Source organism: Polyodon spathula, chromosome 3 (assembly GCF_017654505.1).
Source record: "Polyodon spathula isolate WHYD16114869_AA chromosome 3, ASM1765450v1, whole genome shotgun sequence".
NCBI lineage: Eukaryota > Metazoa > Chordata > Actinopteri > Acipenseriformes > Polyodontidae > Polyodon > Polyodon spathula.
Window position 1 is genome coordinate 24,881,469 of NC_054536.1, and position 72,089 is coordinate 24,953,557.

A 72,089-nucleotide genomic window follows, 5' to 3' on the forward strand; every position below is an offset into this window, starting at 1 on the left:
CTGAATGATCCATTCATGATACTAAATGACATTATAATTTCACAACTGCAAACCTAATGGAATCCCTGCAATTTCTTATGCACCACTTCCCGTTAAAGGGATACTTTATATCCTCTATGAATGATAGAAAACGTAACCAACAATAACAATGTAGCCATTACTGAATGGGTATTTACCTTGTAAAGACCCGAAACCTGAATAAAATATATTAAAGCTGCACTCACTCTGTGACACAGTCATGGCCCGCCCCACGAGGGTACAATATGACAGTGCTCACAAACCTCAGCGTCATTTTTCCTTGCCTCCTCCCTCGCCTGCTGTAATCATGGATGCAGCGACCTTAAAGGTTAATGGTTACATTTCTATTTCAGGGAACCAGGGTTATGATAATAACCGAACGTTCCCTTTCAAGTACAAAATGTAACCATTACTGAATGGGTCAGTATACCCAAGCTGTCTCAAGGGCAAGATTGCTGCACGACTGGAAGGCTTAGCCGAAGTTGCCTTGAGGGAGGATTTTCAAACATCGAACTCACGGTATAGTAACGACATCTTTAGTAGCAAGAGATTTTAAAAAAGGAATTTGTTAATAAAATCAATCCGATAATGCTTTGAAGTTCAGTCGACAAGGTCGTTAATGAACTAATTTCTCATTAAAAAGCTTAATTGTCGCAGGTTACATACAACGCTTCCCATCTCAACGACTAGATAAGGGGACCTCGTTAATCAAAATGCATGTTAACAAGATCAAGAAAAATTAATGGAAGCATAATTCACTGTTATGGAAACTACTAGCATACAGGGAGACGGCAAATGGAAAAAAAAAATGGGAATATCTATTTTTCTGTATTTTTCGGTTGTAAACTTAATTTAAAATTGTGCATTTTGTCATCTAGAATGTATATTTATTTAGAACACTTCACATATAAAATGCTGATTTACAATTATGTGGTGTGTGGGTAAAAATTAGACAGCATGGACTTAAAATAAATAAATAAATAAATAAATAAATAAACAAACTAGTCATTTACTGTCATTTCAATGAGCCAGTCTTCCAAATAATTGAATATTCTGAGCCTCAATGGGGCCAGGATAGCTTCAATGCATTATGAAAGGGCATGGGGAGCTAGAAAGAAGCCAAATGGCAAGACCTGGAATTTGTATGCTGTCCCCTGAAAGGCGAACCACAGGTACTTCCTGTGTGCTGGTTTTATGGGGATGTGGAAATAGATGTTTTTAAGGTTCACCGTGGTGATGCAGTCACCTGGTCTGATTGACTGTAATAACTGTTGCATTGTGAGCATTTTGAACCTCCTTTGGCCGAGATACAGGTTGACCTGTCTGAGGTCGAGAATTGGTCTGAGGCCACCATCCCGTTTGGGCACTATTTTTGCAGCAGGGCTGCTACCTCCTGAGACATCACTGCTGTGTCCTGTAGGTCTGTGACTGAAGTTACAGTCACGCCCCGAAAGGGAGTGGGACCGTGCTTGAACTGCAGTAAGTAGCCGGATGCAGAGTGCTTTGTAAAGCTGCGGGAGAGATGTTTCTCTATGTGGTGCTTGAAGAAAGGTGCACAAAACTCACAGAGACTGCAGTTCCCCAGTGCCTCTGGCCCCAAGCAGGAAGAGCATCTGTCATGCTACTCCTCAACAGGCAGACTGGCTTTGCATGTTCAGCAGGGATAAAACCCAGGCATGATGCACGTAGCACTGGGTCGGTACAGGTGTGGTACCTGGTTGGGAACGGAGAGGGTCGGTGACATCGGTACCTGTATGTACGGATCCACCAGTTCGCTGTTACCGCGGGTAGCACTGTACAGGGATGCCCACCTATGCAAGCCACTTGTAAAACCATTCGGTCAGTACTCAGACAAGACTGATGGAAGTCTGTGAACAAACAGCCCTTGTAATGGGGATCCAAAAGCTGTCACCAAAATGACATCAAGATACTGTGGTAGAGATTGCAAGCAAACACAAACAAAGCAACCCCTTGGTCCTGCACAGCGCGGCTCAGCCCAGCAGCTGCTCTCACTACACGTGTCCCACAGCCCACATTGCAGACAGGCCTGCGCTTAGTCTCTGTGAAAACAGAAAAAAACAATTAGAAAAGAAAAATATTTCATACAAAATGCAGTAATAACAATTACTTCAATTATACAAACCGTCTCATAATTTTGGCCAAAGCCAAAATGAGAATAAATAACTCCAGTCTGGAGCTATTGAAGCCTGGGCAGGGAGCATAAAGTCAGCTCTGGGAAGGGGGAGACAAACCACCGGCTTCACGTGGGGCACAAGGCCGCAGTGTGATGTAACAAACAACAGGCTGTAGTGCACAAATACGCGTAATTAGTAAAACCGCGTCACAGGCTCTGCAGGCAACTTTGATATATTTTATTCAGGTTTCAGGTCTTTAGGAGGTAAATACCCATTCGCTAATGTTTACATTTCATACTTGAAAAGCAACAGTAATAATGCGGAACACCTTCATCTAACACTTTTACAGAAATGTTACAATGTATCCCTCAATAAGTAATGAGACTAGTGAACACATTTTCAGGATCACAGGGTATGTCACAGTGTTTACAGTATTACAAATATTAAGCAGTTACGAGTGTTGTAAACTGAATCATTAGGCTTTGCTGACATCTTTCTGCTCAGTCTTTAAACATACCACTGCTATAAAAAAAATGGAATACCTTACCTGAACTTCAGTTATAATATTTTAAACACATTTTCAAGTCCTTCACAATCTAACAGGGAAACAAAGTGGTATCTTTCTCAAAGAAAACGTTGTCTTCCATTAAGCTTGCAGTTTAATGAAGTTCACCACAGCCCCTGCTGTTTTCTTAATGCTTTTTTAAAAACTTTTGTCTGAAACCTGGTGACAGAAAAAATATACTGCGGCTGTGACAGCTTTATAGAAAAATTCACAAATGCTGCCATGTGTCACCGTTACCACAGGTGGCACCAGTGTGGTGCCAGAACATGCAGTTCCCACTTTATTACAAAAGGAAGCAACAGTGAAAGGATCTGCAGTTTTAATAATTTTTTTCCACACAATTCTAAACCCAATTTAAAAAACAAAAACTAAAAAAAAAAAACGCCATGGGGTTAGAAATCACGCTTCACAGATTTAACACTAAAATCAAAACAATTCAATTCATATGAAAAAGTAGTCTCTGTCATATTTGTGCTCCCAAATGTAGAATAAATGACACGCTGATGTAACAATGAATGTATAACAAATGTAACTACCTAGCTCATTGAAAACTGTGCGATGGAGTTTCAGTCATTTCTGATGATTAACTCTTAGGGTTGGCAGCTGTGCTGTTACTGCACAGACTGCTTGATTTATCATAAGGCTCCTTTATTGCAAAAAGACACTCAACTTTAGCATAAAGTCAATATTCCTATAATCTAGTTTCTCCTTTCTGAAACAAAGCACACTGTGCTTCATATTTACAGCACTGGCCTGTTTATCATGGAAAATAAAGCAAGCCAAGGAGATACAACAGATAATGGTACACGACTGGTTGAACAACAGTTTATATTGAACAGCATTTAGGTTGTGTAGAATAAAGATAAAGTATGTTTTATATTTCTACAGACCAACTACATAGGTATAGATCGTAAACCATAAAGAAGCTTAGAATCGTGTTCACTATTAAAGAGACATTTGAGGAATTTAGTGTTGTTGAACATAATTCACAACAATCTGTTTCCTCTACACACTGTGATTTTGTTCCTACAGCACTTTTTACAGTACAGTTCAACATGTGTCACTTGTGATAATAAAGGACAGCTCAATGCGCTCCTGTTTGCCTGAAGAAAGTACTTCTGTGTGTGTCTCCTCTCTCTGTCAAGTTTCTTCTCCAGGGCAAACTGGGATATGCACAAACCATCTACACATTTCACCATAACATCCAAGATGTGCTTGAGTAGCTTTAGTGTACTTGTATCTTTAAATCGAAGCAAAATGCCAGGATAGTTCATGAATGTCTTTGCTCTTTTGTTCCTTGGAGAAAGTGCGTAGGGGCATATTAATATGTAAAAACGTGGTGCTAAGAATCACGAAGCATAAAAAGCAAAGCATTTTTTTCCTTTCAGTTATAAAAGTATTCAGTAACTGGAGCGTTTATTTATTTTTTTATTTTTTTAAGTGATATCAGGTTGTTTGTAATTCCTGAAATGACCATGCGTAAAAGTATATGCTATTGGATTTTCATTAACATACAGATTTGTTTGAGGTGAGGTTAACATGAAGTTAAAGTCATAAGTTGCTGTTTTTGCCAGCTCTTTATTTGTGTTTTCATAATACCCTTCAAAAGGTGTATTGCACTTCTAGAACCATAGATAAAACCAACATCATAAAGTTGGATGTACAAAGACGGCTATGTTTTCAAACAAAATGAATGCAACTGTAGGCAAAGCCAGCTGGAGTTAAACAATATAACTGGATCACCATTTAACGATGTCTGTCACTTTTTTAGTGTAGACTCAGTCTGGGACAGCCTTAACTACTGTATCTGTAAGAAATTACAAAACAAATAAGTTAAATCCTTTCATTCGGCTTTAAGGTACATCATTTCCTAGCAATACTATGAATAAAAAAACAAACATATGAATGAATAGCAGTGCACAATCACCACTAAGGAGAAAAATGTTTATCGAAGCCTAAAATTTGTTCAGGGCTAGACAATGTTTTGGGATAGAAGCACCAAAAAGAAGATTGAGTCCAGGTCTCTATGTGCAATCAGGTTATCACAACTCAGATGGACTCTCTTGAAGTGAAGGGTGCATGATTACACTACTATCACTGAAATGAGCACTTGGTTTGCAAATGATTTAGCCTTCAGTTTTGTCTCAAGCCATTAACTTTTTTTTTTTTTTTTTTTTTTTTTTTAGTGATGGCAGTCTTGTTTCCCTGGGATCAATGCTTGAGTCAGGGTCTTACTGTAGTCACCAGTGAAAGCATGCTCGTACTGTAGAAGGGTGGGTTTAGAGTAACCTTCTGATAAAGAATGCACCCCACTGGCCAGACATCAGCCTTTTCTCCATAGGCTCGCTGTTCACAATCTCAGGCTACAAAAGAAAGGGAAAATGTAAATCCAGAGGCATTTTATAAACAGATTAATTTTTTTAAGAATGTATTTCAATTGCTGAATGTAAAGCACATTTATAGTGTTTTTATTAAAATTGGTATTGGCACATCTTTATTAGCAGTACCTAGATAAAAATATGAATGTTCATAATGCTGTATCACTGACTGTTTAAAATGCAGCTCATTAGAAAAACACTGCCTAAACCTGTGCTTTACTGCATAAAAAGAAAACAAGATGACAGGGTGTGGCAGGCTGGTGAGTGGATAGAGGCCCAGAGACAGACTGCAGTTCAAACAAATATACTTTTATTATAAAATAAACAAAATAAACATGCACAAGGGTAAAATAAAGGGATTTAAACACAAATAAAGCAATACAAAAACAAAACTTGCAAAAGTAAGGTTTTCAGGCTGGGCAATGCCTTCACAAACACAAAACCCCACAAACACAAAACCTGCTTCCTCAGCTCCCTCTTCCCAAATGAGAAGCAGAGGCCTCCTTTTATGTCAGGTGGCTGGGCACTGATTGATCGTTAATTAACCTAATCAACCCCAGCCACCTGAACATAATAAACCCAGGCAGGTAGGGGAAATTAACCCCATCCCTGCCAATTTAAAAAGGGCAGAGCTTTGCTCTGCCACACAGGGGTGAAGTACAAGTTAATGTACTGTACTAAAAGTACTAGTACTCATGTAATGTGCTGTGCCTTTTATTACCAGCATGTTCTCAAAATCATGTCACTGAATTTAATTGTACAATAATTAGGCATCACCAAAGTGCAATTTTAACACTTAACATTTGTTCAAATTGAATCTCTCTCTCTCTCTCTCTCTCTGTCTCTGTATATATATATATATATATATATATATATATATATATATATATATATATATATATATATATATATATATATATATATATGGTTAAGACCCTTTACCATCAGTGGTAATTAACACATGCCTCAGACCAGGCAGAGAATGAGATGCGTCCTAGTGGTATCATTTCCTAGCATGATTTCTGTGTTTAGGAATATGTATGTAAGCCTATAGCAATAATAAAAAATGTGTTGAATGTTTAATAATCCAATAATTAGGTAATTTAAGTATTTTGTTATTTTTTAACGCATACATTAAATTGCATTGTTAACTCGTCAGAACAAGATAGGCTACTTACTGGTTGGAAAATCAGGTTTGTAGCCTATTCGTTGTTGAAGTGGAGAAACTGGCAGGCTTCAGTGTGCTTGTGCTTGCTGTACATCAAGATATATTGGAAGATAATCCTCCCAGAAAGACCCCACAGATTTGAGCTGCGACTTGATCCTCTGGATTACTCTGATGATGTGAGCAAGTATCAATTTAGCAGGAGCACAGTCACCTTTGGGGAAAAAAAGAACAACAACTAAAGGATTGACCTGCTAGAAAGAAGGCTGTTCCTGTATAATAAAAGTTACAAACTCACTGCATGATTTGGATTTGATGTTAGTTTTGCAGATAAAAAAAAAGAAAATACACACAGTATTTTTCGTTCCGATATTGTTCACTGTCCGTGCGCAGAAAGTTAGTACTGCACTTTACATTTTTTTCATAGGATTCCATCTACCTCAGTCATTTAAAACAAAATTATATTTTATGTCCCCCAACATGTATGTGTGTTTACTATTTATAGCTATGGCCAAAAGTGCTGCATCACCTTAGAATGATTTAATTTTGCTTCATAAAGCCAAATGAAACATGTTGAATAATGTTCCTATCTGGTAACAGCACAGGTCGGACTCCAGAGTACCCACGCATTAGTGGACTCGGGGTGTCGGCAAACCTTAATTCGGGAGAGGCTCCTGGGGGGAATGGCCTGGCGTCCACTTCAGCCAGTGATTAATATTTGTCCTGGCAATACCAGGACATACGCCATCACCAAAGTAATGCTGAAAGTGCAAAATCAAACTGCGAACATAACCATGGCGGTAGCAAAGAGGTTGCCATAGTCAATGATTAAGGGGCAGGATTGGTAATACTTTGAAGACCTCACTGGGGGAGGACAAGTCTGTGGGCCACCCGGTTTCAAGTAGAAGGGGGAAAACTGGATCTTACTGCTTCTCCCCATTTCTGAGTGTAAACTATTTGCAAAATGTCAGGGTTCCTTTGAGGCGATTCAGAAAATTGGAAGAGTAAACTATGAAGTTTGGCAGCTGGGGCGACGCCAGGCAAAGCAAATTTACTATATCAATTTACTGAAAGCGGGGAGAGAGGGAGAGAGAGAGAGAGAGAGAGAGAGAGAGAGAGAGAGAGAGAGAGAGAGAGAGAGAGAGAGAGAGAAATTGCTTGACACAAGCACACTGTAAGACAGTACACTGTGTGATTCACCAAACTCTTGAGACTCCCCCCTTACAGTCTCAAGTAGTTTTGGTTTCACACACGTTTATTTTCATTTTAAAACATGATTACTGTTACTACACTAGGTTAAAGAAATCTCTGTTTGCAGGCCTTCATTTTAGATAATATTGCTCTTTCATGGTCATTACACCTGGAGAATGTAATGGGGCCTTTGATCAGCTGCTAATGACTGATATGCTTTGTAGACAGTAAGATCCTTTGACCCTGAAGTCAGTGCTGAGGAGAAATAAGCTTGGAAATGTACCTGTAACAAGCAAACAAATTGAGAAGATGTCATGTTTTAAAATTAACATGCAAAAGTGAGACTATATAATGAATGGAAGTGAACCACAGGTAAGATTTATAAAAGTATTCTGCTATCTACAACCACGTTAAGGAAATTGACCTGTTTAGTTGAGGTTTAAACTTTATTTTCCATACATTGTACTTGTTATATAAACAAAATACTCCATCAAAGTACATGTGCTGTGTTTATTTTACTGATAGGAATGCCTTGTAAAAGCTGTGGTTTTGAATTGGGAGATCTTTTTTTCAGTAGTATATAGGGTGAAAAGTATCAAATACTGCACTAATACAATTATTCATTACATTTAATTAGGGTTTATTGGTGCCTGTGACAAGGATGGCTTGTGGTGACGCCAGACCAGGAAGAGAGACACCGTACTCACGGGAGCTACTAATGGGCCCACAGGCGGCCACGGTGTGAGGCCCTCCTCCATTAACAATGATGTCAGCGGCAATGCTGCCATTGGCATGGCTGGCTTCTCCAAAGCTGTGTACCCCGTCACAGTGCCTTAATGGGTCTAACTGAAAATGATGCCTCTTAAACCAGTTTGAATTAAACAATAAGACACAGCAAGGTGTGGATGTTGTTAAATAGTGCACAATGTCAGGATTTTATAATCTGTGTTTAGATGTACATAATCAATGTATGATTTATAAAAATGTCATTTCCATAAATAAACAATCCAGTTTATGTACGGCTATGGCCAAAACATTTGCATCACCTAGACATAATAAAAATGAATTAAACTATATAAACATAATTTAGATCTTTTATTTAACTACATGCAAAAGTCGACCGGAAGCCAAAATAGTAGTATAGTATTTCATGTTAAATTTCAAAATGTCACGTTTTTCAATTGTTGTCAGTTTTTCGTTAAGTATATGGAAAACTACAAAGCAGTGTTTAATTCATTGTTAACGTAACATTATCCAGCAGGTTTCATTTGACTTTATGAAGCAAAATGTGTTAATTCTATAGGGTGATGCAAAACTTGTGCCCCCGTAAGCTAAAAAGCTATCCCACTCTGTCTCATGATCTTGTACTCCCTGGGTAACTACCTAAAAATGGCTTTTCTTTATTCTTTAATGAATGTGATCTTCTCGGACCATATACTTGATCATAAGATGCACATGTATCAAGGTGAGATTTAAAAAAAAAAAATGTACTGGACATTATAAGATAAATAAAAACGGTCGCTACTTTAATTAAAGTGACATTGATGCTAGTGCTAATTGTACATTGTGAATTGTACATTGGGAATGGTACATTGGGAATTGTACATTGGGAATGGTACATTGTGAATTGTACATTGGGAATGGTACATTGGGAATGGTGTACATTTGGAATGGTACATTGGGAATTGTACATTGGGAATGGTACATTGGGAATTGTACATTGTGAATGGTACATTATGAATTGTACATTGGGAATGGTACATTGGGAATTGTACATTGGGAAATGTACATTGGGAATTGTACATTGGGAAATGTACATTGGGAATTGTACATTGGGAATGGTACATTGGGAATTGTACATTGGGAATGGTACATTGGGAATTGTACATTGGGAATGGTACATTGGGAATGGTATTCGCCCTACATTTCTGAAGTTACTTGTGCTTATGACACCCTTTAATTTGTGGTATTTGCGCCTAAATGAATGTCCTTACTTTCAATTCCAATTCCATTTCTGATTCTTTTTTAAAATTGTTGAAGGCGCTACCCTCAGTTAAAAATCATATAACTGATAACCAGTTAAGGATTTAGTATGTTTAGTATTACATATATATATATATTATTTGTGTCAGCATACTTAGATTTAGTTACAAACCTTTTTACCAGTTTTAATTTGTAAGCCACTGTGAAATATTGTGCTTCTACAACATGACTCTTGATTCAACAGTGTCATCTAGTGTTTTAATGCAGTTTCCACCAATGCACACACTCTATTTCAGCAGTGTTCCAAATTAAGTTGTTGTAATTACTCTTATTTTTGGCAGTATAGTCAGAGCCACCTAAATCGTGACACTGATAAGCATGATTTCTGCTTAATTGGTAAATAGCTCTAGGAGACAGTTTTTCTCATTACTATATAGGTCTTTTAATTGGGACGTCACTTCGTTTAATTGGGATACGGTATTTTAGGTCACAGATTATTGCACTGTGCTATGGGCAGAATGTGCTTTGGATTTTGGTTTATAATGGCATACTAAATGGAATCTGATTTAATGAGTCATAGGAAATATTTGTGAAATAAAAATCCAGTCAATTTACCTTGTTGTTCCAAGGGACATGGATGTTATGCTAAGCACAGGGAGGTAATTAAGACTGTAGTTGAAAAGAACACTGCATATTCAGTATGTTTTGTCACTAGCACACGGAGACATGAGCAGTACCTTCTGATATTTGTGCTGTTTTAGAACCAGGAGTAACATACGATAAAGGATGTGTTTGTGTGTGGCTCATATAAAAATCAGCTGGGCACCCCATTTAGACCACTCTCTCTATCAACAGTGCCAGAGCCTTCCTAAATGGGGGGGGGGGGGGGGGGGGGGGAGGGTTGTGGTGAGGGTGAGGGTGTAGCCCATCTCATGAAGTAAAAGTATATGCAGAGTATTACCACAACTAAACATTGTGTGCTATACAAGTGCCTTTCCTGGGAATGAAGAAGGGACATTTATTAACACCACAGACTTGTTAGTTACTATACATCTTCAAATAACTGATTCTACTCTCTGTGTTAAAAAATAGGTAAAGGTTTTATTATTGAGCCAGTTATATCTAAGACTGGGACACAGTAAGAAAATGTTATTTACTACAGAACAACTGGCAAACATAAAAAAGGATAAAAACATTGTAATGCAAACGTAATTATCATTGAATAACCTTTGCAAAGTGACTGACAAGAACTTTTCTTATTCTGGAGAGTTATATACATTTATAGTGTGGGTGAACGCAGAGGCTGGCAGGAGAACCGTTTATCTCTTCTGAAGCATGCCAGTAGAAATTAAGTGGAGAGACAAAGGAGACTTATGCTTATTGTCTTGCTGGAATCCTAGGAGATAAAGTTTTTTTTTTTTTTTAATGTGAAAATGATTTGTAGACTATATTAATAACACTGTCTTTTTTTGTTTGTTTATTTGTTTGCTGCTTGTTGATACTGTAGTTCTCCCTTCATATCTCCAGACTATCATTTTTCCCTACCCCCCTCTCGCCCCTTCCGCTCCTCCACCACCATCAGATTTGCTGTGTCCCCATCCCCCCACCCCCCACTCACCCACTTCCAGAACCCGCTCCTTCTCCACTCTTACCTCTCAGTAGTGGAACGACCTACCCACGGATATCAGGACTGCTCAATCCCTGACCACCTTCCGGCACCTCCTCAAGACAAATCTATTCAGACAGCAACTGTAAACCTCACAACTCTCGACTATACTGGACTCTATGGCACCCAGTTGTACCAGTACTTGCATCAGCTTGTACTTGCACTGAACTGCTACAGCTGTTAATTATAACTATTTCCTGTATCTTGTATTTGATTTTACTCTTATAGGTATCAGTAGTCACATTTTTGGTAACTGCTCTCATTTGAAATCATTCTCATCCATTTATCGTACTTACTACGTGCTCTTAATGGACATTACTCGAATAAGCAAATATTTTTGCTATAAGTTAACTGCTCTTAGTCAGTCTCTCTCTTACATTTAATTATTTACTGTATTATTTATTTTACTCTTATTTGAATTTGATTTTTTTTTTTTTTTTTTCTAATGATTTTATTGTACTTGACAACTACTCTTATCTGTAATACCATACTGTGTAATGTGACACTTTACAATGTGGTATTTTATAACATGATACCTTGTACAGTGTAAATCACTCTGGAGAAGGGCCTGCTAAGAAATGAATAATAATACCATACTGTAACACCAGAATATTCCACATGGGGGCACACAGGCGTGAGAAGAGTCTGCATAGGGAATTGGGAGTTATTTGGTGCTCGTATTTTTTTTTTTTTTTTATCATATTTTTGTTCCACTAGCTACTTTCCTTTTATTAAGACACCACCCTCATCATTTCATTTTTAAATACATTGTAAATACAGTAACCCTCTCACCGTGATTTCAGAAGTCAGTCTCTAAACGAACCTAAACAGCTCCGAAATACAAACAGACCTAACCCCAAAATGATCATTTGTGTGGCCGCCAAAAACCTCGCGAGACCTCAGAAGTGCTCTGATTCACCAGATGTCTAACTCAAATTCCACTGCGTAACTATGTTAATAGTTCTGAGAGTACCCTATGAAAACGTCGTATGTGTGTTGCAGAATCGAGGGGCCGACGTAAATCCGAGAAGGGAAGGGGAATATCGGTCAATGAAAGATTGTCTGCTGAGGCGGCTGGGAACGTCAACATCATGGGTGAGTCTATTTCGTGATTATATTGTCTTTTAATGTCCGCAGATGTTGTTTCAACAATACACGTTCAAGGGCAGTGGGAGTAGCAAACATACTGGAATGCAATACACACATATGTATGTATGCATGTGTGTTTATATATATATATATATATATATATATATATATATATATATATATATAAACACACACACACACCCAAACACCCTGGTTTTATGATGTATACATAGCTCGAGCAAAGGCATTTCCTGTTCTTTTTTTTTTTTTTTTTTTTTATAGGCGCTGCTGAAAAAATAAAAATTTAATGTTTTTTTTTGTTTTTGTTGTGTTTTTTTTTTGCTTGGTTGAATATATGGCCATATATATATTTTTTCGATGAAAAAAAACTTAGAATAGAATTTTTATTTATATATATATATATATATATGTATGTGTGTGTGTGTGTGTGTGTGTGTGTGTGTGTGTGTGTGTGTGTGTGTGTGTGTGTGTGTGTGGTGTAAAAGTGTAAAGGAACAATCATACGCAAGGAGTCAAAGATAGGTTGTTAGTATCAAAGAACATGTTATCATATACGTTAATGTTTCCTTGATACAATAGTAAAGGAGAACTAATTTTGACTTTTAACGTTGTTGTTTTTCAAATCGACCGTAAAAAATGTTAAGTCTTATGTCTGTAGTTCGGTGTTACAGAATGGACTTAGATTATTACTAATCTAATAAAGTATAGATATATATATATATCTATTATATATTTTATATATATAATATATATATATTTTTAGATAGATAGATAGATAGATAGATAGATAGATATATAGATAGATAGATGTATGTGTTTTGTACCTTTTGAGGCTCGGAGTTAAAACTGAAAATTGCAACACTTTTAAAAAAGTTGTAGTGGCATTTAAAAATCGAGAATACATTGTTACATCTTATGCCTGTAGGTTCGGTGTGCTTACCTGAATCTACGAAAGATGGACTTAGATTATTTACTGTGTGTTGGGAAGAGGGGATAGTGTGAAACCAAGGCATAACTATATAATCTATGTTTAATATATATTTTTGTATACGTTTTCCCGTTATCAAGAGGAAGAATAGCCAGTGATGCTATGGAACTATTTATTTAATTCTGCATTCAGCTTTTGTACAAAATAAGTGTTTTAGTTGCATAAAATATATCAAAAGGTGCAGTATACTACTTATTATCCTTGTTCACACTGGCATAGATGCAGGTTGTGTTATTATGGCTTCCTTCACCAGCTGATGTAAGAGCCTCTTGCATGTGTATGAAGCTGTTTGCAACTGTAATGTGCAAGGACATAAAAAATACTCTGAATATGATGGAGCAAAGACGTTACATTTCTTTCAGGCTCGATACCACCCCTTTCTCTTTACCTGTTGGAGAGGGGCTGAGTAACAAAAAGTATGAAAGACAATGTGGAAGAAAGAGTTCCGCAGGTGCATTTTCTAGCTACTTGAGTCTCAACACACATTTTTCATCAAAACCAACGTCAATCCAGAGACTTTCTACAGGATTTCTGAATGCCACTTTAATTGCATTATGACACCCTCGGGAAGCTTGAGATTCAATCGACTAATCACTACAGTTTGCTTTAGGGCCAAATAATAATAATAATAATAATAATAATAATAAAGAACGTTTTTCTGATAGAAACCCAAGGGAGCATAGATCTAAGCTTAGATGTGGAATGATACCAAGTTTCAGCTCTCTTGATGAAAGGGTGGCCTTCATCCATCTGCCAGGAATGAGGCATACATTTGGGAGCATGAATTGAATTGCAGATTTAATGAAACACGCTGCCAGTCTCAAATAAAAAAATTAAAAAAAAGTACCAGTACAGTAGTACTTTAATGTAAGCAGGGTTTGTTTGGTACAGAAATAGAATTTAACACAGTTCAAATACTATTACCATTATACAAGAAATGGATAGTGGTTGAATTTCAAGTGTCTAGTATGTTCAGTAGTTTGCTTATTCAAATGCAGTAGTTAAAGCAGATTAGGTTACTTAGGGTTGGTTTCACAGAACTATAGCAGTACCTAATGTTACTTTAGATAAAGTAATCGAAGATTGCTTTTAATCAGCATCTGTGAAACCAGCCATTACAAAGTTGAAAGTTGTAGAAGCTCAGTTACTGAATAAGAAGTAAGCAGATTAAAGGTCTTCTGTCTGTTCCTAAAAATGTTTCATTTGATGCAAGTTACTGATAAAGTAACTATAGATATGGTATACAGTTAGTCAAAAGTTTACATACTCCAATGTATAATTTCTAGACATTTCTCAAACAATTATAGGAAAAAATCTTTTAGTTTTGCTTTTGTGGATGAGGAAAACGTTACAAGAAATAGAGGTCTACAATTATTTATTTCAGCAATTGTTTTGCAAAACTCCAACAATGCTAATTTAAATATATTCATATCCTTTGATGCTGTGATATTCTTGTCTACAAGATGCTAGGAATTTCAGTATGATAATGCAGAACCTAATTCTAGAAAATGCTGGATTGTAGGTGAACATTCTTAGAGAGTTTAAAAGGTTATTACCAATAAGTCAATGTGGGGAAAAGTAAAGAGCTATCTGAAGACCTTAGGCAGAACATTTTTATTGTCAAAGGTGGAGAATGATACAAGATGATTTCCGAGCATTTGAGTATCCCAATTTCAACTACTGTTATCAAGAGGTACAAGACTCATGGTACTGTCACAACGCTCCCTCGGTCTGGAAGAAAGGAAAAAAAAAGGTTCTTTCACCAAGAACAAGTACAAGAAGTGTGAGGAAGGTTAATAACAATCTGAGATTGACAGCCAAAGATAATCAGAGTGAATTGTCTGCAAGTGTGACTGGGGTTTCCATTTCAACCACAGGTCCAGTATTGCATGGTGAAGGTCTCGATGGTCGCAGACCAAGCAAAAAGCCACTGTTAGGAAAATGTCACAAGGACAATCGCTTAAAGTTTGATTGATGGATATGAGTTCTGGTCAAAGGTTTTGTGGAGAGATGAAACAAAAATTGAGCTATTTGGTCATGCTGATAGTCGTTATGTTTGGAGAAAGTCTGGTGAGGCATACAAAGAAAAGAACACCATACCTACTGTCAGGCATGGAGGTGGTAATATCCTTCTGTGGGGCTGTTTTTCCTTTAATGGCACAGCAAATTTTGTTCCAATACATGGTAAAATGGATTCCATAAGCATACCAAAGTGTCGTTTTTGAAGTTTTGCAAAAAAAATTGCTGAAGTAAATAATTGTAGAGATCTTTTTTTCCTCATCCACAAAAGCAAAAAACTTTTACTACAAAATATTTTTTATAGTTTTGTTTTTGGGAATTCAAAAAATTATAAATCTCCATTGGGGTATGTAAACTTTTGACTAGAACTGTATGTACATTTATATTGTGCTTTTGCAAGCTATCAAAGAGGTGAATGCTATAAATAACTGCATTTTTGGCATTGTAATTGTTGTCACTCTTGGCAGATACTGGTGCAATCAGTAGGTTTATGAACATCATTCTTGCATATATTGATTCAAGAATCCTATAACAATGTTTTGGACCTTAGAGAAGGATGGCCTCTCACTTATGATTAGAAGAATGTAGTCATACTGTAGCTGTTGTCCCAATTTTCCTAGATTCTTTTGCAAGGTTCAGGCTTGTACATCGGTTACATATTGTGGATGTGTGCTGCATGAAATTATGTAAGCAGCAATACTGTACAAAATGGCTGAGTGTACAGTATGAATATTTTTTTAGCTCGGTATGAATACATCTCAACATTTCACATGAAAACTAAATTGTTCCATGTCAGTGAAATTATGAAATTTTAACATTAAAATAAGTACAAGTAATCCATCTGACTGCTGGTTGCTTGCCTATATTATACAGTTCAGACATCTAAATAGTTGTATACATTTTTTGTTTTAAATTAATGAATGTATTATTTACAACAAATTCAAAGGCTTTTTTGCCATTGTTTATTCATAGTGTTAAAAAGGGTCAGACCTTTATGTTCACAGCTGTTTAATAATTTTGTAGCCAGCAACTAACAGTCACTGTATGACACGAGGAGCTACTGCATTGGTTTCTTCTTTTCATCTGTGAGTGAGCCCTCTAATTTTACAATAACTTTTATAAAGAAATTCTCTGAGAATGCCTTTTTTTCTTTTTTTTTTTTTGTATCTTGTAATACGTTTTGTGACGGTGGTCCACTATGAAAGACGCTATATAAAATAGATAGATTGATTGATTATGTGTGAATTCAGTTTTTGTTTTTGCATTACTGTGGAAAGTTGACAGGCAACATGTGATCTGTTGCAGGTTATATCAGGAAAAAACATGCTGCAAACAGGTTTAGCAGACTGTCTGAATACCCCAGCTTGTATTTGTACAGGTGCTGCAGAAACGCAGGAGGTTTGAGAAAGCACAAGGTAACCGCAAGTCGGAAAGAGGAAGCAGCAGTTTGTTTTCGGAACCTAAAATTTAAATTGACACATGTGAACATCCTGTCTGCACAAGGGAAAAACTAGTAGGCTAATTTAATTAACTGAAATCTATATTGCAAGGAGTAATCTAGGTTATGCAGTACAAAATATTGCAGTATTCTAAGCCCCTTCAGTCTTTTTTCCTTGACTGTAAAGCAGGATCTTTTATTCTTCCAGTAGTAGAGTAGGTGAGGGCTGTAGTACTTTCTGGGGGTGTGAAAGCATGCTGCTCTGATACGTCAAGCCTGCATATCTAGACAGTGACACACCACATTACTTCCGTCAGTTTGCCCACTAACAGAAAAAACAAGTTCTGTCTATTTAGACGCTTGTTGATTAGTCTGATCCTTTTAAATAGTGATTTACCATACAAGCAGCTATAATTGTCAGTTTGCTTTTTGCTTCATGTAAAACTCCCTTTGCATACAATATAACTGGCAGCTCTTTGTGATGTTGCTGTTAATCAAGAATAATTATTCTGCATATACTTCTCTTTTTACTTTATTTCCATACAGTATTTGATGCTTGGCTGATGACTAGGCTTGCTACTTTTAGAAATTAATTGGTAAAGTGCATTAAACGTTGAATTCACAAAAGTTAGACTGAAATAAATTTATATATGATAAACATCAGTAAAACCATTATTTATTTTCTTACCAAAAATAATCATCTAGAAATTATCTGTAGTTTGTGTGTGTAGTTTTTATACTTGCTGTCTGTCCCATCTCCATTCCTCTCTGAATGGCTAGGGGTTCTCTGTCCGCCATTTCAGTGTTCCGTTAGTACTGTAGTTTCACCTTGTTCTGATAGATGTCATTTACTGAAGCAGTGCTAGAATGAATACTCTCATTTCTCAGCTACAGCGCCTGTCGTTCAAAGCGCCTGCTTAAAATGAGCGGGTTAAGGTGTACTTAAGCTTTTGGGGCGCAAGAGAAAAACACTTAATGAATATTGTGCACAATACCCTGGCCGACAGCTGAAGTCTCCACGGCAGGACGAAGCAGGTCCGTTTGCCTTGTCTTCCAGCTCAGACTCCAAATAATAAGTGCAAGTTAGTTCTGTTCAGCTATCTAATGTTTTGTTCTGTGCCTATTACTTTTACTCGTAAATGTATACTATAAAGGTCTGTGTAATACACTTTTATGTGCTGCATTTACTATGGTGTATTTTTGAGACAATTTTTAAATGACCAAATGTTATTTCAATTAGAATGTTCGTAACCATGGTTTTTGTTGCCTGTTGAGTATGATAGATAGTCGAGCCCAGAGTCGTTTAAAAAATACATCCCCAAACAAAAACAAACTTCCAGTACTCCATTTAAATCTTGCAAAGTAAAAAACAAACAAAAAAACCTGAAAAAATACATGACTTGACCGCTGCCGTAGACTGGATTCAGTTTCTTTGTCTTTTCAGTTTGTCAGGTTCAGTCTGTTCATTAACAGACGATCCTAGCAGCTCCAAAAGCCACCATTTTTTTCTTAAATGCTGTATTAGACAAAAAACAGGGCAGGAAATACTTTCTGCAACAGCACAGCACGATCACCTCTCGTTCTGCCGTCTTCATCACTCTGTCTCGCTGCTGTCGTCCCAACTACTGCTTACGCCCCCCTCTCACGCATCAACTACTCTGCTGTGTATTTAATTGTCCCCCCCCACCCCCACCCTTGCAGTTATTTGTTCATCAGTAAAGCCGTAAAATTCATCCTCATCACTCTCCTCATGGAACAGGTCAAGGTCTTGCTGTCTTCCAAAGTCATCCTGCTCTTATGCTGAAGGAAAGAGAGAGATTTTTATTTGTTCACATGTGTATTTTGTACATGTTGGCAGGTTTCTTCACAAATTACAAGTTGAGTGTTCATAGAGCATGTAGGCAGTTATCCAACTAGATGTACCCCTATCGGTTCCCAAGTCTTGCTAGTTTCAGTATGTTGAAGTTTCTCTACCGGTTGCTAACTTTCGACATGGGCTTGCACATCTTTCCAGACACCCCTCCAGTAGGCACTAGCTAATATCTTATTTAGTGTTTTATATTTTCCAAGGTGTCCGCTAAGGGGATTATCATAAGTCTGAAGAACAGCTTTTCTTAACTGTTGAGGAATATAGATCTGGTACCAGGTTCCTTACCCTGCGATACACTTTATCCTCCAATATAATAAACAAAACAGCAGGCTCAGATTTAGTTTCGGACTCTTCCATCTCAGTGAGAAGTACTTGATTCATCGTCTGTCATTCCTGATCCTTTACCTGGGCTTCCCAGATATCCATATCAGAAAAAAGAAAGTTGAAAACTCTCACTTTTCTTTATTGCTGGATTGCACACCCAAAACACCACCTGCAGGAGAAAAAGGTGCACACGACAGAACATTTGGGACCTCATTCAATTTGCCCTTTCTGTATTCTACAGTAAGATTAAATTCCTGTAATCTTAAAGCCCACCGAATCAGTCGAGTATTTGGCTTGGTCGTGTTAAAAACCTACAAGAGAAGAATGATCTGTTACAGTAAAAGGTTTGCCTTCCAAGTAGTAACAGCAGCGCTGTAAAGCCCACACTACTGCTAAACATTCCAACTCCATGTGGTGTAGTTCCTTTCCAGGGCTGTGAGAGCTCTGCTCATCATTCATATTTCAGGGGCATTTCATATTCCTTCCTGTTTTCATGGGTACAGTTTCACTTGACTAATTGTTGTGTTTTTTTCCCCCCTCCATGGTCATGTTTCTACTGCATTGCTGCTGCTTCACCTGCCTCCACTGGTTACTACAACGTACAATATTCCTGGAATTCCTCTCTTGGGCACTTCATCATTGTTTACAATACTGGAATGATGCCAATTCAAAGTAGCTGTAAGTATTGAGCCATTAAACTAAACAGTCCCTTGTTGGTATTGTTTAAATTAATGCTAGCCCAAAAATAGATACAACTGCTAAGGTGGTAAATGGAATCTTGCTTGTTAACAGGGGCTCATTTCTTGAAGCGCTAACCCATTTCTTTCCACACCTGATGAATGCATCAAATTTGGCTACAAAATACGTTAATGGATGGTGTCTATTATAAGTGGGTAATTGTGCTGAATATGTAACCATGTATATTTGTTTGTATTAATGCTTACACATATTTTTCTAAAGTCAACATTTAACTATGCTTTATGCATGTGATAGTGACTGCAGCATTTGTCCTGTGCCAGTCAGCTGTATGAGAAATGCATTAAAAAGTTTTGCCTTGTAAAAACAAAAAAATAAATAAATAAAAAATTCCATAACGAATTGCTGTTAGATGTAATGATTTATTTATTTATTGTCCTGATTGTTTAATTGTACTTTTTTTTTTTTTTCTTTCTTTGTGTAAGCAACAGAAAAACCTTGAGGGATATGTGGGTTTTGCAAATCTCCCAAATCAAGTATACAGAAAGTCTGTGAAAAGGGGGTTTGAGTTCACACTGATGGTAGTAGGTAAGCTGTGTTTTCTTTCATCTTTTTGGTATTGACAAACTACCAATACAGTATGTGGGCGGGCACTCCTCAGGAAGCAACAGAGTTGGTCATTGTGTGGTATTCAGTAGCATTGAACCTGGGCCTCTTAAGATTTTGTATTTATTCTTTTGTATATAGGTGCAACAATTTGGTTAGTTTGTTTTATTTAAAAAAATCAAGTAGTTTGCATTTGTTATACTGTATTGTATCCTTGATTCATGTGTCCCAGTTTCATTTTTTAATCTCTTTTAATCTCTTGGTTAATATTGCTTTCTTCTTCACTGTTATATATACTCCTTACTGTGTTAATGGTTCTTAAACAAAACATGCCAGATTAACTCTTAACAACTAGAACAAACACAGATGCTGCTTATGAAATTAATCTATAGACAGGTTCAGCCAGTTACAATCTTCTCTCTGCACTTTGAAGAAAGCATATTCAAGAACACAGATTTAACAAATTAATTCCAGTTAATCTTACCCGATATGTATGGCCATCATTTACTAGGTAATTAAAAAAAAATGTATAATTGGTATACACAATATGATAAACACTTTTTTTGTTTCTTGAATTTTAAAACATGTCTAAAGAATTCCAAAATGTTATTTTCAAATAGCTAAGAAAGCTATTCATTCAGCCAGCACTGAGAGCCAACCAGCTGAGAAATGTACAATGTTACCTGAGCAGGAATTTTCATTACTACTTCCTACTAATTTCCCGTCAACCCATGGAATTTTAATGAATGAAATCACCACTCTTAAAGAATGTGTTGCTTTATTTCATTCTTCCATTTTATTTATTATTATTTTTTTTATTATTTTTTTTATTATTTTGTTCATTTCAAAGTTTTAAAATACATTCTTTGTATGCATTCTAAGGCTTATATTTTTCCAATGCTTTGAGTTTACTGTTAGCAACTACTGCAGCGCTGCTAAGTGGAGTTTCTTTAAATAAGCTTTATGGTTTATACAGCTGCATACAATTTTAAAGGAAATATGCTGGATCCTGGTCAGCGTTTGGTTTACCAGAACTCTTCTCATGCTTGTTCTAAGCACAAAACTAGTATGCTTCAATGTTGTCCTTTTCAACGTAGGCCTGTATGCTTTGACCCACTTTAAATGTGTGCTAGCTGAACAACATGTTGGTTGCCTATACTAATTTGTATTCAGGTTTCTTAGTGCATTCTCAAAAGAGCTTTTGAGCACAGAGATTTAGATTGCACAGTCATAGTTAGAAATCAGACACGTCAAGTTTGGTGTGTGAAGGATTATATGCCATATTTCGTATATGCTTGATAAAGGGCGCAGTCTATACTGTTGTCAGTATTCGTATTACTGCCCAGTTTTACTGGCAAAAGGTTGATAAGTTTGAGTTTGAAATCCCACACAGACAAAAGTGTCTGTTGTAAGTAAAAATAGTAGGACTATGTTTTAGATGTAGAACATGAAAGTGGCATAATAATAAAAATGCAAAAAACTAAGCAATGTGAACTGGGAACGGAGAGTAAAGTTATTGATCGTTTTGCCAAACCTAAAACAGATGGAAAACCTAAATATCATTGCTAGCGATCGGTTTTTGAGAGAAGTTCTCAAAATGTAAATGGGCTGTAAGGTTGTTTGAACAATGTTTAAAGCCAGGAAAGAAATGCAAAAGCTGAGTTTAAATCTAACGTCCGTAGGACTACTGATTTTGCCATTCTGGGGAATATCAAATTCCCTTTTTCAAAAATAACCAATTCTGTTTCTTCAGTTTTCCCCACTTTTTATCAATTTATTGATAACTGAACACGACATCTGAAAATAAATATAATATTAAAATAAGCCAATTAATAAATAATACTACAATTCTTTTTTTTTTTTTTTTTTTTTTTATTAAAGTGAAGATTTTCAGGCTCTTTTTGCTGTAATAGTAAGTAAAGCACCTGAAGACACTTGCATGTCGTAATGTTTATAAACATCATTTGGTTCATTTCTGGCAGTAAAATAAGCAGGAAAACTTAACAGTTCAGCACTGTTGTGAGAATCTTATTTAGTCTTCCACTAACACTGTATACAAATGAAGGTGTTTTGAAAAGATCTGTTTAGCTTATTGCTGGCATAACAATAACAAAATATAAAGAGTTTAGTTACAGTCCAGCATTGTCAAGTGAGTAATCCTATTTACAGTACTCCACAAATGAGGTTTAGCGTTTTACAATCCTTGCAATAACCAGGATAAAATGAGAAACACTTTTGTAAAAAAAAAAAAAAAAAAAAAAAAAGTGTTGAGTGACTCATTGCTATACAGGTTCACTGCTGTGTGTCACCTGATTTGTAATTTAAGTAGTGCCCCTTTTAATCTAAATGCATAATGAATCCTCACAATTGTTTCTTTGCTAATTGTGACTTGTTTGCAAAATTTAACAAGAGATGTGTCTCCAGACAGAATGCCTCTTATGAAGCAAAGGAGTATAGTGTAGTGACTAGATCCTTTACACAGTACAGTGATCAGTTTTCTTTAAGGAATCTATAGCTATAAAAATAGCTTTAAGCCTGTTTCTTCATCGTTAGATAATATAATTTAAGAAATGGTCATAGTTTAACATTGCTAATTTATAGCTTTATTAAATGCAGCTAGAGTGGAAATAAAACTAACCAATAATAAAATATGCATTTAAGTTAGCTTACTTGAGTCTATGTTTTTCAGTATAGAAGAATGTAAGAACATAATAAAGTTTGCAGACGAGGAGGCCATTCGGCCCATCTTGCACGTTTGGTTGTTAGTAGCTTATTGATCCCAGAATCTAATCAAGCAGCTTCTTGAAGGATCCCAGGGTGTCAGCTTCAACAACATTACTGGGGAGTTGATTCCAGACCCTCACAATTCTCTGTGTAAAAAAGTGCCTCCTATTTTCTGTTCTGAATGCCCCTTTGTCTAATCTCCATTTGTGACCCCTGGTCCTTGTTTCTTTTTTCAGGTTGAGAAAGCCCCTTGGGTCGACATTGTCAATACCTTTTAGAATTTTGAATGCTTGATTTAGGTCACTGCATAGTCGTCTTTGTTCAAGACTGAACAGATTCAGAAATCAGTTCTTTTAGCCTGTCTGCATATGACATGCCTTTTAAACCCGGAATAATTCTGGTCGCTCTTCTTTGCACTCTTTCTAGAGCAGCAATATCTTTTTTATAGCGAGGTGATCAGAACTGAACACAATATTCAAGATGAGGTGTTACTAATGCATTGTACAGTTTTAACATTACTTCTCTTGATTTAAATTCAACACTTTTCACAGTGTATCCGAGCATCTTGTTGGCCTTTTTTTTTTATAGCTTCCCCACATTGTCTAGATGAAGACATTTGAGTCAACAAAAACTCCTAGGTCTTTTTCATAGATTCCTTCTCCAATTTCAGTATCTCCCATATGATATCGATAATGCACATTTTTATTTCCTGTGTGCAGTACCTTACTTTTCTCTATTAGATGTAGTGCTTTACCACTTTTTTTTTTTTACCATCTTTTTTGCATTATTCTTCTCTGTTTTACGACTGGCAATATGATGTTTTAATGGTATTGACTCGTACATGTTTAATCGAATGACAACAAAATGTTTTAGCACTGTCTTTTTAGCGCTGAAACATTGAATTTGTTTTTCTTCATTGGTGCAGTCACCATGTTGAGTATCAGCAGACACATGAGTGAAGTCATGTGATTAACTCAATTTGGTTGGGTGTAGTGCAAAAAAAGAACCTGAACACTGCAAAATTCCATTCTTAAAATGCTTTCATTTTTGTGTATTTTTCTTTCACTTTCACAGCTGATCGTCTTTTTCACTAACAGTATTTGTACATCTCTACTGATAACCAATTTAATGTCCAATCAGTATTCTGCAAACATAGTAAACCAGTTATATTTTTTTGCGTGTATAACTAGAAAAAAATGTTTGTTTGCCAGATATCCATGATGTAATTAAGAAATAGAGATGGTACAACAGCGCTAATTACAGCTTTAGAGGAAGTAGAGAGAACAGAAATAAACATCAAACTTTTTATGTAGCTTACTAAAGCAGGTTATTTTGAAAGTGCAAAATTTCATTTTATACAAAACAGCACGCACTTATCTAAAACGGATCACTGCAGCCTTGTTTCTTAACAGTAAAACAAACGTGGTCATGCAAACCATTGCATGCTACTTTCTCTCTCTGTTTTAAATCTGAATCGGTTGGTATTTGCTTCTCACAATGATGTCACTTACTTTAATTGTAGACCTGTAAGGTCTATAATATATATTTCGTTACCTGATTAAATAAACTGTGGTGTGTATCCACTTTGTCATGCAGGTCAGTACGGCTGGTTCAATCTGGCCAAATCCAGCGAAGTTCACTTCTGTTTTCCTTTCCCATAGCCAGTGGTGGTCTGTGACCATAGAAAGTGTGTTCTAATTTAAATTAACCACCATTTAAGAGAAAAGCGTGTTAATACACCATCGCCACACAGAGGACATTTAAAAAAAAAAAAAAAAAAAAAAAAAAGTACGTGTAAATGCCCGGTTTAATGACGGGGGGCCCCAAATATTAATATTAGTGTTCCCCCCCCCCCCCCCCCCCCCCCCCCCCCCCCCCCCCCCCACACCCCACCCCCCCCCCCCCCCCCCCCCTCCAAATTATATAGTCGTGTCCCCCCCCCCCCCCCCCCCCCCCCCCCCCCATTGGAAAAGTGCAGTGCCATGTCCCACCTAGCACCCATGGTGGCTGCGCCCCTGTGTGGGATGAAAGTGAACAGGTAATTAAGAATAGGCAGCCTAATCCAAATGTTGTGTGGTTATTTTATTCTTCAAAACCTTTATGCAAAAAAAAAAAAAAAAAAAAGTTTTTTTATAAATAAATAAAACACATAATTAAAGATTTTAATACAACATGTCTGATACACCTTCCACAGTCTCTTCAGCTTTACCCTTCTGAAATTCAGATAAAATAGACTCTCATATCCAAATAACCGCCCAGGTAAAGAGAAGATTTCGAGAAGAGGCGCCCAGGTGCTATTCTGAGCAGATACGGTGTTTACTTTGGGGGAGGGGGGTTGATTTTTATTATCTTTATTTTCAGTTATGAAAAATAAACACTACTCAAAACGCACTTTTTCAGTTTCTATAATAAATTGTATGTACATTTCACTAATACATATACAAACGATAACTTGCTGTGTTGAAGTGAGGATGCCCACATTTAGAATTCAGGAACTGTAGAACTCTGGATGTATTTTGAATACAAGAATTGTGAGAAGTAACAGATTTTTAGAAGGCAAACACTAATACACTACTGCCAAGCAATAAAAAATATATATTTACATGAATTATTAATTTTGTAAATGTTAACCTAACTTTGACCATTACTGGTACTGAATTTATTGATCCTACACACTAACAAAAACAATCTTACAACACTATAGTTTTTTTTTTTTTTTTTCAGCCGAACCCAGTCTCCAAGTAACTGTAAAGAGTGTATTCTATTACGTAGGTCCACAAAGGTAGCTAAACAAATTTAAAAATCACCCTGTGACGGGGTGCCCACCCCTTGTGTATGTGTTTTCATGTATATTATTATTTGTGTTTTTGTTGGTGTGTGTGTGTGTGCATGGGCAGACAGTTCCCGTCCTATCTCATTGTTATGTATCAAGTGTAGCTGGTGGGGATGGGGTTGAATCCCCATCCCAGTAAAGCCAGGATGGAAATGTGGCTGGAGCCTTAATAAGCTAATTGTTTTAATGGGTAATTAAGGTTCCACCCACAGAATATAAAGGACCCACTCTGTGCTCAGAGCGGAGGAGAGCGTAGAGGGCGTAAGAGAAAGACAGCAGTATTGAGAGGTACTCATTTGACTAACATCTTTACTAGTTGTGTTTTATTTTGCTTTGGCCCTTGTTTTTGTTTAAATCTTTTTGTTTTATAATTTTAATAAATATACAGCTGCGGCCATTTTTAAAACCCTGTACCTCAGTCTGCTGTCTACTGCTTCCTGGACTGACGTCACTGACACACACACTACCCGAGCCATCATTGTGACACCCTTAATAAAGTGTATTCACATTCAAGAACAGGTGATCAGGGGAGCAGTGAAAATGGAATTGGAAATTAATTTTCACTCCTCCCCATATTATTGTTTAGTGAACCATTTCCTTGTTAAAGGTGGTGTTGCTAAAGTTTTAAAATGTACTTTTTTTATTTCTAATATGTTTTGCCTCGGAATTTGAATGGATGGATAAAGTTATAATAAAATCGACTTATTTAGGAAGAAAAGCTGATACATAAGAGTGAATCAGTACAAAAGCTTAGGCCAAACTATTTACTTCTGTTGATGTGTTAAGTCCTTTGTAATGCAGCTCTGTTTGCTATGTGAAGATCTTCCCAGCTAGTACATCAGAGGTGGAGTGTCTCTGTCTAATGAATGTCTGTGCCAGCTTGGTACAGTATCATAGTGGTGCTATTGTACTATCAAGGGTCAGTGCAGGTAAATGCAAAAATTACTGGGGTAAAAAAAAAAAAAGCCTATGTGAGATTTTCTTGAATTTATTTAAGGAATTGTCTCCTGTTATTTAATATTCAGTCTGGTAAATTAGGGTGTGATAATGTCAAAGAAGAATCGGATTTGTTCAGTATGTATTGAATCTTAAATGGTCAACATTGTTTTTCATAATCCATATTCCTAGAAAGTGCCATTGTATTACTTTTTAGTATGCCTGCAAGTTGTGTTACAGCCAATCAGTTACACTTGATTTGGTGTTAATATTCCTCTATTGATCTGTCTAATCAGCAGCTTTTAACAGTAATTTGACCCTACCAACTGTGTAATCAAATCGTTGTAGGAGACCATACTACAAAAAGATGTTTGAGTGATGTAGTTTTCTGAGAATTTTGCAACAGTTAATAAGAATGTGCAAGTAAGAACATAAATATTGTTTTTCACAGTAAATGTGATAGATATCTTTTCAATAAAAGAGACTCAAATACATATATTGAACTTTTTAGTCTGATACAGTCCTGATTCCTGTCTTTCTACCACAGGGAATCTGCAACAAATTAGCAACCAAGTTGCAAAATAGTTGCACTGAGAGGATTGTGTTTTCTTAGCTTTATTTTTTCTGCACTATTAAATGTTTTGAATTGCAGTTAACCTTTAACCTACATGTAACTATGGTACAGCAACAAAGCATTTAAAGAACATTTTATTATGGTCAGTCCCTTTTCTGCTATTAGTGATTGGGTGATAAACTGAATGCTGTCATACACTTATGCTTGCTATATTTTAATTTGAAGATGAATTCATTTCAGGATGCCATTTGTTTTTACTGCTTTCCATGAATGCTTACAAGAATGCATAGAATGTTGGTGCATGAGAATTTAAGTTGACCCACAACCCCCACCTACCCCCACCCCACTCCTCCCCCTTTACATAAAGTGGCATGAGGATTTTAGAGAAATAGTTTTGTAATCTGGAAACCTCAGTAGCAGCTACCAAAATGCAGTTTAATAGTAGGTCACAGTGATAGCAGTTAACAGGTCACGGAAACCCAGATGTGTACAGTAGTCTTGTAGCAGCAGCTACATCATGTAAATATTTGGGAAATAAAATGCTGCGAGTTTGTTTAAAATAAAAATTTAGTTCTTCCTGTGGTTTTGCTGGATCTGTACACCCAGGATTCAGTCTGACTACTGGACAAATAACTGTTTCAATTCTGAGCTTTCACCAGAAACAGTTTTGTTTCTGTAACTTCGTCTTCAAGGATATAGCCTAATGCACTGTTAAAAGAAAGCTTGCTTGTTTCAGTTAAATGCTTTTAGGCGATATCACCGTTGGACTGTTTGGATTGTGCATGCTGTTTGTTAGTAGGCCTACTAAAACATTTTCTTCAGATGTATTAAATGCACTGAACAGTGCGGTGATAAAATAGTTGGTAAAGAACTGCAACTTTTACACATACTTTCCTGTTTATATCGTTAAGGCAGATGCATTAATACGTTAGCAGCATTTTCATGCTTTTGGTTTAATACATTATGGATTGGAACTAAATAAAATAAGTGTACAATGTATTAATGCCATACATACTAGAATTTTGCACACGGTAAACTGAAAGAAAATGTTTTTAAAGCTGTTTGGGTTTTTCATCTAATTACGGAAGCATAATGCATTAAATTTTACTAAGTTATTGCCTAACTTCTGATAGTGTCAACTCCGCTTATCGTCACCGTTTTTGCTCAGTCCCTTTAATGTGAGATTAAGCGGTTTCGACTGTAAAACAGTAGCATATATTGAAAGGCTTCAGCCACTTTTTTTTTTTTTCTTTTTTTGGAGACGTGGACTCTCTTTGGTTACTGTACACGTTACTAAACTTGCAGAAATCATGAAATAATATGCTGAGTTAGTCAAGATTTTGGTGTCTGTCCAAAATTTCTTCCAGAATTTCTTCAGTTTCACGCAATGTCCATGTAGTTTAGGATTACCAGATTTCCACAGTGAAAAACTTTTTTTTTTCTTTATTTTACTGACTCCATAGCAACTCTGAAGCCAAAAATAACAGTGTGTGTGTGTGTGTCTATATATATATATATATATATATATATATATATATATATATATATATAATATATATATATATATATATAATATATATATATATATATATAAAAAAAAATTTAAAAAAAAAAATTAAACATCAGGTAAATTCCAGATAACTTATTTTATTTTTATATTGTCATCTAGACAAAATATGTGCAAAAGGCTAGATTTAAAAAATAGATCCGCATTCATGGTTTAAACATAATCGGATAAATAATCCAGAAGATAGTTTTATTTTATTTTTGAATGGCGCAACACACAACCTAATACATTACTCTGCTATTAACTTGCCGACAAGGGTGATACAGTTTTGTACTTATTGGGCCAGTAAAAATTGTATCCGGGCCAGTAAAAACACTACCTGTGCTGGTGCGTAGTTAGTGCTCAGGTGAGAGCTAGGTGTTTATTTTGTGTTTGTTCATTTTGTTTTGTGTGTTTATTAAAAAAATAGCATGTTAAATAAGTTCCGTTTCCTGGGTTCAGCTTTTAAAGGGGCAACGAACCATGGAGAGTTGCAAGAATTGTTACATATGGTGGCAGCGTGTGTGGGCGCCCCTACGACCCAGTGAAAATGGATATTAAAGAATTGATCCCCGAGATCAATAAGAGCACCACTGCGCAAAAAGAGCAAAACAGGAAGTGGAGGCAGGAACGATGACTGCCAGAACGGGAGCCAACCGAGCTGGAGCTGCTGCTCCAAAAGTGGGAGCAGGTAAGAGCAGCCCCGCAGGTTCAAGCCCCGCTGTCTCCCGAGCGAGAGGGAGAAGCAATAAGCAAGGGGGAGGAGGTGAAGAGCCCACCTCCACCACAGCCCCAACCACCACCCCATCGATACAGTCCGGCATTACTGCGGGTGGTACCTTGCCCCTTGCTCCTGGATACCCTGCTGGTCTGGCTAGACTTCTCTGCGCTAGACCTGGAGCCCAGGAGTCTGCACCATCGGTCACAGCTCTGCCCATGGTTCCCTACTCTGCCATAATCAGTAACTGTACCATAATCAGTGCTGTTATATTGCAACACATTTATTTATTTATTTATTTTTTAAACAAGCAAGTATTTTACAGTCATTTGGCTGCAGTGTATAAGGACCTTTCAATAAGGACACTTAACAGAAAATAAACTTGTAAATATTGTAAATGTGTGTTATGTTACTTATGAGCATGTTCATACCATGGCTCATGTGCACCCGTGTCATGGATAAGTCAATACTAAATGGCATCGAGTTAACCGAGGTTGAATATATATGAAAAAAAAAATATATATATATATATATATATATATATATATATATATATATATATATATATATATATATATATATATATATATATATATATATATAATTTATATATATATATATATAATTAAATATATATATAATATATAAATTATTTATATATATTATATATATAGTATATATATTATATATATATATATTTAATATTATATATATTATAATATATAATTTATAATATATTATATTTATATTCTGGTAATATCTTCATGTCTTCTAATGTAGGATCTAATTACAGGGAAATAAGTACAAATTATACTACTAAAATACAGTATAAGATAAGACGTAACAAGTTAGGATTAAAACCATAAATAATGACAATAGTGCAAGGATAGTGCTTCTGAGAAACTAATAACATGGTGCTTAGGTCAAGAGAGTACAGTACATAGTAGGAGGCAGAAGGCAGCGAGAGACGGAGCAGTCCTGAAGTTCTCCGATAACTGCTTCCACCACAGGGGCACCAGAGAAGAGAAGGAGCGGGCATGGGAGGATGGAGTGAAGGGAAGGCATGACCAGTCAGCTAGTAGAGGAGGAGTGGAGGGGTAAAGAGAGGATGTAGTGGAGACACGAGGGATTGGAGGTGGGAGGGAGCAGTAAAGAGAGCGATAGGCAAGAATAAGGGTCTTTAATTGAATGCCACTGCATCCTTTGGTAAAAGATGGTTGTCTGTTGTCCACTGTTTAGAAATCGGATTTTGGAGGCATTTCCGGCTTCTGACTGTGGACATTTGGAGATAATGCTTTGCAGGTGTTTGTGTTAGAGTCAGAAAACTGAGGGTGGGGATATTTCTCTTAGGAGGTAAAAAACCAGTTAGTCTGCACAGACATCTAGTCTATTGATCATTCTTTAAGACTTGCAAACATTTTAATTGTGTGGTGGACATAAAATATTTTGTACAGATACATTTTACAACTGTAAATAATTAACTGCTCTGAAAGTTATTCGGAATGATCCACATTGGACAGGAGTAAGATAATATCGGATCGCTTCTGTTGTTATATAAAACCCATTTAGCATATCATAAAACTGTACTGTTGCTGTTTAAATACTGCTTTCATTATTTCAAATACAGATTATTTTCACATCTCTTATGATACATTTGTTGTATTTCTTCAGCGTACAACTCCCCTATGTGGACACCAGAACAGTGTGATCAAGCATTCATTTAATATACTATCTCTACAATCGCCACTGGCAGTAAAAAGACTGAAATCTGCAAAATGCAGTTTAAACTAATAATACAATGTCATAGACCTCCGTCAGCTTTTACATATAGGCGATAAATGTTTTCCATTACGTGGAACTATTCATAAACCTGTAAAACAGGTGTTAAAACAGCATTGTTGAAAAACAACAAAGCAAATTATAGATTTAAAATATGTCTTCAAAACTTGTCATTATAATGGGACAAAAGTGCATCTTATTTATACCAGAATGTATATTGTACTCTTACAGTATGCATTTTAATGATCATAACCTTGTTGGGGCGGGGGGGGGGGCAGGATGGGATGGAGAATGTGAATAAAATGTGTTAACTAATGTGTTTGCTTGTTTTAAAGGTGAATCTGGGCTTGGAAAGTCAACATTGATCAACTCCTTGTTTCTGACAGACTTGTACTCGGCAGAGTATCCTGGTCCCTCACACAGAATCAAAAAGACTGTACAGGTAAATATAACTTATCTTAAAGCTACAATAAGTGCCTTTGTCCCAAAGAGCACCAAGGTAATATGTATTGATCTTGTTAGTTCAACTATACCTAATTGTCATTCAGTTTGATTGGTTAGGCTTGTTGCCTTTTGAAACTGGAGATGTAAATATATTGTGCTGACTGCATTGTTGACTCATATTTGGTCTTGGTAACCCTTTTTTTTTTAAAATATCTGTCAGCCAGGGTTTTGTTGAAGTGAATGTGAAGATTGTTTAACAGCTGCAAACATTTCCATTTGTAGCACGTTTCGTTCTAACAATCTGTACTGTTGATAGCAAATTTAGATTTGGACAGGCTCCATAACAAACTCCTAATAGTGCATTTAGTAAAGGTTTTCATTACAAGAAGCTGCAACGATGAATGTCAGATGTATAGGAGAAAGTAAGCAGTGTTCAGTAGTACATGACTGTAGAATAATACCCTACCTTTCATAGGGTTAGATCTAAAGTTACAGCAACTCTGATGTCCTTGCCCTGAATCAATCTGTTTTTGCACTAAAACAAGACCTTCCAAGGGAATCTGTTGTGCTGTATTTAATATGCTTTCTGAAATGAGATATTTATATTCTGGAAAGGTTAAGTTTGAGGCGGTGAGAATGCATCTACACTTTTTTTTTTTTTTTTTTTTTTAAATTTCTGGTTGCATAATCCAGAATGGCTACATTGCACAAAGCAAGACATTGAGGAATATCTTTTTTCAGGTTCATCTCCTACAGGTGAAAGCATCTCCTAAATGGGATCTCTGTGGCATCTTTAAAACAGAGTTGAAGTTTTGTTTATATCAAAACATTTCATACCTTTCTTGAAAGGAGGTCCAAGTGATCCATCTGTCACAGTCCACTAGATTTTAGTCTGATATCCATGCTGGCATGATTTACAAGTCACATCCTGCGCAGAGGTTGAAAAACATAAGGGGTTCCCAGTTGCGCAGCTCTCTGTCTCAATAAATCCAGCAGGTCTTTTTCTAGCACATATGTCTAGGTTATATATTGGGCTAAAGACTGTTGCAAGGTTTTCTTTGTAGGTATTGTGATGAAAAGCGTTTTGACAGATTGACACAATTTCAGCCTATTTAGAATTAGTGGCAAATATGGAGAACTGCCAAGTCCTATTACACTATAACACAATTTTTGTTCCTGGGTAGTAAGTGTTATTTCCTAATTGCTTATGCCTCAAAAGTATAGAAAATGGCTATTATTCCCCACAAACTTTGCTTTTGTGACCAGGACAGTGCTATTTCAAAATATCACTATTTCCAATGGGAAAACGGGCAAATGTGTGTCTTTTTGTTCACATAAAGTCCGAAAAAAACAACATATGAATCCAAATTAACATGTATTTATACTAAAGTAATACAAAAATGACTACAAAAGATTTAGAAGTGAGTAGTTTTGAGATTTACGATTATACTGTATTTACAGTATAATCGTAAATCTCGAAAAACTACTCCCTTCTAAATCATTTGTAGTTGAACTATCCCATACAGTGCTGTGAAAAAGTATTTCTCCCCTGTCTGATTTTCTCCATGTTTGTATATTTTTGACACTGAATGTTATCAGATCTTCAACCAAAATCTAATATTAGATAAAAGGGACCCTGAGTGAACAAATGGCACAAATTTTGCTACTGATTTCATTTATTTATTAAAGAAGGTTAAGCAACACCAAAAGTCCCCGTGTGAAAAAGTAATCAGCCCCCTTAGACTCAGTAACTGGTTACGCCACTTTTAGCAGCAATAACTGCAAGCAAATGCATCCTGTATTTATTGATCAGTCACTCGCAGCACCGTGTAGGAATTTTGGCCCACTCCTTCATGCAGAACTGCTTCAACTCTGTGACATTTGTGGGTTTTCGAGCATAAACTGCGCGTTTCGGGTCCTGCCACAACATCTCAATGGAGTTTAGGTTTAGACTTTGACTAGGCCATTCCAAAACTTTAAATTTTCTTGTTTTTTTCAACCATTGTGATGTAGACTTGCTTGTGTGTTTCGGATCATTGTCTTGCTGCATGACGAAAATATCACATATCAGGTTGAACTGTTTTGAACCCTGCAAGTCAGGGCAGTTTAAAATATATATGTTCTATGCTCAAAAAATTCTCAAGGTTAAAATACAGTTCCTACAGGAGTAAGTTATCAAGGAGGTTATGAGCAATTGCTTATCCAGGGTGCTTTTAACAAAAATGAGTTTTAGTTGTCCGGTAGCTAGTTCCACCACAGAGGCTCACCACAGTGTTTTTTTCCTCTTGTCCACTGTAAAGCTGTTAGACATATCACCTTATTGTACTTATTCTTTTCAGCTTTAGATTGCTGTTAAAATCCAATTTTAGTAAGTGTCCAAGTGTCCAAACTTTTCGCCATATGTCAGATTAATTAATCCATGCTAGACAAAGCTGGGGAAAATACCAGGAAGTGTTTTTTGTGTGGTTTTATTATTTTCTTTTTTTTTTACAAAACCTTTTGTCTGACTTCATCTTAAAGTGTTTATTGGAAATTTTTTGTAACATGCTTTTTTTTAGTCTACTAGTCTCTATTTATTTTTTATTTTATTTTTAACATGCAAATATTTACTTTTACATGTTATTTAAATAGAGTTCTGTAGCATAGTGTGTTTCCGTTAAACAGTCAATGTGAATTGCCAGCTAAAGCACAAGTCTCTTTGTTTCCACTGTTGGTAATGTATTCCTGCAGACAGAGATATAGTGTGGGTATGTGTATATAAGTATGAGTACAGAATTGTTTGATTTCTCATTATGTTGTATTTGAAACTGTGTCTTCCAACTTTTTGATGTTAAGCTCTGGAACAATCTTTTAAATATCCCTCATTAACCCCTACACTGGTACTTGGTTTGCTTTAGCTTGTTATGAAAAAGCTACTTATGTTGTGCTTGTTAGTAATTCCTGTCATGCTTGCACATCTTTTGGCCTGCGTATTTGTTATCAAGCATGACATAATTTTCTTGCAGTATCTTTTTTATGATTTGCAGTTGCACAACACCTACCACATACCACTTCATCTTGGTATGACAAATAGGTTGTTTATTATATTTTGTACATGTGTCCGTGTATTTATTTTTGTAGTTTTATATTTGTGAATTTTTAAAAGCATTTACTGTTGATAATACGGTTTTGTTTAAGAATAACGTATTTTACAAATACTTGCAGTAGCACATCAAAACAATATGTATTCAATGAACCCATTAAATAATAATATAAACCAGTTTAATGTTGTTATTTTATTATAATTTAAGTGTTTATGTATTGGGGTGCATTTGTACCCCTTTCCACATTCTGTGTGAGCCCAATTATTGCTGCTGTTGAAGGGTTATAAACCAAATACTTCATTTTATACCAGCAATAGCTACATTGCACACTTGTCTTGTAAAAACAAATACAGCATTTAAAAGACGCAAGTATGTATGTGTTTTAAATATGTAAATGTAGTTGGCCCATGTTGGCCCATTGTTTTTTTCAGGTGGAACAGTCCAAAGTTTTAATAAAAGAAGGCGGGGTCCAGTTACTACTTACAATAGTAGATACACCTGGATTTGGAGATGCTGTGGACAACAGTAACTGGTAAGGATTTTGTTTCCTTAATCTTGGATGCACCTGGAAACAAGATGTTACATCACAATGAGTCGTCTTAATTTTTTTTTTTTTTTTTTTTTTTTTTTTTTTTTTTTAACATAACATTTTAATGTAATTTTATAAATGGCAGAAATGATGATCTTAGTGTTTTTTTTAATAAACTTGCCACATTGTCAAAGCCTCAGAAAACAGGTAGTGACTTAATTTGTGCTATTTGTTGGTGACATTGACCTCTGATCTAATGATGTGATATTACTTTTTAAGCTTACCTTAATATTTACTACACAGCTCGGTTAAATTCTGGTAATAACATTTTATCGGTGTTGTCCAGTGAAAATCGTATTACCCGTTTTATTGCCATATTGGTTTAACCTCCAGTCATGAAGGATGCAGAGCTTTTTCATGTACATGAAATACATATTTGCAAACCATTCAATCAGATATTGTGTGAGGTAACCCTTTCATTATGCCTCGGGTGGCTTTGTTTTTGTTGACAAAAAATTTGGTTTTAAAGTTGTTTTTTGTTGTTGTTTCTGTACAAATGAACATATTCTTATTTTGTTATGCTTAATTTGTATCATCTGTTGATGATGTTATGAAGGATTCTGTTCTCCTAAAATGCAAGTTAGACTTTTAATTTCTTGGTACTCTTCTGCAGCTGGCAGCCTGTCATCGATCACATTGATAGTAAGTTTGAGGATTACCTGAATGCAGAGTCTCGTGTTAACAGACGTCAGATGCCAGATAACAGAGTGCATTGCTGCTTATACTTCATTGCACCTTCAGGTCATGGGTCAGTATGTTTGTGTCTGTTTCCTATTGTAAACTATTATGCAGTAAACTCTTTAAAAATACCATAAAGTTAAAACCTGCTTCTAACTCATTGACTCAGTTCAGTGTGTGTGTGTGTGTATATATATATATATATATATATATATATATATATATATATATATATATATATATATATATATATATATATATAGGCAAGTCTAGATAAACCATAATGTATAGCTTTTCCAGACTGAGTTTGCAACAGGTGAACAAAGGTTCCTTTGTCCATACAGCAGTTAATATCTAGCAAAGGCTGGTAGGTACAACATATAATCATTTTTTAATTACTTATTTAAATAACTGGTTCTATTCTTGCTATAGTAATTATAATTGTTTTCTTAATCCGTAGCAACTATGTTCATTGCAATGATCAATAAAGCTGTTTACAGTGGAAGGCTATTTGTAGAAGATAGCAAAAAAATCACATAGGGTTTGGCTGCCTACCTATGAAAATGGTTTGAGTTTATTTTGTTTGAGGTACAAAAAAGTGCCAGTTTCTAGTTGTGATTGTTCCTTCAGTGTGTTGGTTCTCTAATCATTATAAAAGGGGAACAGTAGTATTTCTTGTTGAAGCTAACCATCGTACTGAATGGTTTTATTTCTTTTTGACATTAATTATTATTCCAATAGAGTTGTATGTTTATATTTAACATATGGCATTTAATAAAGAAGTCCCAGAGATGGATTAATCATTAGGCTGTCAGTGTAATGTAGCTGCAACCCATCTGCTTGTAACCATTTCTCTTGAGCAGTAAATTAGATTGCCACGGTTGATAGATGACCTCATCCTTCATCTACTGTAAAACCTGCATTTAATAACCACGAATCTCTCCCAGAACTTGGTATTTCATCCTTCATATGCATATTTAGCTGCTTATTAATATATATTTTAACATCTAAATGTTGTCTGTTGCTATCCAGCCCCCCATCCCACCCCTAGTAGCATTTAGTTCTCAGGGCCATCCAGTTGGCTGCATTTGTTTGTTTGTTTATTTATTTTAATGTATTTTTTGTATGTGTATTGGGTGACAGAAAATTGCATGACCTACCATTGACCTGTAAGATTGTATAGGTAGTTTAACAGATTGTGGAAATAGACAGAAACTGGTAATTGACACATTTACTGTTTCATTGGCTCCAAACACCAGGCTGTGTCTTAATGAATTGTGAGACATTTAAAGATTACAAGGCACATTTATAGTGGAAGAAGAAAAGAAAAGGCATATATTTAAACTATACCCACAATTAATTATCAGTGACTTGAGCGAGAGATTTTTACTGTGGTGTTACTACTACAAAAAAATACCACCTGGTAAGGGGTGTGTTTTTTTTTTTTTTTTTTTTTTTAGCTGAATAGTTTATTTTTAAAGGGATAACTGACAAACAGTCAATGAGGACATGGGGTGTGCTTCTCCTGACTAGTTTTCTAAACTTCAGTACTTAATAGTTTTGTCTTTTAATGAATCTCTTGTCGGTAGTGATTTTTGGAATTTAAAGTAAATGTCCATATAATAATGATAGGGAGATGTTGTGCGTCACATATTTACACTCTACTCTAAAACAAAGCTGGACAAAGGCAGGACAGACACCTTTTCGTAGTACATATTTTGTTATTTCTTACCTCGTCTGATGAACTCCGCACAGAGTGAACTGCTGGTCTTCATTTTGCTTGGGTCAGGAGAACAAACAGATCTCTAACCCAGAGATCATTTCAATATAGTTATTTTTGGTGTCATGAAAACCCCTCTAAATAAGCATTGTTTTCCAGATTTCAGTAGTCTGTGTGTGTGTGTCTGTCTATATATATAATATCAATTTTTCTTCCTTTTCGCTGGCTTTCAGCTAGTTATTTTGCTCTTTTTCGTAAACTTCTATTAGTGTGTTCAGCCCTCTGTTTTGTTCAGCCCTCTGTTTTGTTTTGTACTACAGCCATCTCTTTCACAGGTCACGATGCCTGCTATGACCAGGGATCCAGTGGATGGAGGGAATTCAAAATTCTTAAACAAGCTCAATCTCTACAGCTTGTAAACTATGCGGTGGGTTCTGGCACTCCCAATGCCGACAGATATGTACAGTCAGCATTACTCTGCAGAGGCGCCCAACCTGTGGGGGATGATGTCATCAACTCCGCCCCTGACGATGACGCGGAGGAGTATACAGAGGCTCCTGCACCGATGTATACTAATGTTGATGATGTTTTGAGAAGGCTTTTATCCTCTCTCAATATAAGTATCCGGACCAGTAAAAATGGGGATGATTTCCTGCGCATCATCAATGCAAGGTATAAAAAATGCCTTTTGAGGGGTTCCCCTTCCATGAGGCTGTCTGGAAGTCCATCGAGTCTGTATGGTAGAGATCTGCCTCGGCTACAGCATGCTTCCCAAGGGCAGATAAATTATACAGAGTGCCGACCAGCCAAAAAGAGCTAGATACCATCCTAGCTACACCAAGGGCAGCTACATCCTCCAGACCCTCCGCATTAGATCGTGCAGACAAGAAGGTGGACACCTTCCTGAAAAGGAGCTACATGGCATCAACACGTGGTATGCGCATTAGTAATTACCAGGTGTACGCTGCACATTACCAACACAAGCTTTGGGGTCTGTTGTCTGCTGCCCTACGGACACCTGCCCCAAGAATATTGAACTGGCCATGCAGATAGCAGAGGAGGGCAAGAATATATCCAAGATACAACTTAAGACTGGCTGTGATGCTATTGATACCAACACCAGGACTGTGGCAAGTGTGGTGGCTGCTTGAAGGTGTATCAAAAAGAAAACATTGGCAGAGGGCAAACAGGCTATTCGGTCCTGTTCATGAGAGAGAGGCATCTTTTTAAATCTATGGAAATCAACCAGTCCCTTATTGAATGAACCAAATAGCCTGTTTTACCTCCTTCATCTGGTACAGAGAGTCTGACTTTGGTGCCGAACAGCAAGTCACCCTGGAAGGGTAACTCCAGTATCCTGGACTGTGTATCTGGAGAGGTTAACATGTAGAAAACAAAGTACTGATTTAAAGGAGACACCTCAAAATGGAGCAAGGTAACCAGTGGAGTACCACAGGGTTCAGTATTAGGCCCTCTGCTCTTCCTAATCTACATTAATAACTTAGATTCTGGTATAGTAAGCAATCTTGTTAAATTTGCAAACACCAGCATATGCAAACACAGTTGCAGCAGCAAAGGTCATTCAAAATGATCTAGACAGCATTCGGAACTGGGCAGACACATTACAAATTACATTTAATATAGACGAGTATAAGGTACTGCACACAGGCAATAAAAATGTCCATTATAAATACCATATGGGAGATACTGAAATTGAAGAATGAATCTATAAAAAAAAGATCTAGGAGTTTATGTTGACTTAGAAATGTCTTCATCTAGACAATGTGGGGAAGCTATAAAAAGGCCTACAAAATGCTTGGATATATAGTGAAAAGTGCAACATTTAAATCAAGGGAGGTAATGTTAAAACTATCCATTACATTAGTAAGACCTCATCTAGAATATTGTGTTCAGTTCTGCTCACATCACTACAAAAAGGATATTGCTGCTCTAGAAAGAGTGTAAAAAAGAGCAACCAGAATTATCCTGGTTTGAAAAGCATGTCTCATACAGACAGGCTAAAAGAATTGAATCTATTCAGTCTTGAACAAAGACAACTACACGGCATTCCGATTCAAGCATTCAAAATTCTAAAATGTGTTGACAACGAACCTGAAAAAAGAAACAAGGACCACGGGTCACAAATGGAGATTGGATAAAGGGGCATTCGGAAAAGAAAGTAGGAGGCATTTTTTTTACAGAGAATTGTGGGAGTCTGGAACCAACTCCCCAGTAATGTTGTTGAAGATGACACCCTGGGATCCTTCAAGAAGCTGCTTGATTCTGCGATCAAGAAACTACCTAACAACCAAATGAGCAAGATGGGCCGAATGGCCTCCTCTCATTTGTAACCTTTCTTATGTTATGTTCTTAACCCTTAGCGGCCCATTTATTCAGCACCGGTTAGGCGCGTCAGGTCCGATTTATTTTCACACTTGCTGTTTATTTTACACATGCTGTTTAAAAGTTATTTTATTCCAAGTAAAATAGGTTTAAAAGGCACTGCATATCAACAGGACACTCAGTACTGCATCTCCAACCCCGCCCCACCCCTTGTTCACTGTATTTATCACATACCTCTTCATAGTCTTGCATGTTGATAAATCGTCCTCTGATCACTCATATTATCATCAAACTCCTCAATAATGCGATCCAGGTTATTATTTTATTACTATAACATCTCAAAAAGCTCTGCAAATGTCTGTGGTATTCTTTGAGCGCTGGATGCGGAAGCAGCTATTTTGTTTGTTCTTGTCAGTGTTTATGTGTATTGCTCAGATCTGCCCTTTTTTTTTTTTTTGGCTCCTATCGATCTCACCACTCTGCCATTGAAAGGTTTTCTCTGCTTTATCTGGAGAAAAAATGACTCGTGGGACTAACATTTGAACCCATGGCCGATCTGAACAAAAATTTTTTTGCATGGATTTTCACCTAAAACCTCACAAATCTATGGAAGAGGCCAGACTTCACCTGATTGATGTCCAGAGAGCTTTACATTTTTACATTCACAGGACCCATGATATCAGACCATCAGGGCAACTATTTACCTCTTTAACTCGCAAACCCATTTTTAAACAAACTATTACTGGATTACTTGCATTTTATTCTGCTACAATCTTGATAACAAATCAGCACCAGGATCTTTCAAAGCCCACTCTGTGAAGGGAGTGGCTACTACAAGGACAAAACTAAAATCTGTCCCGACTTGGGCCTCCTTCAAGACTTTTATTAAATGTTATAATTTAGCGTCTTGCTGTCAACCTACTTTTGATCACTGTGTTGTGTGGCTTCCTCTACTATTTAACCATCCTCTTGTGTGTATGCTTTGGTATAGTTGACTGTGTGTGGAGTTCTTCAGATGAGGTAAGAAGACGAAGATTACCTGTAATTGGTGTTCATCCTACAAAGAAACCATCACGCCTATATCCCACCCTCCTTTTTCCCTTGTCTTATTTTTCCAAATATGGACAACAATGCTTATTTGAAGGGGGGTTTTATGGGGCAAGGATACCTAGTTTGGCGCCAAAAAGGACTAATATTGCAGTTGTCCCTGGGATAGAGATCTGTTTGTTTTCTAGATCCAAGCAAAATGGAGACCAATTCACTCTGTGTTGAGTTCATTATCCTAGGAAGAAACCATATTATAGGTAATCTTCATTGTCTTAATAGATGGTCAAAAAATTTAGGGAAGAAAGGTCACAATCGCCCATCAGATTAATATACTTAATTTACAGAAGTAAATATGTTTTTGTCTTTTGAAGGCTAAAACCCTTGGATATTGAGTTCATGAAACGATTACATGAAAAAGTTAATATTATCCCACTCATTGCCAAAGCTGATACACTCACGCCAGAAGAGTGCCAACAGTTTAAGAAGCAGGTGAGTGTGTGGGGTGGCATACGGTAAAACAACAAATCTTCCTACCTCAGAAAAACATGAGTAACTTGAATAAACAGCTTTTTGACCATTGTCAAATTAGATAAGACTGTACTGTAAGTTGCCTGTGAACTGGCTTTGTATAGTGACCATCTAGAAATGTATATTAAGTCGGAAACTTATGAGCATGCAGGCAATAAATTCCTTCAAGCAAGTTCTAATCTGCAATGTGTAGCAGTTTGGGGGGGAAGGGTCTGAATTCCTGGCATTATCTTCAGGCTAGAAGTGGAGGAATATGTCAGGCTGAATTTATGTTTTTTTTAATTAGTTTGTATAATACTGTCAGCAACTGGCTTTGCCACAGATGGAATGTGTAGATAGCATTTTTTTTTTTTTTTGTATGTGGAGAAAATAGTTTACTACTGCATTATTGTAATTAAAGTTTTTCACAAGACATTTTATTCCCCCCCCCCCCCCCCCCCCCAAAAGATTTATAAGCAAATTATTTTATGTTTATTTTTTTCAGATAATGAAAGAGATCCAGGAAAATAAAATCAGAATATATGAGTTTCCAGAGATGGATGATGAAGAGGAAAACAAGTTAGTTAAAAAGATCACGGTACTTTTGCATGTTTTTTTTTTTTACAATAACATTCCTAATAAATAAACGGGCTGATTTTCCGAGGTTACTATGGAGAAAGGGTGCAAACCAGGGAAAGTGAAAAACACTGTCGATTTGCATTATGTAATTCACAACAGTAATAGAGTTCTATAATACATTTATTTAGCATATAATCATTACATTTATGTATACATCTATAGGCAGTGGCTCTACTGCTGTATATAAATACATAATCAGAAGGTATAATTGAGAAGTCAGCTTGAGTGGGTGGAGGTTGTCATCTACCAAATGTCAATCAAAAAGCATCCGTCAAGAAGTATATTAATAACTTAAAATGCTTGCTTTTTTTTTTTCTCTGATGTACAGAATAATGATCAATATGGGGCATACACCTTCCTGTCGCGTTTTAAAAAATAACCTCAGATTGATACATGTATTAATTAATGTGTATATTACTGGGAAATAAATATCAATTCGCTTTTCTCTGTAGGATCGTTTACCACTGGCAGTAGTGGGTAGCAATACTGTCATAGAAGTCAGTGGCAAACGAGTCAGAGGAAGGCAGTACCCCTGGGGAGTTGCAGAAGGTAACCTAATGACATTCATTTTTAAATATTGTACATTTCATGTGACATTTATTTGGGCGATTTTCTGAGTCTAAAAGGACCAATGAAATATGTGGTATATCCTTAATACTTAATCTCTATCATCCTTTTTCATATTTTCCATTTATTATTTTCTGTTGATATCATGGGACTTGCATGGTTGCATTAGTCCATAAGGCAGAGATATTTTTTCCGGATTGTAAATTATTATTAAAAAGAAGTTAGTATGAAAAGGTTAAGGAAGCAACAGAAATATATTTCTGCATTGCTGTTTTTTATGCTGTTAAGTTCAATCATATTTAGCACTATTGTAAGAGAACATGCCAGTAAAGTGGACTAAAGTAAATGCTTCAGCAATATGCCCCATTCTGTTTTTACTTCTAGAATAAAACACATTACCCTCAGAATCAGTCTTTTAACCCATATTGAACCAGGTGGCTGCCTGCCCCCACCCCATCTAATGCCATGTTTCATCAATACAGTTTCCTGTAGGGATTTTAAAGAGGAACTATTGTAGATAAACTGACATTATCATAATAGCTGTGTGCTTTGTCTCTATCAGAACATATTTTGTCCACAAAACATATGTAGATTGTAGTATGGGGACATTAGAAACTACATTTTTCAGTTCACTGCAGATGACTTGGGTTATTTATTTTTTTTTATTGACTGTATAATGCCTACATACATAAATCAGAATATGAATTCAAGCATTTTTTTGGACTGAACTGTGCTTATTAAAACAGACCAAACCTTTTTCATCTGCAGCAGTTTTCTTTTTTTTCCTAAGTAAAAAACAAAACCAAAAAACAAAAGCCACTTCACAAATTGTCGTCTCCCCCACTCCCCCAGAAGTGCTTCACAAGAAGTGTCTTTGAAGTTATATCTGACAGGAAGCCAGGCTTGGCATGGATATAAAACCAGATGCACTGAAAGAAATTAGTTATGAAAAGAAAAAAAGCCTTCAATTCAACACACTGAGTTGCACAAATATGGTGAAAGACTTTTGTGAAGTATGCAGTACAGTTTAATTGGCTTGTATTCTAATGGGATTGCATGGTTTGAGGGAGCACTCTGATTGGCTAGCGACATTCTAGAAGTGGATCTATTTGTGTGATGAGGTGGCCCAGCTGCCACCTAATCACACAAACAGAACAACATATCACTCCGTACTAACATTATAAGAACTTTTTTTAAATAATAATAAATGTAATCAATTTAAAACTATGCTTTCACCTTGCCTCTATTGCTGTCCAATGTAGTTGTAAGTTTAACATTTTGCTGATGCATACCATTGTTTCCTGGTTTTTCAAAAATGTTTTATTTATAAACATTTAAATTGTATGCCACACCCACAGAGTAACAGAATTCATAATACAAACTGTTTGATAGCAAGTGGCTATAAAAGTTAATATCACATAATGTATATTTTTTTACAGAAGTGTTTTTACTAGTACAAATGCAAAATGTTATTTGTGTGACTGTTGTTAAACAAATGCAAAATTGCTGCCAAGAACAGTGCGTTGTTCTTTGTATTCATTTTTTGAAGTAAACGATATCTGTTCATTTTTTAACATGTATAATTATAAAACAGTTTAAATGTAGGCCATTGTCTTGTTCTAGTACTTTACTTTACAATAGCTTGCCTGCACTGTCTATTATTATCTGTATCGGCCGATATGGGTAGATAACCAACTGAAACTTGGCAGTCTGAGGCGGGTGTTGTTTGGATCCAGCTGATGATTATTTTGTTTATGCATTTCAGTTTGATCACAGGTGGCTATTTTATTAGTTATCCCTTCCATCCAAAATATCTGGTGGGCTAGAACTCACTGTTTTTCATGTCAGAGGTTCCCCAAGCCTCAGTTTCTTGTACATAATCAGTGAGGAACCCCATGAGAAATTAAGTTAAGTTGTCAAAGGACAAGGGCTGTAATAAAGGGTACATTTTGACCTTCATAGATTCGGAACACGTTACCAGAGGAAGGTTTGAACCTTTGATAGTACTAATTTGCATAACGTACTGGTGATGTCACCATAGCTACTAGTTTTTTTATTTGATCCTATTATACAGGTAATCCATATAAATCGAATAAAACATTAACATGTAGTTTAAATATGTTCTATAGAACAGTAATCATGTTTTTATCTTTTAAATAAAAATACACATTATGTAATCGATGCTGCTTGTGATACTCGTACATATACAGTAGTGTTGGACAATAATGCAATTTTCTGTTATCGATTTATCGGCTGTAAGTTGTCACAATCATGATTCTCAGCTGAATAAATAAAGTATATAACATTTCTTATAATGTGTCTTGTTTTTGCTAACTTGTGTACAAAAGTTTAAAAAAAAAAAAAAAAAAAAAAAAAAAAAAAAAGCTACCCAGTTCTCAGCTGTTGAGCAGTTTCACATTCCAAACACAGATCGTGTGTTGCTGTCACCCCTGGTTGTAATCTTCATATACTGCTCTTGCGAATTTATTTTTGAACCCAATAAAGTAGGGTTGCAACCTTGTATAAAATAATGATTAATACTTACACTTTATTACTTGCAACTTTTTTTGCACAATGCAGTATTCCCCTGGTCCCACCTTGAAAATAAATGCAAATTTTCTCCAAAACGTAACATAATTTCAGACTTGGCGAACATCTTTTTGCAAACTGTAGATAAACAAGAGGTTTATCTGTCTTATCTTTCTGAAGCCTGTTTCTTGGACACTGTCTGTCTCTGTGCTGTGACCTTTCAACTGTAGCTGTTTATTTAAATTTTTTTGAAGGGGCGGTGCTTTAGCCAATCGGTGCTCAGTTTTCGAAATAAAAATGATTAGTGTTAGCGTATATTTTTTGTTTCATACTTTATTCTACCAGAACACTCCTTGTATTTCTTGTACATTAGGTATTCAGTGCGTATATTATTGCAGCAATACTGCCGCTATAGGCACTCACCAGTGCTGTATTATACCTTGCTCCAATGAACGACGGCTATGGGTTGTAGTGCAACAGGAAAGCGTAATCAGTCAGACTGCGGAGTCTGTATCATCTGATACAGAACCACCGAGCTCCACGTCTTAGTAATCTGAACCTTCGTCATTGATGATGCAAGCAGTTCTCTGAATTATTAATGCACAGAGCAACTACTTATAGGCATTTTTTTTTTAAACTGGTCATTCACTCTGCAGAATCCAGTATATTAATAAACCTACTTTTAGTGCATTTTGATCTTCTTTGTCACAGCTTAACCAATAGTGTTTTGATACTGAATGATGTTGAACACATTGGAGTAAATGACAGTCTTGCAACAGAGGATAGCATGTTCCTTACTTTATGGAAGGTTATGTGAATCACATTCAGGACATTGACTAAGTGTCTGCTGTTCATAATCTTGCTGCTCCCTCTTGTGTTTAACTGCTGTAATTGTTTAGGTTTTTTGTGGCAAGGTAATGATGTTTTTTTGCATAGGTTTATTCTTTTCTCTAGAGATGCATGTAAAAATTTTGCTTTTGTGGGAAACCATATTGTAATTTGGATTGAGGCCAGACACCATCGGTCACATACTTTTATATTGTCTTGTAGTCATTAAGAAATGTTCCTGCTGCCAAGTAAAGTAAGGGTTGCTCGTTTTTGTTGCTCAAAAATACTACCTAAAAAGCTTTGCTGATTTGTAGACTGCATTTTTCCAATTGAGTGGAAATGGTCTTAACAGATTTTTCCATGGATTAAAAAAAAAGTCACCATGGAATCAACTTATCCAGACAATATCTGTCTATGAACCTTCTATGGAGCAACAACTTTGGAAAGATCTTGTATTGCCGTGCCTCATTGCCTTTATGGTTACTACATAGTGGTCTTCTGACAGCAACATGGATAATGTATATTTAGTAAACTGAAACATTGGCATTTCCTTTTTAATGCAGTTCTTCAAATGATGTGGTACAGCATGCATAACATGGTTCCTAGTAATATTACATCAGGTTGTCTAAGTTGTATAGAAAGAATGACTTTGCCTTCAACCACTGGATTCTCAAATCAATCACCCTTAATAAAAGTCTGTGTATTAGAAATGTTCTAATCTCAAGTTGTGCTCATTCTTTGAGTCTGAATTCAGTTCATGTTTTAGTTGAGTAATTTTAGCATGCTCAAGACACAAGCATTAGGGCTCAGAACAAAAAAAAAAAAAAAACTGTCTGACCTGGCATTTGAATAGCATTATGTGCCAGCCCCAGTTATACAAATATACATGGATTCTGACCGAAATTTAGATGAAGCTGGTTAAACTCAGGTAGTCTAGTTAGAGTAAAATTAATTTAAATGAGACCTAAGTAGATTCCAGCTGATTTTCGCCATGCAGAAGTTCAAGGAGATCGAAAAACACCTCATAAAAAAGCAATGCAATTCAGATATAAAAAAAAATACAAATATGTATTTCTGCAATAAATGCATTGTAGAGCGCACATAGGAAAAGTTAAGTACAAATGTTTAACTGTGCAAAAATAGCTACTGTAGCTTTTTATTGTTGATAGACCTATTGGCCTTGTTTTAGAATAAAATTAGACCCCTTGAGTGTAAACACTATTGTCACAACTATTTTTAGATGTATCTTGAGAAAAGCTGATCTGTTTGTGATGAAATTTGGTATGGACAGGAATAGAGTTGGGTTGAGGTCAGGCATCTGATTATGGACTTGTGTGTATTTTGTGTGTTTTATTTGAATTATTTCCAGGTAACTAAGACATCATAAAATAAATGATGCTCACCCCAGTGCAAGGATTGAAAAATGTTTATTTATTTTTTAATTTGCAGTTGAAAACAGTGAGCACTGTGACTTCACAATTCTACGAAACATGCTGATCAGGTAAGAATTTTTTTTACAGTGACTCTGCAAATGCACTGTAATACAGTTCAGCAGATAATGTAATTGTAAAAGTCTGCTTCGGCTGAGGTGCTGAGCTAACTCTATTTCTAGAGAACCCAATTAAACTAATGATGATTTTGATGGTTCTTGATGATATTAAAAACTTTGTATATATTACTGCAGCCTATCCTTATGAATGTCACACTTATGTTTTTAGCAATATTTGTGAAACTACTTACCAGATTTCAGGGAAGAAACTTGGGGTGGACATTTAGCAAGTTGTAATGGGTAGCGTAATCGAGTTAATGAGTTTTGGCCTCATTGCAAGAATCTATTCCACATTCTGTAAATATGTCCGCGACCTACTTTTTCATAGTACTGACATTGTCCCCCCTATTCAAGGCTATAAACGCTTGTCTGGTTTTCATAAAAACTATGCACATCCATATCTTAAAATGGAATGTGCATACTGTGTAGGACATGATGGTCTTTTGTTCACAAACTTATGACTCCAATTTTGTGTTTACAGTTCTGGTAGAATAGATGTTTGTTACTGACATGATTGTTTGCACTGCCATAGGCCAAGTACAAATGTGTAGGATGAAGTCATAGAGCCTACATTACTGGGTTGCTCATTGTGGTTTGGCAAAGAAATAGTTGGCATAGCATAGTCTATGTTCCTTAATTTAACCATATTAAAGTATGTCTAATGTGGTGATCACTTGATCATTGCAAAATGCTGTGTTTGTCCCACAGAACCCACATGCAGGATCTGAAAGATGTTACCAACAACGTTCACTATGAGAACTACAGGAGCAGAAAGCTGGCAGCTGTGACATACAATGGTGTGGATAACAACAGAAACAAAGGACAGCTCACCAAGTAAGTTTGTGTGTTGCACAGGTTTTCTTTTAATTGGTTTAAGAGAAAACTGAACTGTGCTGTGTTTTGTTTTTCTTTTAATAGGTTAGTAAAGTTGCAGGTGATTTTTTTTTTTAATGCCAATATTGCCTCTTTTTAATACATACCTGTGTTAATTGTGTTGCAGTACATATATTACGAATGCTGATCCTAATACAGCTAATTTTTTAGGATTGAAAAATTCTGCTTGTGAATTTCACACATTTACAGGAACAACATTTACACCAGACTTAATTAAATACAATAGTTTTCATAACTTTTGGACACATAGGGCAATTTAATTAAAAAAAAAAAAAATGTTGGCTATATTTAGATTTTCAGTATTAAGAATATTGCATGTGTGGACTCAAGCTTTTTGCCACTGGTTACATCAACTGGCATCAGTAAATCCGTTTTTGAAAACTACGTTGCCGACAAGATAATGTATTTCAATAACTCCTTGTGTGTTCAGACTTTGAACTGTTGAAGTCGGTAAAATACAGGTATGTCAGATCAGTACTGGAGTGATAGGGGCCTGCTACTGAATAGGGTTAGCAGTCATGTTCCTAAACGTGAAAGCTTTAACACCGTCACTGCTCTGCAAATCACTAAACTAATTGAAATAAGCTAACCCTCCACAGTGGAGCGCGGAGTCACTGCTAATCTGCTGTGTGCTCACACAAAGTGGATTTTAATTCCATTAATAAGCTTTTAGAAGCCCTTTTTTTGTAATGTATGTAGAACTGAATTTAATGCAAGTCATTTATTTATCACAATCTTTGGTTTTGTTTTTGTTTTTTTGCTTGTTGGTGCATGGTTTGTTTTCAGCATGCTAAGTTTGTGTGTTTTTTGTTTTTTAGATATGACACAGTTGAAGGCATGTAAGTGGTCATTTTTAAGATTTTTTTTCCAAAATTTGAGATGATTTTATCCTTCAGGTTTACGCATCAAGTATACATGCAGGTGGCGTCCTTGTTTTTCCCTATGCTCTTTGGAACTTTATCCTTTTGCTGTCCTCTTCATGTTTTTTTTTTCCTTCTGAAATATCAGCATTTAAAAGTAAGCAATACTGTTCAGATACACACAAGACAATGCATCCAGCAACATTGTAGTGCTGTGACAAAAATAATGTTTTCACAATCTGGTATTAATGTTTGATTATTTAAAAATTATGGAAATAATTGGTACAGTAAAATGTACTGTATTTATTGCAGATGTTGCTGGTTGAGTGCAAGAATATAACTACAAAACAGAAAGAACCATTGGATGGTTGATTTCATATTTTGATATTAAAACTGTAAATGCTCAAAACCTATTTTTGTTAGTCTTTAGATGTTCTTGCCCTCTGCCAGTGATGTCCATTCATATATTTAAATGTAACTGGTGGCAGGCAGGCTTTCACTGTTTTTATAATGCTTGTGGTGAACAGAGTTTCCTTGTTACTACCTCACTATAAAGTATTATAATGCCATGCCATATTAAAATGAGGAATCAACAAACAGAGGTAACATTTATTATATCAAACTGCGGCACTACAAGCACAAAACCTGAGCAGAAACAAACACATCAGTATGTGGTACCTTGGCCTTTTGCATCTTGCAGGGACTGAACCCTGTATTACACTCCGATCCAGAGTTTGCGATTAGTTAAATTGAGTTTTGACTTCAGTTAGCAGCCAAGTTTTCCGCAATTCTATTGAAGTGTTCCCAGACATGTTCAACAGGGTTCATATCTCTGCCAATCTGCCTTTCACTTTGCCCACAGTCATAATGCCCAGTTACGCAACATCATGTAAAAGATGAAATATCACGCACACCTACTTTCTGAGGCATAATGTATACTCCTTCAGAGCGCCACAGTGCAGACGGCTGATAGTTATACCACGGGTGGGGAGGTGGTGTGGGTGTTTTCGGATGATACCTCTTTTTTTGGAAAGTAGTGAATTAGTATTTGTACAGTACATTTACACTCTATAAAAGTGTGTTGGTCATGTACATCTAAAGGAAATTAATTATAAAATACATTGGAAATATATGGATTTCATTTTAGTATCTTGGCCAACTAATACAAATCTTAATTTTTTTTATAAACACGTTAATTATTCAACACAAAAAAAAAAAAAAAAAAGATCCCTCGGGTGCCCTTGTTTACACAATTAGTAAATACATTCTGACAGTGTTTTTTTTTGTTTTTTTTTTTTTTAATATCAGCGGACAAATATTTCTTCAAGGTAATTACTTAGAAAAATACAAGTATCAGCACAACCCTAATATTAACGAGTGCTTATAACAATGTTAACATTTTACCAATGCTGTCCCCTAGACACCATTGTGAGTTGTAAAACCCTGTGGGTTTTTCTTCCTGGAAAATAAGAAAAAACTAAAATAAAACCCTCTTGAGATATGACCTTAACACTAGGTACACTATACTGGGATGTACAGTACTTGAAACACGTCACATACCTAAGATCTCTGTCTATCCAAAAACATTAAAGGGTGTTTTTTTTGTTTTGTTGTTGTTGTTTTCTTAAGTGTTTTTTCTCCATATACTCATTTTAAAATTATTCTTTTAACTCTTTGATCAAACTCTACCAGCTACTACAAAAATGCTAATAGTTTAGGCCACGTTACACAATACTGTAATTGCTCTTTCATTACAATTTGGCGTATAGTATTCAAATGTCTAATTTTGTAACTAACCAAACTCGTGTGGTTTACATTTCATTTTGCTTGTCACATTCTGCTTTATAAATATATAGGGCCAAAAATAAAACAAATTGGTTTCCAGATCCATTGGGGGGGAAACAAATTGGGTATAACCATTCCGTATATTATATATATATATATCTATATATCTATAGCATATATATATATATATATATATATATATAGATATAGATATAGATATATATATATATATATATATATATAAAAAATATATTTTTGCAAGTGCTATAAGGAGAAATGTAATGTACACTTATTACAGTTTTGGCGTAATGGACACCTGTATGTCTGACCACGTACAGTCAGTATAATAATATTAAAGGTGCTTTCTCAACCCAATCTGCACAGTGCCGTCGTAGGGCTGAAGTTTGGAAGCAGAGGCATAGGCAATTTTTTTTTTTTTATGAGGGTCACATGGGTTTGCTTAGGTAGGGTTGGGGTACTGGAAACCAAATACATTTTATCTTTAAACCATTGACTTGTGCCTGCAAAGTAGCTTAGACTATTTGGTAGGACAGGTGCTGAATACTTAAATAAAGCAAGGCTTTGTGTACAGTAAAGATCCAATATAATGTGAAGTGCAACTCTTTGGATAGTTGGGACGTCCATGACAAGAGTTATAACTTAGCCACTGAACAATATTTGTTCCCTTCTTTCCCTTCTTCAAGCTTACTTAAAAGCTGTGGTATGATATTTTGTCTCTCAAATATCTAACTTGGAATGATCTCCTGCCCAGGAGACCTGGGTATTGGTATTGCTACAATGCTTGTGTGTTTATTTGACATGGTACAGTATATGTCATTTTATGATCCACCTACTTAAAAAGGTTAATACATTGAGAATTGGGCATCTTACAAAAAACATTCCCAAAGAAAGAGATTTTCTGAACGTCATCATTTAAGTGGGCATCCTGTTAAATAGACTTTCTTCGGTTGCCTATTTTTAAAGATTAAAATCACATCATTGCCCATCTTATTTTCCATCAGGGTAGTGCAAATATACACACTCAGAGTTTAGCAAGGCCTGTGTCTGGCACTGTGGCTCTTTCTTATTTGTATTTTGTTATTGGATATCTGCAGAAGCCCTCTTGCCCAGATGGAGGAGGAGAGGAGAGAACATGTGACTAAGATGAAAAAGATGGAGATGGAAATGGAGCAGGTCTTTGATATGAAAGTCAAGGAGAAGATTCAGAAACTGAAAGACTCTGAGGCAGAGGTACAGACTTACAAAAAGAACATTGTTAGTAACATCTGGCTGTTAGATGACTTCTAATACTTATACAAGCAACTCATTGTGTGTCCACCCACCCCTCCTTCCCCAGCTTCAGCGACGCAATGAGCAGATGAAGAAAAACTTGGAAGCCCAGCACAAGGAATTGGAGGAGAAGCGCCGCCAGTACGAGGACGAGAAAATGAACTGGGAGGCACAACAGCGCATATTGGAGCAGCAGAAGCTAGATGTTTCCAGGTAAACACTATTACCGTTGTCACACACAATGTCCTTTTACTAATAAAGCTGTAATTCAATATTCATGTTACTATAAATAGACATAGATATATATCTATATTAAAACTGGGTGTATGTAACAGGTTTACCTTAATACAAGTAGCAGAAAAGCTCCTGCAGACAGATGTAAACACAGGTAGTTACAATTAAGCCTATTGTACAATCCAAATTGCAATGTTAGTGGTGGCCCTGGCCTGTAATGGGGGTGTGGGGTTGAGCAGGATCAACCACATGACTGTACCCCTAATGCTACAACACACTAAATAACTACAAAAAGACAAAACTTAACACAGTGGGGGAATAAGCAGCTATGAAAATAGTTTGCCACAATAAGCAGCTCAGTGCTGCTCCCACTAAAAAGGATGTTCCACTGCAGGAAACTTCTTGATATACCCTTGATAAACCAATTCTGTACAAAAATTGTGACGCCGGTATACACAGGGGGGCTACATCTTTTCATAGTACTCACACTAACATCTTCGGATAATGTAAGTACTCACAATGCCATCTTAGTCGCAAGACTCCCATGCTTGAGATGTGTCAGTGTCTTCCACTGAGACATGCCTACCAGCTCATCAGAAATTCACAACAGACCAGTCCTGACTGCCATTCCCTGTAATCAAACACAGCAGGCAGCATGTTTCAGGCAGAGCATCTGGCTCTGTTTTTCTATAATAAACTACAAAAAAGTGAAAGAAAAACCCTAAATAAAATACATAAATGCACATATTCCCATGTGTAAGGTCTCAACCCTGCAGCAGGGCTGTATTTTGACATTTGTATCGTAACCTATGGTAAATCAAATGTAGTTTTGTGTCTCACTTAAATTCCAGGAGATTTCAGTGGTGGGATTCACCAAAATACTAAAGTACTGTGTGCTTTTTTTAAATGATTCAGTCTTGTGTGGCATAGTTTACCAGCACATTCAAGTATACACTATGAACACAACCATAAACACCAGAGGAAGAAGTGTTTTGAAGTAAAAAAAAAAAAAAAAAAAAAAGTGTGTGCAGTGCAGATAGTACGTCACAGTACTTTCGTTGCACTGTACTGCAAACTACTTTGGGATTTATTATTTTATTATTTTCATTTTTTTACTCCCAAACTAATTCATTCAGTATCGAAACTACCTCTGAAGCTAGAATTGGTTAATTCGGGAGAGAAGTGAACTCACTGCCCAAGTTCCCGTTTTTCTTTTCTATTTTATGTAGATCATAATTTCTGGCCTTGTATTTTGCAGAAGCTTAGCCAACCACCAGTGTGCTTCACATGCAGAGCAAACATGCTTTATTTTATTTGTTTTCTTTACTTTTAATGTAGGACCTTGGAAAAGAACAAAAAGAAGGGGAAGATCTTTTAAAGCATTTAAGGACCACCGATCTATGATGTACTAGTTGTCAATTTGCCAGCCTGGACAGCCAGTGTTTATTTTGGTTTCTTCAGCCAACCAATGCATTCTTTATATCCAGAATGTTGGATGCATCAGCATGCCAAACAGCCAGTCCAATACTGTCTAATATGAACTGTATTTTATTTTGGTAGTATATTGATAATGTATCATTTTATGATGAAATGCTGAATTCTGAGTTTTTTCTTCTTTTTTTTTTTATGCAGATGAGATGTTTTAATATTGTACAATCTTGTTCTGGTGGTTGATTGTTTACAGAAAAAAAATACTTGTTCTTCCATTATGTCAAAAACTTCAGAAGGTCTTTTTGAAGAAGTGCCATAATGTTTTCTTTTGTCTATGCTTTAAATGTAACCCATAAACCTATATAACACAAAATTCATATAACACAAAATAGCCTAATCTAACAAGACCTATGAAGATGATGTATCTTTTTACTTTTAAACCTTGAAGATAAATGTGCATAAGTTAAAGCCCAAGAAGAATCTTTGACTTTGTTTGTTTGTTTGTTTGTATAACATTTCTGGGGGGGCATGGTCCATAAATGTATGCATTTCCCATCTCGTAAATAAAATAATCTAGACAAGATACAATGTATTATTTTTACTTCATTTCACTTCACAACATTTACAATTGCCCTCCATATATTGGCCCTGCAAAATATTGTTTTGTATGTTAAAAAATTATGGGAATTATACTTATTTACTTTTTACCTGTAAAAATCACTGCTTTAGGTAGCAATAAGGTTAATAATTAACATCTGTACATTTGTCTGCATCTCATTACATGCATTGGGTACCCTGGCTTCTAAAAGTATGACATTTCAAATTTAACTATATTCCTGTCCTGCTTCTCTGTATTTTGTTTTTGTTTGTATTGTACAAAGTCACATAATAAACAAAGTTGTGATGATGTAAATTGATTGCATCTTTGTAAAATGAAACCTTATTTTAACTTAAGAAAAATAAAAGCTTCATTCATGAAGCTATAGTGTGTGGACATTTATAAAAAGTGACTACAGTACTGAAATGCAGAGTGTTGTGTCCGTCCCCTGTCCCCCATCCCCTTCCCACCCCAGTGAAGGCATCACATTTTAATCAAATATGCTGCTAGTAGGAGAAAGTGTATAATTCTGTAGTTGTGTTCACTAGTATTGCTAGCTAACGCAGTTGTTGTGTTCATGAGTAATTTTAGTCTACTACACCTCGTATACAGTATTTAGGAAGCAGAGCTCTGCAAATACTTCCAGTGCACTTACATTCCACATTTGCGTGAAATCTGCATTCAGATTTATGTTGAGAAGGTATCCCACTTTATATATTGTAGAGCAAAATCTAATGATCTCTCTGGCCTGTGATCTTAAAATGTCTTCCAGATTGCAGTCATGTGACCTAATGGTTTCAAGAAGATGAAGAACCATACTTTGGGGATTTATGTAAATAATTTTACAGAGCTGCATTTTTTGAGGTTATGAAGTTCCTTAGTCTTAGATATGGTAGAAAACTGTTAACCTGACTGTCCAATGCAGACTGCAAGTGTTAATTCTGCACCTAGTGGCAACGGTATTCACAATTATTACATGTTAACCAAAAAAAAAAAAAAGCAACATCTAAACCCCCACCCCTCCAAAAAATATTTAAATACTGACTTTTTAAATTGATCCACTTCACTCCAAGAATATAGTCCTGAGAGCTAAACCATCATGCAGCCAGAGCCAATCCTCTACTTCTACATAAAGATTTTTATTCTTATTATTTTGGTTTATCCTGGCAGATCGTTTTGAAAACATGTAGAATATGATTGAATATAAATTAGATGGTAGCCACTAAGCAAAGATAACATGGCAAGGAGATTGAAGATTAAAACAAAATGTAGGTACCTGTACAGCTGAAATATTTCTTAAGAGCTACGCTGGGAATAGGGGAGCAGAGTTGCTTTTGTATGCTCCGTCCCTTTAATACTGCAGCCAGCATGATCGTCGTTTTGGATAGAATGCACTATGCTATATTAAATGTAAAACTTTAAATTCCATTTCTAGGTAGTTGGGTGACATCATGTTGATATCTAGTTGGTTCCAAAAGCTTTTAATTCTTGTGTACATTATAATGTGCACTGGTCTCCATTGATTAATACTGTTTAGTAAAATTTAAGAGTTGATATCTTTGAGTCTCAGTTAGTGAAAAGTCAATGAACATAAATCTTTCAGGTTGCAGGAGGGTATTGCTCTACTAAGGAGACAGTTTGAATTGAACCTTGTATAGCTACAAAATATAATTGATGCAGTTGGCCAGCAGACAGTGCTATATTTTAAGTTTTGAAATTCATTTCTTGATATACCTGTAAATCATTTGTTTTTATAAAGCTTTTTTGAAAACTGTAGAACATCAAAGGGTTGGCATTTTAATATAAAATTTTAGTAATTGTATGCTTTCATTACTTATAAGTATTACTTTAGTTGTATTGTAACTTGTGCTGTCTGTTTTCACAGCCTTGTTTGACTGAGAGGGATGTTGCTATTGTAAGAAATAAATGGCATCACACATCTTTAACACAAATAGGGTTATTTTATACAAGGCAATTTCCATTTGTTGTGTTCTTGAATAAATCCAGTTCCATGTAATGGTATAATTCTGTAACTTTTAAGTTTTTTTTTTTATTTTTATGTTTTATCATATTTATAAACAATGTTAAAGATAATGTATAGCCTAATTTTGAAACTAAGCTATAATGCCTACACACAATATATTGAAAAAAACACCATGTGTGTTTTTTTTTTTTTTTTGTTGTGTGTTTTTTTTTGTTTTTTTTGTTTGTTTTTTTGTGGTTTGTTTAGTTTTTTATTTTAAGAGAACAGTGTAACATTCTGTATCCGTGAGGAAGTCAATTGTTAATTTTGGTATAGGTTTGACCCTTGTAGGGATCCATACATTTCATACCCATGTTGCTTACAAATTTCTTTAAAATTAAAATCTCTCAATGTTTTTTTTTTTTTTTTTTTTTTTCATTTGCTCATGCTTTTGGGTGAATAGTGCTTTAAACAGCGTATTCATTGACAAAGTTCTCGTTTGTCAGTTCCCATGAAAAACTTCTTCAATGACATTATACTCTATATGAATAAGTAGTGCAAACTAGATGGAATATAGCAATGACAGAAGACAGTTATATCTAATTAAACATTAGTAAGTGGTACTATTTATAGATGTGTAATACTGAGATCACCCAGTTGCATATCTATATTTAGAGTTTCTATTCCCTATCTTTTTTTAAACCCTTTATATAAAGTTGATTGTGTATGTAAGTGTGGGAGGCATGGAGTCCATCTATAGGTCACGTGAATCTAAAACAAATATTTATAATTGAAGTCTAATGTATGAAAACACACTGAAAATATCTATCCAAATTATTTTGGTTTCTAAAAAAGAAAAAAAAGTATAATATGCAGCTGGATGTAGCAGATTTAAATAAACCATTTCTTTGTTATCATAAGATTTATAAACACCATAAAACATGAACGTTAAATCAAAACCTTGTAATGGGGGGGGGGGGGCAAAGTTTAAAGCATGGTTTGTTTTGATGTGTTTTCTTTTTTCTTTCCCTTACCGTTTTACCGTATGTTTGATGTCTAGTTCTGCTTTTCAGTATTGGTGTTAAGTATTTATTTTAGTTATACATTAAAAATGTTTAACCTTGAAAAAACCCATTGAGATGAATCTTGTTTATAAGGGTGACAATGCATGAATATGGACAGCAGGTGGGGTGTACAGTTGAACTGTATGGGTTTTATTTTCTGTCTCGCCCCATGCCAAGGTATGTCATTAATCCTTTGTCAACAGCAAGGTGTGCAAACCCAGCTAGTTTTAAAATGAATATATCTCATGACTCTTTGAAGATCGTATGTAATTACACTTTAATCGCATACCTTTCATTTTGATACCAAGAACTTTATGGGGTGCGTTTCTGAGAAGGGGATATGAAAATACCCACACAAGCTTGTGCTGGCAGATTTTACTTGTCTCTAGACCAGCGTCAGAAAGTATGTTTAAATAGCTTTTTATGTTATCAGATTAGTTGTAGATTAGAATGTTAAGGAAAAAGCAGATATGTATGCGCAGATTGATTTAAAATTTAATTCACAGTTAAGCACTTCAACGTTCCAGCGGGCATCTATGCAAAATATAAGCCCGCTAGATCTGGAAGCTGATTGGTTGTTCGCTCTCAATCGTTTATATATATATATATAAATAATAATTGCATTCTAATTTCAGTGTTTGATCCGCTTTTATTGTGCCTGGAAAACACAAGCCAAGTTAGTAGAAACAATTGTGGCAACCTTGACCCCCACCACTTTGCAAGTTGTGCCGAGTTGCTTCGTGCTGGGCAAGGTTGTCCCAATGGTTTCTTGAAGCATGGTTTGTGTTTTTGATATCTCCACTTTAAATGGCTGGGCACTTTTGATAACAGTGATTTTTTCACATTTCCAATGTGTTTTTGTTTCAGTTATCACGGCTTTTCCCCCACTTTATAACACACACACACACACACATATACACACCTATACATTACGGGAATAGCAAATTGTTCAACCGATATTGAGGCAATGTATTGCCGTTTGGATAGGGTAAATGTAAACGATAGCCTAGTCTGTTGAAAGGGTTGAGATGTGAATCTGTGTAGCATAGCAGTTATGTAGTTGGAGTGAAAGTATGACAAGTTAAGGTTCAAATCCTGCTCGCTCTCGCGCTCTCTCTCTCTCTCTCTCTCTATATATATAGAGAGAGAGAAGGATTATTATATATATATATATTTTTTTTATATCTCATTTTGTAAGATAACAGGGAGAGGGTAAGATTCTTCCTTGCTAAAAACATGTGCAAATGCACGTTTTGTTTAATTATTTAATTTATTGTTTAAGTATCGCCCGTACCAGGGAATTATTGGGAATTAAGGTGTGTGCCCTGCTGCCCAGCAGTCACAAGAGGTACTGTGTGTACTTGCGTGTCTGTGGTTGTGGACGGGGAAACAGCTTAGCTGGTCCTGTGTTAGTCGTGGAACATCCTGTGTTTAGTTAGTGCTCCGAATGGGAGCTAGGTGTGTGTTTTGCTTTGTTTGTTTTTTGTGTAAATATTAAAAATAGCATGTCAGCGCTTATAAAATTCAATTTCTGTGTCGTGGGTCTTGCATATTGGGCGCAAACGAACGACCGTGAGTGACGGCCCGTTTACATATGGTGGCAGCGAGTGTGGGCGCCCCGACGACCCAGAAAATGGAAAGTATTGAAGAGTTGATCGCAAGGATCAACCAGAATACCGCTGCTCAGTTGGAGCAGAACGAGAGGTGGGGGACTGGAGCTAGGGCTACCGGAGGGGGACCCGAATGAGATGGAGCTGCTGCTCCAAAAGTGTGAGCAAGCAATAGAAGCCCTGCTGTCACCAGCGCAAGCAACCCAGCTGTCTCTTGAACCAGATGAGGAGGAGCCGTTCCTGTCACCAGAGCCACCGGCTGAAGTCAAGGGGGAGGATTTGAGCAACCCACCTCCAACGGAGCCTCAGTAACAGCCTGGGGGAGGCACTCCGGCACTGTTAAGTGCGGTCCTGTACCCCAGCTGTGTGTACATCAGTCCATAATGTCCAGACCTCCCTACAGTGGACTTTATGCCCAGGTCACAGCATTGCCATGCACAACTGCGCATGGTCCCCAGCTTCACTCCTACCGGAACCTGAGACATCACGCCGTGGGCATCAGACGTCGTATGCGTTCCCCCTTCCTTCCACTTTGTTCCCCTCGAGGTCCTGAGCGACCCACTTCTGCCTGTCACTGTTCGCTCCCGGTCAAAGGCCTGTGTTTCGGTCGCCCAGGACAAGCTGTCCAGTTCCCTTCTTGCCGGTGCGTGGTCCCTTCCTGAATGTGCTGGATGAAAGATCGACCCACCCTCAAGCCCGCCCGTGGAAGAGGGCGAAAACCAAAGACTTGGGACTTGAGGGTGCATGGTCCTTTAAAGGTTGAGGGAAGTGGCTATTAAATGGACAGTGTCTTGTAAAGACAAGGTGGAGGATGTGTAAGATAGCAGGGAGAGGGTGATCAAGTCTATGCGTCAACGCTGCCAGGATTGTGTTAATGCTCAGGGAGGTCATACCCGATACTAACTTTTCATTTTGACAGTGTGTCACGTTTTATACTGAAAACTTATCGTGATTCTTTGATCTGTGATTTTGTTTGATATCTCTGTTTAAAATATTTGATTAATTCCATTAGACCCAAGTGTTGCATTTCTTTTGTGCTTCAGTAGATAGATAGATAGATAGATAGATAGATAGATTCCAGCATTGCAGAGAGGTTTCAGTCCATTTAATCAGACACTAGGTGCTTCGTCCCAGGAAACGTTAAACAGGAACACTTCTTAGATGTTGCCAAAGAGAAAAGACAGCAACTCTCTCTAAATAAGTCTACATGCCAAAAGTATGTCAATTATTCATACTTTATTAATTAAAACAAGGTAGAAACGGGTACACTGATGCGTCTCAACATGTTGTCTTCATCAGAGCATAGTGAAAGCAGGACTTATTAGAGCTATTAACATAATTATCCGATTACTAGAAATAGTAATCTAGCAATCAATGCATTCAATTCACTTAACAATCTCCTATATATTATAGTGACAGTGTATCTGGTCTGCAGCAGGAAGAATGGAGACGGCACAGGATGCAGTTTAAAGCAGTGAAAACTAATTTTTATTGAAGCGTTGGAACAGCAGGCAAGTGGACGCTCTCTTATTAAATGGTTTAGCTCAAATAGACGGCTCCAGAACACACAGCTACATGAAAACCACAAAACGACCCTGAGCTGTATATAGGGAGCTCTAAATCGTGATCGCCCCGAGCCCTATTGGCTCACACACACAGGGGCTCATTAACAGACACACAGTCCAATCGTTCAGACCCTTGGTCCTGCGCAAACAGCTAGTTGGCAGAACCAAGCACAAATCACTGTGCAGCCAACACAAACCTCACCTACATACAGCTGCACTGTGCACGTGACACCCCAGGCAGTGTGCTGGACATTACACTGCCCCCCACTTGAATGCTTCCCGACCTGATCCCTGTGTGGTTACCAGGGCAGAGGACAGCAACGGACAGGTTCTGGCGGCACATTTGAGTCCGACACAATGTGACGACCACTTCAGGGGCTTGGCCGCATCACGGGGCTCCAGGGCAGCCACTAATCCCAGATCTCTGCCAGTCCTGGACGGCAGTCTCTCCTGGGTCCGGGATTCCTGGAACTGCTGCCCCCCACCAGACAGCGGGGCAGAGGCTAGCTAGCACAGCCAGAAACAGCAACCTCAGAACCCAGCTGCTGTTTGGCGAGGGGCACCCTCTCCATTTTGTCATTTATGTGTTTTTAAACTAGTATTTTAAAAGGCATTGGGGTTTTAGAGCTGTATTGGTTTTATTGCTATTTTATTTTTTGTGAGCTATGTGCAGATATTGAGCCGCACTGCAATTTATTTTGAAATTGTAATCCTGTGTTTAGTTATTGTTTTAATTAACGGGCAGTGCAAACTGCTTTCCGTGACTCTGTATTCTAGATCTGCCCTGTATGTTAAGTATAGGTTATCACCTGTATTTAATAAAACAATGTTCATTGCCCAACATAGTATGTTCATCAACAATCTACATCATAAATTGACATTTTTTTAAGTAAATATAATAATTGATTCAGCATAATGCAATTGACATATCCAAATTCAATCATGATTGCATGTTATTTCATCATCAGTATACCACAAATAGATATACTGAGCATCAAAAGAAACTTATCACTTATATTTGAGCATCAAAAGAAACATATTGCTCCTATTTGGATAAAATGCACTAGAATTGATCGAAAAATGACAAACTGTCTTTGAGCAGGTGCAGTGGCTTTTTCTTGTGCTGACCAACAATTAACATTTTACTGTCTGAAGTTATGGGGGGGATACTGTGAAAGTCACAGGCTAGTAGCGTGTGTGGCCACCGTTGGACGCAATACAAGCAGTACATCTGCGACGCATGCTTTGCACCAGGTTTCGGATGTTGTCTTGTGGAATCCTGGCCCATTCCTCTTGTAGTGCCTGGGTAAGCATCATTCTGTTCAGTGGTCTCCGAGCCCTAGAAGCCACATGTCACCCAAGTTCATCCCACAAATGTTCAATTGGGCTCAGGTCTGGGGAATAAGGCATCCATGGCATGACTGTCACATTTCGTATTCTGCAAGAAAGCTGTCATGACACGAACAACATGTGGACATGCGTTGTCTTGCTGGAATGTTGTCACATTAGGATGGGTTTGCAAGAAGGTCATCAAGTGAGGCCTTAGGACTTGGTCAACATATCACTGTGCAGTCATGTTGCCATCAATCACTATCAGCGGAGTTCTATGGCAACTAGACACCCCTGCCAAGACCATCACACTTGGACCTCCCCACCGAATAATTTGATAGTATATAAAAAGCGAAAGCCCTGGAAAAAAAAAACATTTTACATATAACTCAAAAACAGAAGCCCTAATTATATGGTTATCTTTATGAGCTTGCACAAAGCTTGCTTTTTTTAACTTCGTAAAGAGCAACCTCTTATGTAAAAAAATTTATACAGAGCTTGCACACCAGAGTAAAATAATTAACCTGTACTCCTGCAACAACCTTCCCGTAGTGGATATAAGAATACATCTGTAAGAAATACTACATATAACAAATGTGGTATTACATCCATCACCATGTGATGGACTGCAACAGATGATATACAAAGTACAAATTGTTAAAAGAACTGTGATATTTCTTACCTGTGCCAAGTTGGTCTTTAAGATGTTTATGAAACTTAACTTATTTCCAAAAAATAATTACAGTATAAAAGGGAATCTTAAAACAGTTAAACCAAGCGAATTAATAACTATTTCAGACTTAGAAATTAATATTATATGCACAATAGAACACTTTAGGATGGAAGGCCCCAGAGCATCTTGTGCCAGACTATGCTCATGAGCATTTCTATTTATTTGTATTTAACTCTTTAGAAACTGAGGCCCCTTGGCTAAGCATGTACTTATTTTGAGTAGCCACCGATATTAATTCCCTTAGTGACCAGATTTATGAAGTTTCATAATATTTTCCACCATTTTTTTGTGCTTTATTTTTGTTTGCTTTTGGAACAACCTTCTATTCTGGTTGGGTTTAAACTGAACTGCCCTTATTAATTACTCAAAATAATAGACCATTGCCCTTTAAATGCACATTACAGGAAAAACAAACTGCAAATAAACCTCTCTGATTGACTCTGTACACCCCTATATACTGCACCACCCTTTGAGTTGACAGTGCCGAGAAGAGCAAATGTACAACTGCTGCACTGTCATGAAATCCTAATCACTTCCAGAAGGACAGGACTGTGGCAGTCAGGTGGTCAGGCTGCTGTGTGCCCATGTATACAGAGGCACATGCTCTCTCTGGCTTGTTGACCTTTACTCCACAGATAAAAGTTATCATGTTACATTGTCAGTTTGCCATGGTTTTCCATGTTTGTATTATGCATTTACAACAGTTAGCTATACTTTTCTGTTCTTTACCATACTACTCCTTCACTGTGATTAACCCTTATTATGAGTAAACTCTTATTAGGAACATGTGACAAAACCAGACCACGTAAGTTTCAGTTTTTGTTCAGGCAGAAGATGGCTCAGCACTTTCAGGTGTCTACATGCCGTGTTAGTCTGAAGCGCCAAGCTTTCAGTGTGAGGAGAAGCTAATAAATCATGTTTAGTTTGTTCATTCAATCTGCACTGGTGTTTTCACAGGTTATTTGCATTTTCCTGTTTTTGTTTTTTTTTTTAACATATTTTTATATCAGTGACTCAAACAGACACTTGGCACACAGGTTTTCAAGTAATTCTATCAACACGACACCCTTGAGTATGCGTACTGTTGAGCCAAGTGATATCTTCAAGGTCTCAGACTAAGTGGTGTGTAATTATACTCACACACAAAGAATTGTATTTCTTGGCCAAGTTGTAAAGTTAATTTCCAATCCCCAGAGTTGTTTGAACATGTTACCTGAAGGCGGCAGAGGTGAAATATTCTGAGCAGCTGCTTTAATGATTACCAGGGATTGGTGCTTATTAATAGAAAACGTCAGCAAACCAGTAAAATCTGTACCTCTGTTACTTCTGGAATTGTGTGTGGAACCACTTAGTTACATCACCCAAGTAAGCATCTTAACCAATTTGCAAAACAGTCAAGTGTGAATTGCACAGGTAATTAACTATATACAGTCAGCACTCACAAATTTGGACTTCAGTGACGGTTCAAAGAGTGTGAAGCATATCTGATTATTCCATTTTGGCTCATTCCAACCCTGGTCCGTAGAAAAGATACAATGTTAAATACATAGCTGAAAGGACCGTGTTTCAAAATAAATAGGCTTCCATTTAGACGCACTGTAGCTGGTTTGTAGTACTATATTTTCAACATAAGTATTTTAATTCAGAACGATATGATTCTGAAAATGTCACTTACCAAAAGAGACGACTGTAGACACATGGACTGTACAGTACATTCTTTTAAATCCGGTACGTATATGTTTGTAGCAGTGTGTAAAATTCCACATTATGACCCAATAGCAAATTGAAATCAAAATGTCACCCATGTAGAACTGTGTAAAACATAAAAGCAATGTAGTTTATCAAAAAATTCAGAAAAAAAAACAATACTGTACATTATCCAGAACTGAAACGATATTGAAAATGTGTTACTCAACGAGGCTGTAATTTCACAGTGCACTTGTAAATGAAAATAAACAAAAGCAAGACCACAGAGTATCTAAAACTGTTTAATGAATGAATAATAAAACATGAGCTGTGATGGATAATCAAATACATTTTAACATTGAAGAGATGGGCTTTGTATCAGAAAACTGGGGATGGGCAAGTGCATTTATTTATTACATATATAATGGGGATTGATTTGTTTCTTAATACAAAGACAGTAAAATGTGACTGGAGTGTATCTGGGTATCGTACTATAGCCAAGTGCTGACGATACCATATTATCTCATCTCACCAGCAGGGGTCAGTGTTATCTAAAACAGCAGCTCACTTGGGGATAATATAGTAGTAAACCTCTAGCCCAGTGGTGGGCAGTCCCAGTCCTGTGGAGTTAGTGTCCCTCCTGGTTTTTGTTCCAACTGTACCCTAAATAAATTTGACCAATTGATCTTCTAATAAGCACTCAGTTGGTCCAATTAAGTAATTTAGGATACAGTTGGAACAAAAACTAGGAGGGATAGCGGACCCCCCAGGACCGGAATTGCCCACCCCTGCTCTAGTCTCTGTCAATTACATGTTAATTTAAAGCTTACAAATGTACAGTAAAAATAATAATTGCTGTTATTTACCTATTCTTGTATAAATGCTCTTATTATGAGCTAGCAAATTACCCCTTGTTATCTCAGCTTATTTCTACTGAACTACGCAAGATATACAGTTCAAATTTGCATTCAATTAAAACAGACATCATAACTCATTATTAACACCATTTGAAAAAAGGTTGCGTGTCATTTCTACAGTTCAAAACAGGGTGCTAATTCGTGGTTTCTGCAATAACAGGGACTAAAATGAGACTGGAAGGAAACCATAAATTGAGGTTGACCTAGCTGCTACTAAGTTTCAATGCTGGAGCTGAGGCCACTGTTGCATAGCACTGGGATTGCTTGCATTCCTGTGTGATGAATCAGTTGCACTCTGTGGTGTCCCTCAAACCTGTCCCTGCTTGTCATGGAGCACACTGGCTGATCCAGACTGGTTTAACTGCACTACTGTAGGTCGTGGCAGATACCAAACCTGGCTGTGCTATCATTAGTCTTTACCTGGCCAACCCAGGAACAGATCGTTGTTTTCCGTTGAAACAATCACTCACAACACAAGCGTTTTTTTATTTATTATTATTATTTTTTTACTATGTTTATTCATTTTCCAATTGTTTCCAAATTTGGAGTATACATTTATTATATGAACCTGGCTCACTGCTGCAACCCCCGAACTAACTCGGGAGAGACGAAGATGAGCACTTGTGTCCTCTGAAATGAGTGCCATCAGCCGTCTGCTTTTTTTTCACTGCAAGCCCCCCGTGCGGCCATATCTTTCAGCGTCGGAGGACCACACAGTTCTGAATTGCATACAGGCTGGCCTGCAGGTGCCCAGCTATCCACAGGGGTCAGTGGTGTACGGTGAGCCAAGGACTCCCCAGCCGACCTAACCCCTATGCCACACTGGCAGCACTTGGCCAATTGGGCCCCGCCCTCTGGGAACTCCCGTCCACGGACGGGAGTGGCATTGCTTGGATTCGAACCAGCGACCTCCAAGCTACAGGGCGCATCCTACACTCCAAGCGGAGTGCGTTTACTGCAAAAAATAAATAAATAAATGTAGTTATTAAAGGGGAGGTAGTGTAACAGGGGGATGTGTTACATGTATGGGTGATCACTGGATTAAAAGTCTGGACACAAATCATTGTGTTTGACATGCCTCACAGGCACACAGGTTTGGTGACCAGGTGGCTGCAGCTGCAGGCAGAGGTGAGAGCCTCGGCGACAGTGTAGTGATGTCTGGTTCACCAGGTGGAGCGAACAACCATGCCTGATGATGCTGCGATCTCGGACCCAGGCCCAGCGATGTGAATTCCAGACACCAAGGTAGGGTGTCTGGGAGCATGGGTCGAAGGCTGTCCTCACTGGCTGTCGGGACAGTAGCTCCTCCTTTAGCCCTTAGGACGGCACCTCCTCTTACACGAGGATGCAGTTACTCCTCTGGCTCTCTGGACGGCAGATACTCTTACTATGGCCTTTGGGGATGGCAGCTCCTACCTCTTTGGATGCCTCGACCATGCCTCCAGTTGCTGCCTCAGTAGAGCCTCTGGTGGCTGTTGATTGACTCAGCAGGACCAGTGACGAACTAACCCTCACTATACTGCTATGGGATTAAAATCAAAATCCCCTAGTTCTGTTGCTCCTGGAGTCCCAGCATCCTCCTGGCGACTCCAGCTCTTTCTGACAGTCCTGGCTGGGCAGTGCCTTTATGGACGCGTCTTGGAGTTGAACGTTTTGTGCAGTAGTCCTTTTCTGTCCTTTGGCTCTTGCCCTCCGGAGTGTATGCTCTCCTCCTGTAAACGTCAGCACACGGGTCAATGGCCTCGCAGCAGCCCCGAACTGTGGTGCAGCTGCTTTTTTTAACATGCCAAAGTACTGCCCCTAGCCAATCAGGGACTTCCAATCAGCCAAGCCCTGGGCTGAGCATCCCAGGTCAATCAGTTGCCTGGCAACGCGTCTCCTGTTGCACATCCCAGCTGCTTACGCAGCGACATACATAAACCAAAGAACCAGCGACAAAGCAGGCCCGTTCACAGGTATTTGTTTTTTTTCTTTGACATTAAAACAAAAACTGTATACATTACAGGTGCATGGTTACTATAAGCATAGTACTTGAAGGAAGCTTGAATGCATCAACTCAGTCATTTATAACCACTATTGCAGACCTACTGTCCTCATCTCATCATTATCTATGCCTTTTGAGGGGAGCTCTCAGCATACTATGAATTGGTAAAAATGTTATATACAAAAATTGGCACCAGCATGAAATTTCCAGACCCTCTGTTGATGACACATTGGCAATCATCTGTTAAAAAAACAAACAGTTAAATATATAAAGGGAAATATTTATAAGCAGCACTCTATCGAACAATAGGGAATTTTAAGAAAAAAAACCTAGCTTGAGTTGTTCAAATGATATTCTGCTAACATGGATTCCCTAATGGACGACAGACAGACACACCACCCATGAGTAACACAAACAGTTTTATATACAAGCCGCAATCCTCCATTGAAGATTATAGTATTTAGCTTGACTTTCACAAGACTGGGAACATATTGCATGAATATCCCAAAATGTGTTTACCTTCTGGTGTCCTTGATGGAGAGTTTCTCCACTGAGCATGAGGAGTACTGTTCACCAGACCCAATTGTTACCTCAGCTGGCTACACCGAGTAAGCTGACTTGATCAACCAATCAGAAAGCATGCTGGGAATTATTTGCGCAGAAAAGTGACACAGTGCATGATTTCAAAATTCATTATACCATTGAAAACACAGACAATGCATACTTGGGAGGTGAGGTGCCAAATTAAAATAAGAATCACTATAAGTCTTACTGGGATGTGTATGATGTGTTTACAGCTTGGTTTCAAGGGTTTTACTGGACATCAAATATGGGAACTACTGCAGTTAATAAGTACTGGATTCAAACTAAGGACCTATGGAACAGTGAAGAACTCAACCTTCCGATCTGCCACATCAGCCTGTTTGAGTCAAATTAAACAGCATTATCATAGGAGGGGTTCATGAACCCAATGCTATTGCTTCTGCTGGACTCTAACCTGACAACCACTCTATCAGTGAGGAAACTCAGCTGTTTTACATTAGCTTTGCTTCCAGCTAAGCAGTATTTTATTAGTACGTTTTTCCAGAAATTACAGGAAGAGAAAACATACTTTTTTTTTTAAAATACAAAAAGCACCCAGTCACAGACCTTTTTGATTGAACGCACAATACAGTATGTGTACTTTATCATTTTGCTGAGCAGTAAGGTACTGTGTATGGGGGAAACACGAAAACAAAACGGCACACCTATTATTATTATTATTATTATTATTATTATTATTATTATTATTATTATTACTAGTAGCAGTAGCAGCAGCAGCAATACTATTATGTAAACCTGCTGCTGCCTTAATAAAGTTCCAGTTGAGATGATGCCCATTGCACATTAGCTGTTCCAGTGACACATTTTTTTAACCTCTGATCATATAATTGATACAGACCACTAGCTCATATTCTATGATTCTCGCAATAAAGTTCAATTATTAGTTCAAGTGGTGTCAAGTAGAAACGACTGTATCCTTTTCACTGCCGCATTGTTATTGATAAGGCATACCCCTTAGATTATATTACCAAGGTTGCTTAGTTTTTTTTTTTCCACACTATTGTAAAAGGTGCTTGTTTATTTTTTCCTGTGTGGCAAGCGCTTGACATCACGCTTCTCGGTATCACAGGTCAGATGGACTTGTTTGGGCCGTGAGATATGGTACAGTTTCTAGATAGCAGGAAGTGCATGGTTTTCCATATTTTCTGTAACCTGAATAAAAATACAAAAATGATTCGGCTTGTTTTGAAAACATAGCTACAGTAGCTTGTCTATATTAAATTAATAAAAAACCAAAGGAGGGAAACATACCCTATTCACATAGATTTTCATTGATGCTAATATAGTTTTTAGTTTACGTTTTAAGCTGAAGGTGGTAGCAATACATGAACAAATTCTAAATCACAAAAGGGGTCTGTGACAGGAAGTGACCTGTCGCTGGTTCTTGTGAAAATGTGCAGCTAGGACGCGGAACAGGAGGAATTGCTAGGCAACTAATAGAGCAGGTAGGCTCGTCTGGCATTGAGCTGATCAGGAGGTCTGGATTGGCTGGGGGGCATGCCCAGGGAGGATGCACAGAGCTCAAAAAGCATTTGCGCCACAGCTTGAGGCGACTGTTGACATAGAGGAGGAGAGCGTCTGCTCTGCAGGCCCGTCACAACGATCCGAAGTCGCTGGGATGCCGGGACTGCGGGAGCAATGGCAGTAGGTTAGTTTAGGGGATGTTGGTCTCAGACAGTGTAGGGTTTGCGTGGTGTAGTAGGTTCCTGGAGCAGGACGTCTCTCTTAATGAGGCTAGCACTTGCCTTGTGTTTTATTTTGAACTATTGCTGGTACCCTAGTGTCAGCACCTGTACTGTATTAAATCTGCGTGCCTGTGCGACGTGTCAGCACCCATTCCTCTGAGTCAGCCTCATTATTATTCAGTGACAACCCATACACATAACAAACCCCCCTGTTACAGTGACCTTTAATGGAACAGGTCGGGAGCCACTGATCTAGTAATGATAGTCTTCCACCATACATGTGGAGATGACACTATGGGAAATCTAGGCTATTGTATTCATCTGTGTAATGTCATTGTTGTTAGGTCTCTAAATAGATCTAGACATAAAATGATTTAATGTGCAACATACACAGTACAAATAGCCATGTGTTTTGAATGGTGGTCAGCAGTGATGCTAGGACAGTTACATTTTTACATTGAAATACTGGTTGCTCTTTCCTGTTCCCTTGATATATGTGTGTATAGATATATCATTAACAATTAAAAAGGATCTACCAACCTGTTCCCAACATGAATGTAGATTTTAAAGTAATGATAGCAGAAAAGGTCCTTTAACACTGTATGTGATGTGAAAGTATGTTGTAGTTACTGTACCATATTGAATATCTGAGCCTGGTTGGAACAATGTACCCCATTATGTGTGTGTTGGGAGAAATGCTGATAAATTCATGCTTCCATTCTACATCAGCTGTTTATGATTACACAGGATAATCACAGCACAGTTAATCATGACATGCTTTGTCCTACACAGCTCAGAAAGCTGATTTGCAGTGGGTCCCTGCTGTACATTTTTCAATGTGCAAAATCGTTTAAATGGGATTGCAGTAGAGAACATTTTGTATTTGTCCACATCTATTGCCATTTTCACCCAACAATTGATTTCCAATTTTAAATGGCGATTGGGGGGGGGGGGGGTGTCAGTAACATAAAGTTCATAGATTCCCTTCCTTCCTTGGGATTCTGTAGGGTTTGGAGTACCCAGGGTTTATTTTGTTGATAATAAAAATCAATTCTAATCAAATTATGGCTCTCAGGTGTTTTTGATGTACAGCAAGTCCCTAAGGCTGGTTAAATGAGCCGGACACTTGGCCAGCCATTAAAAAAAAAAAACAAGGTTGTGATTTGTATTAGAGAGATACAGTATGCCAAGGGCATTATCATGTTGCTGCTGTGTTCAGCAAAGCTTCTGGATGGTTGCAAAGACTACTAAAGCCCCTGGTGAATGTTTCACAACATTGTTGCGGTTTCCAGTTCATAATACAGACAGTTCAGCAATGTCAAATAGGAGATAGATCAGGCATCTACAGATGTATTAGCATTGCAAGGACAGTTACTGTATCGACATCATTAAAAAAAAGACCAAAACAGAATCGAACAAAGATGTACAGGTTCAACCTCCACTGAACTGTTAATCAGTCCTTGTGTAGATGAAAGATTACAAATGACCATAGAGAATGGGAGAATGGTATTGCATGTAGCTGCAGATCTGGGGGGGGGGTACGATTCCAGACCACCTTTGCAGAAACAGTGACACACCTAGAAGATGTGGTATAGTCATGAGATATTTACTACTTTAACTGTTAAAATTGAAGATGCACTTGAGAGGTTGTTAATCTCATACTGTACAGACATGTTAACAGAATATAAAATAGGAGGATGGAAGGACCTCAGTTCACCCCATTGAAGTACTGTTCCTCTTGCCTAGGGACTAAGGAGCGCAACCACCAACAATGCTCTACAAGTAGAGGTTATGGAAAAGCCTCAACCCATAGTCTATACTTTCTGATTGATCCCTCTTTAGTGTACAAGGGAAGGCTGTGCTGAACCACCAGAAGGTGCAGTGGACTAATTAAGAGGTAAGATGAGTGGTGCTTCACAGTCTGCCAGTATCACATATACTCCATTACTTTAGTAATGACTTACAGAACCAGGAAGATGTGAGTCATCAGAACTAATAAAGTACCTTCTCAAATTAAGTTACTCTGTTTGGAAAGCAGTTTTGATTTAAAATAATTGTAGCTAACAAAATAAT

At 37.0% G+C, this 72,089-nt stretch overlaps 1 protein-coding gene across 5 annotated transcripts; it reads left to right on the forward strand.

Annotated features, from left to right (window-relative positions):
- Positions 1 to 12,049: 12,049 nt before the first annotated feature.
- On the forward strand, positions 12,050 to 55,192 carry LOC121312890 (septin-7-like). Of its 5 annotated transcripts, none has more exons than XM_041244777.1 (15): positions 12,052 to 12,196; positions 13,485 to 13,486; positions 20,032 to 20,134; positions 31,598 to 31,704; positions 35,221 to 35,321; positions 35,992 to 36,126; positions 41,538 to 41,655; positions 42,179 to 42,271; positions 42,765 to 42,861; positions 47,686 to 47,737; positions 48,494 to 48,619; positions 49,498 to 49,518; positions 52,440 to 52,575; positions 52,682 to 52,827; positions 54,187 to 55,192. In XM_041244777.1, the coding sequence occupies exons 1-15, from the start codon at positions 12,091 to 12,093 to the stop codon at positions 54,224 to 54,226; spliced, it is 1,383 nt and encodes a 460-aa protein (XP_041100711.1). In that variant the 5' UTR covers positions 12,052 to 12,090; the 3' UTR covers positions 54,227 to 55,192. The 5 variants fall into 5 exon arrangements, with proteins under 5 accessions (XP_041100714.1, XP_041100711.1, XP_041100713.1 ...); XM_041244779.1 differs by having other exon boundaries at positions 20,038 to 20,134; XM_041244776.1 differs by lacking the exon at positions 13,485 to 13,486 and adding an exon at positions 19,524 to 19,528.
- The last annotated feature ends 16,897 nt before the right edge of the window (positions 55,193 to 72,089 follow it).

Excerpts from the sequence above, each read along its gene's own strand:
- LOC121312890 (XM_041244776.1), top strand. The coding sequence starts at position 12,091 with ATGTGTGTTGCAGAATCGAGGGGCCGACGTAAATCCGAGAAGGGAAGG. Across the intron at positions 42,862-47,685 it reads CCCCTGGGGAGTTGCAGAAG|TTGAAAACAGTGAGCACTGT; the intron begins GTAACCTAATGA and ends TTTAATTTGCAG. Across the intron at positions 49,519-52,439 it reads TATGACACAGTTGAAGGCAT|AAGCCCTCTTGCCCAGATGG; the intron begins GTAAGTGGTCAT and ends GGATATCTGCAG.